This window comes from Pistacia vera, unplaced genomic scaffold (genome assembly GCF_008641045.1).
Source record: "Pistacia vera cultivar Batoury unplaced genomic scaffold, PisVer_v2 Contig531, whole genome shotgun sequence".
NCBI lineage: Eukaryota > Viridiplantae > Streptophyta > Magnoliopsida > Sapindales > Anacardiaceae > Pistacia > Pistacia vera.
Window position 1 is genome coordinate 157,650 of NW_022196370.1, and position 72,089 is coordinate 229,738.

At 36.3% G+C, this 72,089-nt stretch overlaps 3 protein-coding genes, 2 long non-coding RNA genes and 1 pseudogene across 6 annotated transcripts in view; 4 read left to right on the plus strand and 2 right to left on the minus strand.

The window, feature by feature from the left end:
- The first annotated feature begins 8,902 nt into the window (after positions 1–8,902).
- On the plus strand, positions 8,903–12,360 carry LOC116107273 (putative disease resistance RPP13-like protein 3). Its single transcript, XM_031393569.1, has 2 exons — positions 8,903–11,845; positions 12,089–12,360. The coding sequence occupies exon 1, from the start codon at positions 8,950–8,952 to the stop codon at positions 11,836–11,838; it is 2,889 nt and encodes a 962-aa protein (XP_031249429.1). The 5' UTR covers positions 8,903–8,949; the 3' UTR covers positions 11,839–11,845; positions 12,089–12,360.
- A 5,533-nt stretch (positions 12,361–17,893) lies between these two features.
- Positions 17,894–19,732, plus strand: LOC116107300 (putative disease resistance RPP13-like protein 3). Its single transcript, XM_031393587.1, has one exon. It carries the CDS (start codon positions 17,894–17,896, stop codon positions 19,730–19,732), a length of 1,839 nt encoding a protein of 612 aa, XP_031249447.1.
- Positions 19,733–19,988: 256 nt separating this feature from the next.
- Positions 19,989–20,810, plus strand: LOC116107301 (disease resistance protein RPP13-like). The gene is made up of 2 exons (XM_031393588.1): positions 19,989–20,376; positions 20,482–20,810. Exons 1-2 carry the CDS (start codon positions 19,989–19,991, stop codon positions 20,808–20,810), a joined length of 717 nt encoding a protein of 238 aa, XP_031249448.1.
- A 1,757-nt stretch (positions 20,811–22,567) lies between these two features.
- On the plus strand, positions 22,568–23,918 carry LOC116107302 (annotated as a pseudogene).
- A 42,799-nt stretch (positions 23,919–66,717) lies between these two features.
- On the minus strand, positions 66,718–69,156 carry LOC116107280. 2 transcript variants are annotated; one of them, XR_004124439.1, is made up of 3 exons: positions 68,612–69,156; positions 68,402–68,462; positions 66,718–66,834 (listed from the first exon to the last, which is right to left on the minus strand). It is a non-coding gene; the product is annotated as an uncharacterized LOC116107280 (long non-coding RNA). The 2 variants fall into 2 exon arrangements; XR_004124438.1 differs by lacking the exon at positions 66,718–66,834 and having other exon boundaries at positions 68,325–68,462.
- Positions 69,157–69,818: 662 nt separating this feature from the next.
- The window catches only part of LOC116107277, a 3,348-nt gene continuing 1,077 nt past the window's right edge, over positions 69,819–72,089 (minus strand). Inside the window, exon 3 of the long non-coding RNA XR_004124428.1 lies at positions 69,819–69,833. This is a non-coding gene — a long non-coding RNA (uncharacterized LOC116107277). The remainder of the gene's footprint in view (positions 69,834–72,089) is intronic.

Sequence of the window (72,089 nt, forward strand, 5' to 3'; positions counted from 1 at the left end):
TCTTATATGGACAAAAAAAAATATCTCCCAAATGTCAGATCCAATTCTTTACAATGATTCTACAGGCACAAGGCTTTTGGCTACCGCAAGAAGAGCCATAGCACAAGAATTTCCTATACATTGCCTTTAATTTACTTTTTGATGCCAAAGAGTTTAATGTCACTAACACCTTTGCACAATCCCTTTATTGCAAATGCCTCCTCTTGCCAACCAGCCTTTGAGAAGTTTTCGAATTCTATTTGCCAGCAACCTTTCTGAGATCATTGTTTGGTACCATGCCTTCCTAGCAGCCTTTATTGCAGACGCCTTCTCTTGCCAACCAGCCTTTGAGAAGTTTCCTCTCATTGTTTGCCAAGAACCTGCAAAATTATCTGGCACACACCTGCAGACATGTCAACTTTTGTAAATAAAAAAATACACGTCAAAAATTTATAGAGTGGGTAGGTGAGAAGTTCACTCAGTCCGTGTCTTTCGGTAAAGCTCCATATAAGCACGACACCTGCAGCATCAGCACCACAACCCAAGTATCAACATCAACATCACATAAACTACAAAATTCAAAGTCCAACTTTCATACCTTTTTATTGAGTTCTGCTCACTAAAAACGGATCCATCTGCCCATGAAAGCAGTCGACAACCCAGCTTTCCCGACAGTCTCTCATTGTTTCGTCATTCAACCCGTCCATCGGGGTATTGGTCATGTCAAACTCAATAAATTTCAGAGCATATGCCCCACATTCAACACTACAATAGGAAGAAGACATTAGCATTAGAATAAACTTATAGAACAATTGTATTATGTAAGTTAGTTTTATACAAAAGTTATAGTTTTATACAAAAGTTATCTTGACTCATTTATTAGGCCGGTAGAGCGCTTAATTAGCTACTTTCTGGTTAGTACTTGATCACCCAAGTACCCAAACATCCCACTGTCATGCAACAGCCGCGGGAACAACCTAGACAGTGGCTCCAACTCGACCTCCAACTGCTTGTCTCGACAAATAGTGGGGTTGTAGTCAAGGATCTTCAGCAACCCCTCCTTTAGATACAAGTAGTCTGTCGTACCCTCATCAGTGCCAATATCTCATCGATGTGCTGCATCAAATAAAAACAACAAGATAAGTATGGAAAACATAGGCAAAATTAAGGAAAATTAAGCGAAAATAACTCACCGAGTCCTCAAGCCACGTGCCCATCGTCAACAACTTCTGAAACCATTCCCAGGGATAATCCCTTCTCTTACACTTTATATGGCCATTACTTCCTGATCCATTGTAATAGGCATAGAAGAGTTTTTTCTTTTCCTCTATCGGCCTATACAAATCGACATTTGAGTCCAATTTCCCTTGCCCACTTCCTCCCCATTCCTCCATTTTTACATCGCCTCCCACCTCGCCCTCCTCCATTATCACAGCCCCACTTCCTCCACCAACCTCTTTCACCTCCTCCATTTCCGGTTCTTCCTCCATCTGTTTCTTAATTTTCTTCTTCTTTACCTGTGTCACTACCATGTAAGGCGATTTCATAAACTTGCTCTTTCGGCTCTCTCTTTTCAAGCTTGTTTGCACTTCAACAGCCTTTAATTCTCCACCAACTTCCTCCTCCACTGTACCAACTTTCTCTCCCAGCTTATCCATTTTCTTCTCCACCTTTTTCATGCACTCTTCCATCTTGTCAAACCTTGCATAAATGGCTGTTGTAAAACTCTCAAACAGGCTGTTTATGAGGTCAACAACCTCATTCTCCCTACTTCGATGTCTTGGCAAAGCGGTACTTGTTGTATCAGTTTGCTGAGGCATACGAACCTCTTCCTCCCTCTTCTCCTCCTCATCCTCGGGCCTCCCGCCCATTGGAGCTTCATAATCCTCTGCATCAATGACGTTGTCAAGCAATGGCCCTACAACTGCCATCACATGCGTGACCCATCTTAGGTCTCGCATCAAGCGGTCTATCTGTTTATCCCTTTCATCCTCTACTGCTTTGAAATATGTGACATAGTCCTCTTCCGCTTCATCCCCAGTAGCGGTGAGAAAAGGACGGATGACTCCCTACAATAAGAAACAAAATCAATCAGATTGAAGCGACATTTTAAAGCAACTGCATATTCAAAAGCTTAATCCTTTAATTTTACCCCAGCCGCTTCAATGTCAATCTCTATTTGGTCATAATCCGAATGGTTACACCTCCCGACATGCCACCGCAACATCCTAGGAAATTGCTGTTGCACATCCACATGTTGCGCCTCCCCCCGCCTAGCGAAGACAGGGAGGCCTTGTACATCCAAGCCTACATTGTAAAAAAATAGTCCACATCATAATTCAAAACATATATTATAAAAAATATAACAGAAAGCTATTAATATTTACCTGCATTGCCCATGGGAAGCCAAAAATATATGTGCTTAGTTTATCATTTCGACCATGGTATGCTTTAAACCATTCTGGTTTTCAGGGCTTTTGATGGGTTCGCTCAAATGATATCGGTCCCCATGGATAAGAATTAAAGGACTCCAAGTACAACTTTTGTTGAGTCACCAGCCAATAAGATAGAATGTAAAAAAATAGTAAGCTACTTTTATCTTCTCTCTATCATTAAAACGAACTGTTTCGAGCTCCTCTAAAACTGTCTGTAATAGACTTTGCCCCCTGCAAAACCTTCTTACAAAACCTTTGGCTCCCGACTCGTTTATTGCGCTATCCTCGCCTTATCTGGCACTTCCCGATCTTAAGCCTCACCAGGCATACTGCATCATCCCAAACCGTAATGGCTTTCGTCCACAAAACCACATTTCTTTTTTTTTTTTTTTTTTTTTGTTGCATTTTACTGAGTGCAACAACATGTATATACTCCCTGCCCCCAAAATGCCTTTTTTCCAATTTTTTCCGATTCTTAAAAACTGACCGAAAAAGTGCGACAGAAATTCTCTTTCACATGCCTCATTCCATTTAAAATGGCCCTTATTCTGTCAAAAAAATCCCAACTCGACCTCACATCACCTTGCAGGGAAGTAGGGTACCTTCTCACTTATAGGCTCCAACTCGTAGTATCTATAGTTTACGGTCGCACATCTCACAATCGATATAAACAAAATGTCCCAACAAAAATAAACCAAAACAACTAATAAAAAAAATATCAACAACAAAAAATTACCACTGTAGTCGCTTAAGCGATTTCGATTGCTTAAGAGATCTTGAATCTGCCTTGCAAGATTGCTTAAGCGATCTGAAATCGCTAAGCGACCAAGAGTAAACTGAAAGAATCTCTTAAGTGATACCAAAGATCACTTATTATATTGTGATTCTGCTCGACAAGACGCTTAAGCGATCTGAAATCGCTTAAGCGACCAAGAGTAAATTGAATCATCGCTTAAGCGATCATGAGTAAAACGATTAATCGCTTAAGTGATACAAATGATCGCTAGCGACATACAAGCAATATTCCCAAAACACGCTACCTTTTTCGCCGCTCTCCTCATCACCTGAATCCTCGGACACACTCCTCTGGCCTGAATTCTCGCCTAACCCTTCTTCAGAACCGTTTGCCAATTCTTCCTCTGTCTTGTGCCGCCGGTGTTCCTCGCTTGTGGACCACTTCATTGATCGGATAATCCACCGAGCAGCCATAACTCTTGCGCCACCAGAATCTAGGATTCGAAGTGGCTTGGGTTTTCCTTCATGTGAGTGTTAGCCATGGTTTTGGATTGAATTTGGTGTCAAAATGTGTTTCATGAAATTGGTATCGCCGGAATGACAGATTTCTTAGGTCAAATCAATGAAATCGTGACTTATCGCCGAAAATGCGATGTATTCCGTTTAGGGTCAAGAAATGAGTTTACGATTGAATATGGTGTGGAAATTTGGGTTCGATCGGAAATCGCACTATTCCCTTTGGTTCAAGAAATCGCTTTTTGGCACAATAATTAGATAAGCGAGGTGAATAGATGGGGCTTATTTTGCAAATTTCAAATTTTGAAAAACTTCATTATTAGATTCAGCCCCATATGTTTTCTCTTTCATTTTAACCCATTTTCTTTTTTATTAATCCTAACTATGCCACATCATCTTCTCTAAATTAAAAAAAAAAATTGAAAAACATTTTCAAGGGCATTTTCTTAAATCGAAACTTGGGATGGCCTCCAGCTAAATTTTCTCCAAATTTTGTATGACTTGTAAAGATTGAGTGATAGGATTTGTCATTCTGTGAGGGTCATAGTTCTCTCAAGGTTTAGAGATTTGTGGGGATATCTTTAGGATTAGAAGATAAGGTTGGTTTGGTTTAAGGGTGTTCAGATGTGTGTGATCTGAGTGTGTATGTGAACTGTTTTCAATTAAAGATTAGGGCAGTGAGCTCTCCATTTCTGGAGCCAACATGAGTAACCTATTGAAACAAGATAAGTGAACGACGGTAAAATTTCTGGTGTTGATTTGATCTTGATTGGTGTTTGGTGATTGAAAGTTAGGTTTTAGTTACAAAAATATTTTCCAAAATTTCTTCGACAAAGAGCAAAGCCAGCCTCTGAGTCATGGTTGACGCAGTGGTCTTATGTGTTGGAAAAGGTTGGGAACTATCTCATCCAAGAAGCAGGTTTTTTACGAGAAGGAGAAATGAAGTGGAGTCGCTCAAGAACGAGTGGAATGGATGCATGTTTCATAAAAGATGCAGAAAGAGAAAACAGTTGAGAATGCTATAATACGCAAGTGGGTATCTGATATCAGAGACTTTGTTATGAGCTGAGAATGTCTTGGATATATATGCTCAAAATCCATGAGAAACGCCTCGAATACACTCAAATTCACGAAGAAAAAGAAGCGGGTCGGATACAACGAGTATCCTTAGGCAATGCAGGGGAGACTTCAAATACAACAAACACTTTCCAAGTCAACGAAGGAGGGACTTCAAAAAAAAGGTCGGATTGCTTTGCTTCCATCAAAATTGTTCTCGCATATTCAATAAAAATTCGAGTCAGAATGAATCTGGCCTCAAATTAGAATCAGCGGCCACAAATGGAATCCTTAACAAAGAGTCTGTTCATAAAAAGTCCCGCCAGTCAAAGTTCAGGCTCTATAGCAAAGGCAAGGAAAAGATGAATTTGCATTAACATAGGAAGGAGATTGAAGCACTCAGAAAAGAATCGATGATCTCTCTCGGAAACGTGAGCTGTACTGTCTTCAAGATATTAGTCAGATGCAGCAGGGAGGAAAGAGCAGCGGTTATGGCAATTGAAAGAATTAAGAAGAGCCCTTCCTTCGTAGTTGAAGAGAATGTTGTTGGTTGAGGATGATGCTAAAACTTTGTTGGCTAACTTCTGGAGAAGGAGCCACGACGCTTCGTAATCTATCTTTGGAATGGGTGGTCTAAGAAAAACAACCTCGCCAAAAAACTTACCATAACATTGATATCGGGAACAAATTTGATCGTTGTGCCTGGGTTTCTGTCTCTCAAGTACAAGACTCGGGACTTTCTTATAAGAATCATAGTCTTTCAAGTTGTAAAGATGACAGAGGAGATTGAGACGTTGAATGAAGAAAATTAGAGCGATATCTCCATAAATCCTTGGAGGGATATTCATCTAGTGGTGATTGATGATGGTGTGGCACAAAGAAGCTGGGAGACTTTGAGGAGAGTTTTCCGACAACAAAAATGGAAGCGTGTGTAATCATCACACTCGCATTAGAGAGTTGCTGAGCGTTCGGATGAGAAAATCCATGTCTATGAGCTTCGATTTTTAAGGCCAGATGAGAGTTGGATGCTTTCTGTGATAAAGCTTTCGAAGCTTAATAATGACGATGTTGGAGGAGAATTTGGGAAAAGAAATGGTCGGAAAAGCGGCGGCCTGCCACTTGCTATTGTCGTGTTAGGTGGACTTTGTCTGCAAAGAAGCCTCAAGAATGGCGTATGGGGGGTGATCACATTTGGGACTTTTAAGGAATGATTCCATCCACATATCGTATTTGTTAGCTTTAAGCTTCAGATTTGTTTTATCAATGAAGTTATGCTTTCTCTACCTTGGCCTTTTCCCAGAGGACTCTAAAATTTGCACAGAAAAACTTACTAGCTGTGGGTAGCAGGGGATTCATCGAGGAAAATGAAAATCAATTATAGAAGATGTTGCCATAGATAACTTGAATGAGTTAATCACGAAAGCCTCATTTCAAATAGAGAAAAGATGTTGGGGGAGGATCATAACATGCAAGTCCATGATCTACTGGAGATCTTGCATCGCAAGGCGAAACAGCTGAACTTCTTTAATATTTGCGACGCACACAAATATTCGAGCGTTCTTCATCACTGTAACAAGTCGAAGATAAGCAATATATTCTGGAGCGAAAGCTGGTTTTTGCGTCAAGGTATAATCCACTCCACATTCTCTTTGTTTTTTCAACCAGTGGAGAATAAGTCCTTAAGAATGTCAGAACACATAGCATCCACGTGCTCAACATTTAGGCTTCTCAGAATTGGATATCGAGGGCTCCCAGAGCAACGATACAGTACCAAAAGCAGGGGATTCCCGAAAGAAATCGAAGAGCTGACTCAATTGAGATATTTGGCTAACCAAGGTATATATATATATATGTTCCCACATCCATTGTCAAGTTGAAGAGGTTACAAACTCTGCGTTTACATGGCTTTGCATGGTTTTGTATGGCTTACAACTGAAATTGGTAACCTGCAAGGGTGAGGCATTTAATTGGAAACTTCAGAGGGACTTTGCCCATAGATAATTTGACAAACCTTTCAAACTCTGAGGATATGATATGGAAGCTGGACAGATTACAGTTAAATTGATAATCTTCGAGAGCTACGAATTATATCAGTCAAGCCAAATGAGGAGCTATCAGTTTAGACTCTGTCACACACTCCAAAGCCTGCGGATTTTATCAGTTTGGCTGAAGCCTAACCAGTCCTTCACTTCACTGAAACCCCTCGGTCATTGTATGTCTTGCACATCTGCGATTAACTGGGAAGCTAAAGAAACTTCCAATTGAATGCATAAACTTAACCAAAATTGAATGCTTAAGTTGTCAGGTTCATTCTGAGGATGACCAATGGCCTCCCTGAAGAAGTTGCAAATCTCACGATTGTCTTGAGCTTCAATTCTTATCAGGCAGGAAACTGATGTGCTCGCGAAGGTTTTTCCGCGGCTTGAAATTATGCAATTGATTTGGAGGAATTAGAGGAGTGGCAAGTAGATGAAGATGCTAGCCTATGCTCAGGGATTGAAAATGAGGGAGAACTCCAAGTTGAAAATTCCGGAAAGACTAAGATCAATTCTCTTCCAGGAGAATGGGAATGCGAAGATGAGAAATACCTATTAATAACTCGAGTACATCCAAGTTTGATTTTCTCATATGCTGTTTGTGCACTTTCTTTTCAATTTCTCCTTCAGTATTCAGTTGGGTTCTTGGTTGTAATAAATTGCTAGAAAGAAAGCATGAGCATTGAATTGATTACAGTTTACTTTTATCAGCCTAAGATTTCATTAAACCTATGTTATTACCTCAGGAAAATATCTGAGTTTGTTGAAATTCAATGGAATTTTCATTTAGTTAGATTCGTAGCGGTTCCATTATGTCCGAAGATGGCATTTTCAGTAGAGTTCACTCGTTTGGTCAGTACTTCATCATACAATTCACACACAAGAAGCAGAGTGCCTGGAAACAGTTTTAACTTCATACAGCAAAAATCTTCTTCTCCAAACCTCATTTTTCCGGTAATGATTTGTTCTACTCTGCTCTGGAAGAAGATCTCCACTCTCATTGGGCACGGCGCACGAGAGCAGATCCGCCTCTTTCAGTAGGCGGGATGGAATTCCATCTAGCCTAAACAACCCAGGATTTAATATTTAGTAATACTACACATACATCATTTTATACAACATTTTCATACACTTATGGGCAAGATATGATGTTTAATTTAATAAAATTAAACTTTCACCAATCACATCTTGCCACGTAATGTTGTATGAGAAATGTTGTATGGGATGATGTATGTGTAGTATTATCTTTAATATTAGTGGGGCCAAGTTTAAAATAAAATTTATAAAGACCATATAAAAAATATTTGATTGATAAAATATATCTTCTTAAACAAACAAAACCTTTTTTGTTTAATAAATAATAGAGAATGTTGGTTTATTTTTAGATTGGTGGGTCAATTTGAAAAGTAAATTTTAACAAACTTGAAAAAATAAGACAAGTAATAAAACAATTAATCAAAAAAAAAAAAAAAATGAGGGTGGTATGGCCCCAGCACCTCTCATGGGTAGGTCCATGGCCCAGACTAGTTCTAGCCTATCTAAAGAGTTACATTACTCACCGAACATATGAAAATTAAAAAGTAGTTTATTTATAGTCCTGGCACAGATAACAAACTCAATCTAAACTATTAAGATTTTAAGAAGAGAACGATAGTTTTTGGTGTTAGAAGTTAGTTTTATAGTTAGGATTAATTGGAATTGATTTAGCAGGTGCGTAACTCCTAATCATTCGATTATCGATGATTGCAGGGTTGACAGGAATAAGATTTAGAGATTTTAGTGAGTGATAATAGGAAAAGAGATGTTAATAGAGTGGGATTGAACGATCGAAAACGGAATAAATTTAATAATAAATAGTATTTTAAAAGTTTTTGGTGGCAAAGTGTATTAAGCCATATGTGGGAGCGCTGGGTGGTCTTTCCTCTATAGTGAATACAAAATGTTTTAATCAGTGAAAGTTTCCAGCTGGTTTCTCACAACTCTATATGAATACAAATGTTTAATCAGTGAAAGTTTTCCAGCTGGTTTCTCAGAGGGTGTGCGAAATGATGCTAGGAAAGCATTGAATTTTTCCGTTGACTATTGACAAGAAACAGTAACATAGAAAACAAAGCTTCAACTCACACTACATTCATTCACAAACTTTCTTCCAAACTATCTTGAACAAAGAACAGAGCCAGAGCCTCTGAGCCATGGTTGATGCAGTGGTCTCATACGTGTTGAAAAAGGTCGGGGACTATCTCATCCAAGAAGCAGTGTTTCTAAAAGAAGTGAGAAATGAAGTTGAGTCGCTGAAGAATGAGCTTGAATGGATGCAATGTTTCATAAAAGATGCAGAAGAAAAACAAATTGACGATGCTGTAATTCGCAAGTGGGTATCCGACATGAGAGACATCGCTTATGATACCGAAGATGTTCTGGATAAATTCATAATCAAAATCCATGGTGAAAACTCCTCAAACCTGCTCAAATTCGATGAAAAGGAAGAAGAAAAAGAAGTGGGTTCGGATTCAACGAAAACCCTTCAAGTCAATGCAGGGGAGACTTCAAATACTGCAAACCCTTTCCCAGTCAATGAAGGGAGGACTTCGAAAAACAGGTCAGGATTCTTTGCTTCCATTAAAATTTGTTCTTGCATATTCAATAAAAATTCGAGTAACCAACTAGAACCGGGCCGCCACAAATTGGAATCCAATGACAAAGAGTCTGTTCATAAAGAGTCCGGCCACCAGAAATTGGTATTAAATGACAAAGATTCTGTTCATAAAGAGTCCAGCCATACACAGTCCAGTCTCTATAACAAAGGCAAGGAAAAGGTGAATTTGTATAGCATAGGGAAGGAGATTGAAGCACTTAGAAAAAGAATTAGTGATCTCTCTAAGAAACGTGACTTGTACCGCCTTGAGGGTGTTGGTAACAAGCAAGAAGGAAAGAGCAATGCTTTTAACATATTGAAAGAACTGAGAAGAGCGCCCTCCTTTGTAGTGGAAGAGAATGTTGTTGGATTTGAGGATGATGCTGAGAAACTCTTGGCAAAACTTCTGGATGAGAAGGAGCCGCGGCGGTTTGTGATTTCTATCTTTGGTATGGGTGGTTTGGGAAAAACTACTCTAGCTAAAAAGCTTTATCATAGCAATGAAGTTAGGAATAAGTTCGACTGTTGTGCTTGGGTTTCTGTGTCTCAAGATTACAGGACTCAAGATCTTCTTCGAAGAATTATCGAGTCTTTTAAGATTGTAAATACAATGGAGGAGATAGAGAAGCTGAGTGAAGAAAATTTGGAGCGATTTCTTCATAAGTCTTTGGAAGGACACTCGTACTTGGTGGTGATAGATGATGTGTGGCAGAAAGAAGCTTGGGAGAGTTTGAGGCGAGCATTTCCAGACAACAAGAATGGAAGTAGAGTGATCATCACTACCCGAATTAGAGAAGTTGCTGAGCGTTCTGATGACAAAACTCATGCTCACGAGCTTCGATTTCTAAGGTCAGACGAGAGTTGGCAGCTATTTTGTGATAAAGCCTTTAGGAACTTGAATTTGGATGAAGGATTGGAGAAATTAGGAAGAGAGATGGTAGAAAAATGCGGTGGCCTACCACTCGCCATTATTGTATTGGGTGGTCTTTTATCAGCAAAGAACCCACAAGAGTGGCGAGTGGTTCATGATCACATTTGGCACCATTTGAGGAGTGAATCAATTCATATCTCTTATTTATTAGCACTAAGCTTCAATGATTTGTCTTATCAATTGAAGCTATGCTTTCTCTACTTGGGTCTGTTTCCGGAGGACTTTGAGATCAACGTAGAAGAATTAATCAGATTACTGGTGGCAGAAGGTTTTATATTGCAGGACGAGGACCAAGTTACGGAAGATGTAGCCAAGAGCAACTTGGATCAGTTGATTGATAGAAGCTTGATTCAAACGGAACAGAGATACAGGGGGAGAATTATAACATGTCGAGTCCATGATCTTTTGAGAGATTTAGCAATTCAGAAGGCCAAAGAGCTGAACTTCATTCACATTTATGATGAAATCACTCATTCAAATCGCTCCTCGATTGTATCATCTTGTCGACGCCAAGCTGTATATTTCGATAGTGGCAAATGTTCCTGGCTTCAACACTGCAATACAATCTCACGTTCCCTTTTGTTATTCAAACCAGAGTATGACTTGCTCAAGAAACTTGTAACAACAATCTGTACAAGTTTCAGGCTGCTAAGAGTGCTCCATGTTGAAGGTTACAGAGGATCATCTCCCTGCCAAAGCGTGCCGAAAGAGATTGGACAGTTGATTCATTTAAAGCATCTGGGGTTAAGAAATGTTGGCATATATAATCTGCCAGCATCCCTTTTCCATTTGCGGAATCTGCAAACTCTTGATCTGTACAGTGCTAAATGGGATCTTGGGCTATCGAGTGAAGTTCAGAACTTGCAGGAGTTGAGACATTTGATTGGAAATTTTATAGGGCCTTTGCGGATAGACAATCTAGTAAACCTTCAGACGCTGAAGTATGTAAAGTATGAATGCTGGATCAAAATTAATCCTGAAAAGTTGGTCAATCTTCGAGAGCTACACATCGATTGTTACATGACAGTTCAACAAAAGATGTTCGTTTTTGACTCCATTGCCAAACTAAAAAGCATCCAAATTTTGTGTGTCAAGCTGATTGGCGGCTACTCTTTTGATTCTCTGCAACCACTCGTTCATTGTCCTTGTCTCCAGGATTTGAGATTAGATGGGAAGATTGAGAAATTACCAGGAGATATGCACGAACTCCTGCCGAATCTTGCATACTTATCGCTGAATAATTCGTATCTCAACGATGATCCAATGCCTATATTAGAGAAGCTGCCTAGCCTCATGGTTCTTGAATTGTTCTCCAATGTTTATTCCGGAAATAAAATGACATGCACGGCAAAGGGTTTTCCTCGGCTTGAAAGTTTGGAACTTCTTGTTGAATTGGAAGAGTGGGAGGTAGAAGAAGGAGCCATGCCAATGCTTAGACGATTGATGATGCCTGAGGTCTCCAACTCAAAGTTGAGAATTGTAGAAAGATTGAGATCAATCCTTGTTCTAGGATGAAAAACTGGTACATATTACTCTTTATAAATAACTCAAATTACTTGTGTTTTTCTTTCAGTAATGTTACCGATTATTTCCATGCTTAGAGGCTTATGAATCAGGAGATTGCTCAGATAATTTCAGAATTCCGGTAAGCCTCAGACCAGTTCCTCTCCCGGGAGAATACAAATGCATAGCCAGGCTGTAAATTTACTTTGCTCGAGGTACTCTGAACGTTGAAGTCTGATCTCGTTCGTTCATTGCCCTGCAGGCTCTGTTGCCTTTCAATCTCTCCAATTTTTTTTTTTTTTTTTTTTTAATAGCGTGACTGTGAAGTTAAGGATGAAGACAATACCTTGGGCCCAAGACGGGCGACGCCTGGGTGGAGGTTGAATAGTCAGCCCAAGAGTGGAAAAAAGCCCAAGTTTTTTGAACTTGGGCCTGGACCTAGCCCAAGTGATGTAAGAAATTCTAAAAATGTAAGAATAAATGTAAATCATAATTAATGTATATTTGAGGTCGTTATAACTTAAATAAAACAAAAGGTAGGGTTACTAAAAGTTTCGGGTAAATCAATTTTTAAAGTGATTAAATTTTAAATTAATTATTAATTAATCAATCTTGATCATTATACATGTGATAATAATTTGAAAATCAAATTTATCAGACAAATACTTAAAACTTGTTTTCCAAAACACCAAAATGCCAAAATATCCATACAAACGTTTCTGTGATAAAGCTTTCGAAGCTTAAAACTGACGAAGGTTTGGAGAATTTGGGAAAAGAATGGTCGGAAAATGCGGCGGCCCCTGCCACTTGCTATTGTCGTGTTAGGTGGACTTTTGTCTGCAAAGAAGCCTCGAATGGCGTATGGGGTGATCACATTTGCGACTTTTAAGGAATGATTCCATCCACATATCGTATTTGTTAGCTTTAAGCTTCAATGATTTGTCTTATCAATTGAAGTTATGCTTTCTCTAACCTTGGCCTTTTCCCAGAGACTTTAAATTTGCACAGAAAAACTTACTCAGCTGTGGGTAGCAGAGGGATTCATCGAGGGAAAATGAAAATCAATTAATAGAAGATGTGCCATAGATAACTGAATGAGTTAATCAACAGAAGCTTCATTCAAATAGAGAAAGATGTTTGGGGAGGATCATAACATGCCAGTCCATGATCTACTGAGAGATCTTGCAATCGCAAGGCGAAACAGCTGAACTTCTTTAACATTTGCGACCCACACAACATTCGAGCCGTTTCTCCATCATGTAACAAGTCGAAGACAAGCATAATTCTGGAGCGAAAGCTGGTTTTTGGCGTCAACTGTTAATCCACTCTCACATTCTCTTTTGTTTTTTCAACAAGTGGAGAATAAGTCCTTAAGAAGTCAGAACACATAGCATCCACGTGCTCAACATTTAGGCTTCCTAGAATTCTGGATATCGAGGGCTCCCAGAGCAACGATACAGTACCAAAAACAGGGGATTCCCGAAAGAAATCGAAGACTGACTCAATTGAGATATTTGCTTAACCAATGGATAATATATATATATGTTCCACCATCCATTGTCAAGTTGAAAGGTTACAAACTCTGCGTTTACATGGCTTTGCATGGTTTTTTGATGGCTTACCAACTGAATTGGTAACCTCAAGGGTTGAGGCATTTAATTGGAAACTTCAGAGGGACTTTGCCCATGATAATTTGACAACCCTTAAAACTCTGAAGAATATAGATTATGGAAGCTGGACTAAGATTAATCCAGTTAAATTGATTATCTTCGAGAGCTACGAATTATATTCGTCAAGCCAAATAGGAGGCTATCAGTTTAGACTCTGTCACCACACTCCAAAGCCTGCGGATTTTCAGTTTGGCTGAAGCCTAACCAGTCCTTCACTTCACTGAAACCCCTCGGTCATTGTCCATGTCTTGCACATCTGCGATTAACTGGGAAGCATAGAAACTTCCAATTGACATGCATAAACTCTACCAAATCTTGAATGCTTAAGTTATCAGGTTCACTTCTGAAGGATGATCCAATGGCCTCCCTGAAGAAGTTGCCAAATCTCACAGTTTGTCTTGAGCTTCAATTCTTATCAGGCAGGAAACTGATGTGCTCAGCGAAGGGTTTTCCCGCGGCTTGAAATTATGCAATTTGATTTGGAGGAATTAGAGGAGTGGCAAGTAGATGAAGATGCTATGCCTATGCTCAGGGGATGAAGTGGGAGAACTCCAAGTTGAAAATTCCGGAAAGACTAGATCAATCCCCTTCCAGGAGATGGGGAATGCGAAGATGGAAGAATACCTATTAATAACTCGAGCTACATCCAAGTTTGATTTTCTCCATTGCTGTTTGTGCACTTTCTTTTCAATTTCTCCTTGTATTCAGTTGGGTTCTTGTTTGTAATAAGATTGCAGAAAAAAGCATGAAAGCATTGAATGATACGTTTACTTTATATCAGCCTAAGATTTCATTAAACCTATGTTATATACCTCAGGAAAATCTGAGTTTGTTGGAAATTCAATGGAATTTTCATTTAGTTAGATTCGTAGCGGTTTCCATTATGTCCGAAGATGGCATTTTCAGTAGAGTTCACTCGTTTTGGTCAGTATTTCATCATACTTCCCACACAAGAACAGAGTGCCTGGAAACAGTTTTATCTTCATACAGCAAAAATCCTTCTCTTCAAACCTCATTTTCCGGTATGATTTGTTCTACTCTCCTGGAAAAGACTCCATCTCTCATTGGTCACGGCGCACGAGAGCAGATCCGGCCTTTCAGTAGGCTGGGATGGATTCCATCTAGCCTAAACCAGCCCAGGATTTAATATTAGTGGGGGCAAGTTTAAAAATCCTACAATTTATAAAAAATAATGTTAGAGAGGCATGATATTTCTATTTATCTTTTTAGTTTACTCTTAGTTGATTTAATTTAAAAGACAATATAAAAATATTTGATTGATAAAATATTTATCTTCTTAAACACACAAAACTTTTTGTTTAATAAATAATAGAGAAATGTTGGTTTTTATTTTTAGATTGGTAGGGTCAATTTGCAAAGTAAATTTTATCAAACTTGAAATAAATGACAAGTATATATAAACTAATCAAAAAAAAATTGAGTGTGGTCCATGCCCCCACTCGTCTCTATACTTGGTCCATGGCCCAGACTAGTTTCTAGCCTATAAAAGAGTTACATTACTTCATCGAACATTAATGAAAATTAAAAAGGTTCCTATTTATATTTTGGCAACAAACAGAGAACAAACTCAATCTAAACTATAAGATTTTAAAGAGAGGAACCGATAAGTTTTTGATATTGAAAGTTAGTTTTAGGTTAGGATTAATTGGAATTGATTAGCAGCTGCGTAAACCTAATCGTTCGATTATCACGATTACAGGTCGACAGGAGTAAGATTGAGAATTTTAGTGAGTGTATAGAAAAAGAGATGTAGTAGAGTGGGTTGTAACGATGTAAAATCGAAAACAATATTAATTTAATAATAAAATACAATTTTAAAAGTTTGTGGTGGAAAGTGCGTTTGCCATATGGGGGGGGCTGCGTGGGTGTTTTCCTCTATATGAATACAAATGTTTTAATCGTGAGAGTTTCCAGCTGGTTTCTCAGAAGTTGTTAGAAGATGGTAGAAAGCATGAATTTTTCCGTTGACTATTGACAAGAAACAGTAACATAGAAACACAAGCTTCAACTCACACTACATTCATCACAAACTTTCTTCCAAACTATCTTGAACAAAAACAGAGCCAGAGCCTCTGAGCCATGGTTATGCAGTGGTCTCATACGTGTTGAAAAAGGTCGGGGACTATCTCATCCAAGAAGCAGTGTGTCTAAAAGAGTGAGAAATGAAGTTGAGTCGCTGAAGAATGAGCTTGAATGGATGCAATGTTTCATAAAAGATGCAGAAGAAAAACAAATTGACGAGTCTGTAATTCGCAGTGGGTATCCGACATGAGAGACATCGCTTATGAACCGAAGATGTCTTGGATAAATTCATAATCAAAATCCATGGTGAAAACTCCTCAAACCTGCTCAATTCGATGAAAAGGAAGAAGAAAAAGGTGGGTTTGGTTCAACGAAAACCCTTCAAGTCAATGCAGGGGACTTCAAATACTGCACCCTTTCCCAGTCAATGAAGGGAGGACTTCGAAAAACAGGTCAGGATTCTTTGCTTCCATTAAATTTGTTCTTGCATATTCATAAAATTCGAGTACCAACTAGAACCGGGCCGCGACAAATTGGAATCCAATGACAAGAGTCTGTTCATAAAGAGTCCGGCCACCAGAAATGTATTAAATGACAAAGATTCTGTTCATAAAGAGTCCAGCCATACACAGTCCAGTCTCTATAGCAAAGGAAGGAAAAGGTGAATTTGTATAGCATAAGGAAGATTGAAGCACTTAGAAAAAATTAGTGATCTCTCTAAGAAACGTGACTTGTACCGCCTTGGGTGTTGGTAACAGCAAGAAGGAAAGAGCAATGCTTTTAACATATGAAAGAACTGAGAAGAGCGCCCTCCTTTGTAGTGGAAGAGATGTTGTTGATTTGAGGATGTTGCGAAAACCTTGGCAAAACTTCTGGATGAGAAGGAGCCGCGGCGGTTTGTGATTTCTATCTTTGGTATGGGTGGTTTGGGAAAACTACTCTAGCTAAAAAGCTTTATCATAGCAATGAAGTTAGGAATAAGTTCGACTGTTGTGCTTGGGTTTCTGTGTCTCAAGATTACAGGACTCAAGATCTTCTTCGAAGAATTATCGAGTCTTTAATTGTAAATACAATGGAGGGATAGAGAGCTGAGTGAAGAAAATTTGGGAGCGTTTCTCATCATCGCTTAAGCGATCTGAAATCGCTTAAGCGACCAAGAGTAAATTGAATCTATCGCTTAAGCGATCATGAGTAAAACAGATTAATCGCTTAAGTGATACAAATGATCGCTTAAGCGACAATACAAGCAATATTCCCAAAACAACGTACCCTTTCTTCGCCGGCCTCCTCCTCATCACCTGAATCCTCGGACAACTCCTTCTGGCCTGAATTCTCGCCTGACTCCTCATCTTCAGAACCGTTTGCCGATTCTTCCCTCTGTTCTTGTGCGGCCGGTGTCTCCTCTGCTTGTGGACCACCTTCATTGATCGGATAATCCACCAGAGCAGCCATTAAACTACTTGCGCCACCAGAATCTAGGATTCGAAGTGGCATTGGGTTTTCCTCGTCATTGTGAGTGTTAGCCATGGTTTTGGATTGAATTTGGTGTCAAAATTTGGTGTCATCAATCGAAAATCGTGACTTATCGCCGAAAATCGCGATTGTATTCCGTTTAGGGTTCAAGAAATTGAGTTTACGATTGAATATGGTGTGGAAATTTACGGGTTCGATCGGAAATCGCACTGTCTCCCTTTGGTTCAAGAAATCGCTTTTTGCCCAAATGAATTTAGATTAAGCGAGGTGAATAGATGGGGCTTATTTTGCAAATTTCAAATTTTAAAAACTTTCATTATTTATGATTCAGCCCATATATGTTTTAATCTTTTCATTTTAACCCATTTTACGTGTTTAATTAATCCTAACTATGCCACATCATCTTCTCTAAATTAAAAAAAAAAAATTGAAAAACATTTTCAAGGCCATTTTCTTAAATCGAAACTTGGGATGGCCTACCAGCTAAATTTTCTTCAAATTTGTGTGACTTGTAAAGATTGAGTGATAGGATTTTGTCATTCTGTGAGGGTCATAGTTCTCTCAAGGTTTAGAGATTTCTGTGGGTATATCTCTAGGATTAGAAGATATAGGTTGGTTTGGTTTAAGGGTTGTTCAGATTGTGTTGATCTGAGTGTGTATGTGAACTGTTTTCAATTAAAGATTAGTGCAGTGAGCTCTCCATTTCTGTAGCTCAACATGAATGTAACCTATTTGAAACAAGATAAGTGAACGACGGTAAAATTTCTGGTGTTGATTCTTGATTCTTGATTGTGTGTTTGTGTGATTGATAAGTTAGGTTTTAGTTACAAAAATATTTTTCCAAAATTTCTTCGACAAAGAGCAAAGCCAGCCTCTGAGTCATGGTTGACGCAGTGGTCTCTTATGTGTTGAGAAAGGTTGGGAACTATCTCATCCAAGAAGCAGTGTTTTTACGAGAAGTGAGAAATGAAGTGGAGTCGCTCAAGAACGAGCTGGAATGGATGCAATGTTTCATAAAAGATGCAGAAGAGAAACAAGTTGAGAATGCTATAATACGCAAGTGGGTATCTGATATCAGAGACTTTGCTTATGATGCTGAGAATGTCTTGGATAAATATATGCTCAAAATCCATGATGAAACGCCTTCGAATACACTCAAATTCCACGAAGAAAAAGAAGCGGTTTCGGATACAACGAGTATCCTTCAAGGCAATGCAGGGGAGACTTCAAATACAACAAACACTTTCCAAGTCAACGAAGGAGGGACTTCAAAAAACAGGTCAGGATGCTTTGCTTCCATCAAAATTTGTTCTCGCATATTCAATAAAAATTCGAGTCAGAATGAATCTGGCCTCAAATTAGAATCCAGCGGCCACAAATTGGAATCCATTAACAAAGAGTCTGTTCATAAAAAGTCCCGCCAGTCAAAGTTCAGTCTCTATAGCAAAGGCAAGGAAAAGATGAATTTGCATTACATAGGGAAGGAGATTGAAGCACTCAGAAAAATAATCGATGATCTCTCTCGGAAACGTGAGCTGTACTGTCTTCAAGATATTAGTCAGATGCAGCAGGGAGGAAAGAGCAGCGGTTATGGCAGATTGAAAGAATTAAGAAGAGCCCCTTCCTTCGTAGTTGAAGAGAATGTTGTTGGCTTTGAGGATGATGCTAAAACTTTGTTGGCTAAACTTCTGGAGAAGGAGCCACGACGCTTCGTAATCTCTATCTTTGGAATGGGTGGTCTAAGAAAAACAACTCTCGCCAAAAAACCTTACCATAACATTGATATCGGGAACAAATTTGACCGTTGTGCCTGGGTTTCTGTCTCTCAAGATTACAAGACTCGGGATCTTCTTATAAGAATCATAGTCTTTCAAGTTGTAAAGATGACAGAGGAGATTGAGACGTTGAATGAAGAAAACTTAGAGCGATATCTCCATAAATCCTTGGAGGGATATTCATATCTAGTGGTGATTGACGATGTGTGGCACAAAGAAGCTTGGGAGACTTTGAGGAGAGCTTTTCCAGACAACAAAAATGGAAGCCGTGTAATCATCACCACTCGCATTAGAGAAGTTGCTGAGCGTTCGGATGAGAAAATCCATGTCTATGAGCTTCGATTTTTAAGGCCAGATGAGAGTTGGATGCTTTTCTGTGATAAAGCTTTTCGAAGCTTAAATACTGACGAAGGTTTGGAGAATTTGGGAAAAGAAATGGTCGGAAAATGCGGCGGCCTGCCACTTGCTATTGTCGTGTTAGGTGGACTTTTGTCTGCAAAGAAGCCTCAAGAATGGCGTATGGTGGGTGATCACATTTGGCGACTTTTAAGGAATGATTCCATCCACATATCGTATTTGTTAGCTTTAAGCTTCAATGATTTGTCTTATCAATTGAAGTTATGCTTTCTCTACCTTGGCCTTTTCCCAGAGGACTTTAAAATTTGCACAGAAAAACTTACTCAGCTGTGGGTAGCAGAGGGATTCATCGAGGAAAATGAAAATCAATTAATAGAAGATGTTGCCATAGATAACTTGAATGAGTTAATCAACAGAAGCTTCATTCAAATAGAGAAAAGATGTTGGGGGAGGATCATAACATGCCAAGTCCATGATCTACTGAGAGATCTTGCAATCGCAAAGGCGAAACAGCTGAACTTCTTTAACATTTGCGACGCACACAAACATTCGAGCCGTTCTTCAATCACTGTAACAAGTCGAAGATAAGCAATATATTCTGGGAGCGAAAGCTGGTTTTTGCTTCAGCTGTATAATCCACTCTCACATTCTCTTTTGTTTTTTCAACAAGTGGAGAATAAGTCCTTAAGAATGTCAGAACACATAGCATCCACGTGCTCAACATTTAGGCTTCTCAGAATTCTGGATATCGAGGGCTCCCAGAGCAACGATACAGTACCAAAAAGCAGGGGATTCCCGAAAGAAATCGAAGAGCTGACTCAATTGAGATATTTGGGCTTAACCAATGGATATATATATATATATGTTCCCACCATCCATTGTCAAGTTGAAGAGGTTACAAACTCTGCGTTTACATGGCTTTGCATGGTTTTTTGATGGCTTACCAACTGAAATTGGTAACCTACAAGGGTTGAGGCATTTAATTGGAAACTTCAGAGGGACTTTGCCCATAGATAATTTGACAAACCTTCAAACTCTGAAGAATATAGATTATGGAAGCTGGACTAAGATTAATCCAGTTAAATTGATTAATCTTCGAGAGCTACGAATTATATCAGTCAAGCCAAATGAGGATGCTATCAGTTTAGACTCTGTCACCACACTCCAAAGCCTGCGGATTTTATCAGTTTGGCTGAAGCCTAACCAGTCCTTCACTTCACTGAAACCCCTCGGTCATTGTCCATGTCTTGCACATCTGCGATTAACTGGGAAGCTAAAGAAACTTCCAATTGACATGCATAAACTCTAACCAAATCTTGAATGCTTAAAGTTATCAGGTTCACTTCTGAAGGATGATCCAATGGCCTCCCTGAAGAAGTTGCCAAATCTCACGATTATTGTCTTGAGCTTCAATTCTTATACAGGCAGGAAACTGATGTGCTCAGCGAAGGGTTTTCCGCGGCTTGAAATTATGCAATTTGATTTGGAGGAATTAGAGGAGTGGCAAGTAGATGAAGATGCTATGCCTATGCTCAGGGGATTGAAAATGATGGAGAACTCCAAGTTGAAAATTCCGGAAAGACTAAGATCAATCCCTCTTCCAGGAGAATGGGAATGCGAAGATGGAAGAATACCTATTAATAACTCGAGCTACATCCAAGTTTGATTTTCTCCATTGCTGTTTGTGCACTTTCTTTTCAATTTCTCCTTTAGTATTCAGTTGGGTTCTTGTTTGTAATAAGATTGCTAGAAAGAAAGCATGAAAGCATTGAATTGATTACAGTTTACTTTTATCAGCCTAAGATTTCATTAAACCTATGTTATATACCTCAGGAAAATATCTGAGTTTGTTGGAAATTCAATGGAATTTTCATTTAGTTAGATTCGTAGCGGTTTCCATTATGTCCGAAGATGGCATTTTCAGTAGAGTTCACTCGTTTTGGTCAGTACTTCATCATACAATTCACACACAAGAAGCAGCGTGCTGCGAAACAGTTTTATCTTTATACAGCAAAAACCTTCTTCCAAACCTCATTTTTCCGGTAATGATTTGTTCTACTCTGCTCTGGAAGAAGATCTCCATCTCTCATTGGTCACGGCGCACGAGAGCAGATCCGCCTCTTTCAGTAGGCTGGGATGGAATTCCATCTAGCCTAAACAACCCGGATTTAATATTTAGTAATACTACACATACATCATTTTCATACAACATTTTCATACAACTTATGTGGCAAGTATGATGTTTAATTTAAAGTTAAAATTAAATTAATCACCAATCACATTGCCACGTAATGTTGTATGAGAAATGTTTATGGGAATGATGTTATGTAGTATTATTCTTTAATATTAGTGGGGCCAAGTTTTAAAATAATAATTATAAAGACAATATAAAAAATATTGATTGAAAAATATTTATCTTCTTAAACAAACAAAAACTTTTTTGTTAATAAATAATAGAGGAATGTTGGTTTTATTTTTTATATGGTAGGGTCAATTTGAAAAGTAAATTTTAACAAACTTGAAATAAATAAGACAAGTATATAAAACAATATCAAAAAAAAAAAAAAAATGAGGTGGTCACTGGCCCCAACTCGTCTCTACATGGGTAGGTCCATGGCCCAGACTAGTTCTAGCCTATCTAAAGAGTTACATTACTTCACCGAACATTAATGAAAATAAAAAGTAGTTCCTATTTATAGTCTGGCACCAGATAACAAACTCAATCTAAACTATAAGATTTTTAAAGAGAGAGACCGATAAGTTTTTTGGTGTTAGAAGTTAGATTTTAATAGTTAGGATTAATTGGAATTTGATAGCAGGTGCGTAACTCCAATCATTCGATTATCGATGATTGCAGGGTTGACAGGAATAAGATTTAAGAGATTTATGTGAGTGATAATAGGAAAAGAGATGTTAATAGAGTGGGATTGTAACGATCGAAAACGGAATATAAATTTAAATAATAAATAGTATTTTAAAAGTTTTTGGTGGCAAAGTGTATTAAGCCATATGTGGGAGCGCTGGGTGGTCTTTCTCTATAGTGAATACAAAATGTTTTAATCAGTGAAAGTTTCCAGCTGGTTTCTCACAACTCTATAATGAATACAAAAGTTTTAATCAGTGAAGTTTCCAGCTGGTTTCTCAAAGGTTGTGAGAAAGATGGTAGGAAAGCATTGAATTTTTCCGTTGACTATTGACAAGAAACAGTAACATAGAAAAACAAAGCTTCAACTCACACTACATTCATTCACAAACTTTCTTCCAAACTATCTTGAACAAAGAACAGAGCCAGAGCCTCTGAGCCATGGTTGATGCAGTGGTCTCATACGTGTTGAAAAAGGTCGGGGACTATCTCATCCAAGAGCAGGTTTTAAAAGAAGTGAGAAATAAGAAGTTGAGTCGCTGAAGAATGAGCTTGAATGGATGCAATGTTTCATAAAAGATGCAGAAGAAAAACAAATTGACGATGCTGTAATTCGCAAGTGGGTATCCGACATGAGAGACATCGCTTATGATACCGAAGATGTTCTGGATAAATTCATAATCAAAATCCATGGTGAAAACTCCTCAAACCTGCTCAAATTCGATGAAAAGGAAGAAGAAAAAGAAGTGGGTTCGGATTCAACGAATACCCTTCAAGTCAATGCAGGGGAGACTTCAATACTGCAAACCCTTTCCCAGTCAATGAAGGGAGGACTTCGAAAAACAGGTCAGGATTCTTTGCTCCATTAAAATTTGTTCTTGCATATTCAATAAAAATTCGAGTAACCAACTAGAACCGGGCCGCCACAATTGGAATCCAATGACAAAGAGTCTGTTCATAAAGAGTCCGGCCACCAGAAATTGGTATTAAATGACAAAGATTCTGTTCATAAAGAGTCACCAATACACAGTCCAGTCTCTATAACAAGGCAAGGAAAAGGTGAATGTTATAGCATAGGGAAGGAGATTGAAGCACTTAGAAAAAGAATTAGTGATCTCTCTAAGAAACGTGACTTGTACCGCCTTGAGGGTGTTGGTAACAAGCAAGAAGGAAAGAGCAATGCTTTTAACATATTGAAAGAACTGAGAAGAGCGCCTCCTTTAGTGGAAGAGAATGTTGTTGGATTGAGGATGATGCTGAGAAACTCTTGGCAAAACTTTGGATGAGAAGAGCCGCGGCGGTTTGTGATTTCTATCTTTGGTATGGGTGGTTTGGGAAAAAACTACTCTAGCTAAAAAGCTTTATCATAGCAATGAAGTTAGGAATAAGTTCGACTGTTGTGCTTGGGTTTCTGTGTCTCAAGATTACAGGACTCGAGATCTTCTTCGAAGAATTATCGAGTCTTTTAAGATTGTAAATACAATGGAGGAGATAGAGAAGCTGAGTGAAGAAAATTTGGAGCGATTCTTCATAAGTCTTTGGAAGGACACTCGTACTTGGTGGTGATAGATGATGTGTGGCAGAAAGAAGCTTGGGGAGTTTGAGGCGAGCATTTCCAGACAACAAGAATGGAAGTAGAGTGATCATCACTACCCGAATTAGAGAAGTTGCTGAGCGTTCTGATGACAAAAATCATGCTCAGAGCTTCGATTTCTAAGGTCAGACGAGAGTTGGCAGCTATTTTGCGAATAAGCCTTTCGGAACTTGAATTTGGATGAAGGATTGGAGAATAGGAAGGAGATGGTAGAAAAATGCGGTTGCCTACCACTCGCCATTTTGTATTGGGTGGTCTTTATCAGCAAGAACCCGCAAGAATGGCGAGTGGTTCATGATCACATTTGGCACATTTGAGGAGTGAATCAATTCATATCTCTATTTATTAGCTCTAAGCTTCAATGATTTGTCTTATCAATTGAAGCTATGCTTTCTCTACTTGGGTCTGTTTCGGAGGACTTTGAGATCAACGTAGAAGAATAATCAGATTACTGGTGGCAGAAGGTTTTAATTGCAGGACGAGGACCAGTTACGGAAGATGTAGCAAGAGCAATTGGATCAGTTGATTGATAGAAGCTTGATTCAAACGGAACAGAGATACAGGGGGAGAATTATAACATGTCGAGTCATGATCTTTTGAGAGATTTAGCAATTCAGAAGGCCAAAGAGCTGAACTTCATTCACATTTATGATGAATCACTCATTCAAATCGCTCCTCGATTGTATCATCTTGTCGACGCCAAGCTGTATATTTCGATAGTGGCAATGTTCCTGGTTTCAACATGCAATACAATCTCACGTTCCCTTTGTTATTCAAACCAGAGTATGACTGCTCAAGAAACTTTTAACAACAATCTGTACAAGTTTCAGGCTGCTAAGAGTGCTCCATGTGAAGGTTACAGAGGGCATCTCCCTGCCAAAGCGTGCCGAAAGAGATTGGACAGTTGATTCATTTAAAGCATCTGGGTTAAGAAATGTTGGCATATATAATCTGCCAGCATCCCTTTTCCATTTGCGGAATCTGCAAACTCTTGATCTGTACAGTGCTAAAGGGATCCGGGCTGTCGAGTGAAGTTCAGAACTTGCAGGAGTTAAGACATTTGATTGGAAATTTTATAGGGCCTTTGCGGATAGACAATCTAGCAAACCTTCAGACGCTGAAGTATGTAAAGTATGAATGCTGGATCAAAATAATCCTGAAAAGGTGGTCAATCTTCGAGAGCTACACATCGATTGTACATGACAGTTCAACAAAAGACGTTCGTTTTTGACTCCATTGCCAAACTAAAAAGCATCCAAATTTTGTGTGTCAAGCTGATTGGCGGCTACTCGTTTGATTCTCTGCAACCACTCGTTCATTGTCCTTGTCTCCAGGTTTGAGATTAGATGGGAAGATTGAGAAATAACAGGAGATATGCATGAACTCCTGCCGAATCTTGCATACTTATCGCTGAATAATTCGTATCTCAACGATGATCCAATGCCTATATGAGAAGCTGCCTAGCCTGATGGTTCTTGAATTGTTCTCCAATGTTTTCCGGAAATAAAATGACATGCACGGCAAAGGGTTTTCCTCGGCTTGAAAGTTTGGAACTTCTTGTTGAATTGGAAGAGTGGGAGGTAGAAGAAGGAGCCATGCCAATGCTTAGACGATTGATGATGCCTGAGGTCTCCAACTCAAAGTTGAGAATTGTAGAAAGATTGAGATCAATCCTTGTTCTAGGATGAAAAACTGGTACATACTACACTTTATAAATAACTCAAATTACATATGTTTTTCTTCAGTAATGTTCGGATTATTTCCATGCTTAGAGGCTTGAGATCAGGAGATGCTCAGATACTTTCAGAATTCCGGAAGCCTCAGACAGTTCCTCTCCCGGAGAATACAAAAGCATAGAGAGGCTGTAAATTTACTTTGCCCGAGGTACTCTGAACGTTGAAGTCTGATCTCGTTCGTTCATTGCCCTGCAGGCTCTGTTGCTCTAATCTCTCCATTTTTTTTTTTTTTTTTAAAATAGCGTGACTGTGAAGTTAAGGATGAAGACAATACCTTGGGCCCAAGACGGGCGACGCCTGGGTGGAGGTTGAATAGTCAGCCCAAGAGTGGAAAAAAGCCCAAGTTTTTTGAACTTGGGCCTGGACCTAGCCCAAGTGATGTAAGAAATTCTAAAAATGTAAGAATAAATGTAAATCGTAATTAATGTATATTTGAGGTCGTTATAACTTAAATAAAACAAAAGGTAGGGTTACTAAAAGTTTCGGGTAAATCAATTTTTAAAGTGATTAAATTTTAAATTAATTATTAATTAATCAATCTTGATCATTATACATGTGATAATAATTTGAAAATCAAATTTATCAGACAAATACTTAAAACTTGTTTTCCAAAACACCAAAATGCCAAAATATCCATACAACAATCATACAAAAAAAATATTAATTAGAAAAGGTAAAAAAAAAAAAAGGCATAATGTATATACAGGAAACTTAGAAGAAATATTATATGAAAAACCAAATTATTGTAATTAATTATATGAAAATGGTAATGAGCCTTCTCATTACAGATTATTTGAAGAGTATTATTTATTATAATCTCCATGGAATTAGCCTAGATTTAGAAAATTAAATAAATAAATACGTCTCTCAGTTTTCAAAATAAAAAGCAAGATAAACGTAAATTAAATAAAATCAAAATAGCAATGACTTCACTTGAGAAAAAAAATTTACAATATCACAAGTGCTAGAATAATACTACACCTACAACCCTCTCTCACAAACTTTCTTTCACAATTCTGACGTGGTAGTTCGCAATTGATCAGTTCACAACAGGTCTCACACGAGTCCCGCATGGATCACATTAATTAATTGTGAGTTGACCAATTATAAACTATCACGTCAGAGTTATGAGAGAAAATTTGTGAGAAATAATTATTAGTGTGGTATTAGTCGAAGCATTAATATCATCACGGTCTTGTAAATTTATTTTTTCTTTTTATCTTTTTCTTTTACCTAACATATATTAATTCTGCTTAAATATTATTAAATGTAATAACCATTTAATATATATATTGATGCTACGTCAGCAATACCGCTCTCTGATACTATTGACTGAATTTCCTTTGATTTACATTAAATGGTAAAGCAGGAAGGCAAAGAGCTCGGAAACAGGAAACTGATGAGAAAAAAAGATGATGAAGCGGCAAGTGATGAATGAGAAGAACGACAGATTACGCTATTTGCCCGATTCGGTTCTTCTTCGTATCTTCTCTTTTCTTCCCACAAAGAGTTTTCTGCAAGCCCGTATTCTCTCAAAGCGGTGGCAAAACGTAGGTATTTTTCTTCCCTACATAGACTTGGAAGAATCCAGGCCAACCGGTAAAAGGACTTTTCTGAATTTCGTAGACAAGTTTCTTCTAGTTCATGATCACTCAACTAAAATAATCAGATTTCGACTTTCCTATAGGTTTTGATTTTACGAATCTCTCCACGAGGATTACACTTCTCGTATTCATTCATGGGTTGATGCCGCATTAAACTGTGGAGTTGAAGAGCTTGATCTCTACACAAATTATATAACTATTAGTTTCCCTTCCAGGTTATTTGATTGTGATTCCCTGGTGGCGTTGAAACTTGATGTGGGATGTTTCATCGAGTTCCCGGGAATGTTTTGTTTCCCCAAGTTGAAGAGGATGCAACTTCCTCCAAACCTTGTTTACTCTTTCTCCTATGCCCGAGCTAGTCTTGAATGTTTGTTCTTGGAATTTGTTCGAATTGAGACAACAATGGAAGAATACCGCTCTAGGTTTGAAGAACTAATCGCGGATGATGGTAAATTTGGGAATTACTCCCTTTTGAAGTATGTGTATATAGATTAGATTCCTAGTTACATGAGAGATCACATGCTTGCGAAATTCCTAAGTAGACTTTGTAAAGTTAAGGGTTTAACCCTTTCAATGCACTCCAAGGTTGTTTGGATTATATAATATTTTATTATAGAAAAATATTATATTAACAGAAAGAAATATCACTTTAAAAATTATTAGGAATATTTAAAAAATAAGTTTGGTTGGTTCGAATACATTGATGAATAATATGTTTAATTAGGAGAATAAATAGGTAAGTATGTTATATATATTACTAAATTGTCATTTTTTTAAATATTAATATAATAGTATTTTTTATTATTTTTTTTTGAATCATTTCTTTAACCCTCTGCATTTGAAATTTTGCAAAAACATCACAACTATATAAAACTTTAATTTATAGCAAAATCACCCCTATCCACCCTAAGCTTCTGTTGTTAGCTAGCCACCATCGTCAGCAATCGACATAATGGTGCACGACTGGCCGTATATGACTGGTCGTGTGCTGATAAAGCGAAAAATAGCCATGGATCACAAATCCATAGCCAGAAAATAGCTAGATCTATAGCCATTTCACGGCCAGATCTGTGGCTGCTTCAAGACCATAAAAACGCCAGATCTGGCCATTTCCAACCATGGATATATGATCCATGGCCGAAAAAGGCCTTACTAGTGCATGACCAGTCAGATCCCGTCGGTCATGCGCCATTACGGTGACTAATGCCAATGGCCAACGATGATCTTAGGTAACTAGGGGTATTTTGTTAACTTTTAAACTTTTTTGTGACTATGGTGTTTTAGCTCATTTCTCAAATGTGGCTGGATAATTGTTATTTGGTAGACATTTGAGTGCAATTGTGTTCGAAATGATTTTTTAATTAAGGGTAAAATGAGTAAAAATCATATTATCTTAGTAATGTTTTAATGACACCCCCTAACAAAGTAATAAAATTACCTACCATATTACACAGCCCCCTACATTTGAGAAATTAGCTAAAACACCCCCTACATAAGAGTAACCCCTAGCAAAGTAAATACTATTTACAATAAAATATTACTGTAATATTTTATTACTTGTAAATCAAACACCAGAATCTTATAAAATAAATAAAAATTACCTCTGTTATCTTATATACCCCAAACCCAAACGCCCCATAATGGTACATTTTCTTATCCTCGTAGTTATGCTTTAACACTCATGAACCATGGAGAAAGTCTGATGTATATCATATTGCAATAATTGCAATACAATTATCTATAAGAATATGTAATATCAACATGAGTTAAACACATTAATTGCTTTATTAACATGATCCACAAGAGACTTTGTTGTTTGTACATTATGCACAAACAATTCAATCCGCCACTAAGAATATGTCACATCAGCGTAAGTGAATGAGGAACTTTTTTAGCTTTGTCTTTAGCGGGTTTATTATTGCTACAAGACGCACAAAAGGGTTATTGTTTTGTAAATCATGCACAAACATAGAGAAAATCTTCTATACATCATAGAGAAAATCTTCTATCTATCATGTTGAAATACACTCTGCCCATTTGAGTGTGTCACTTTATTTGTCACGCTATTTGCTTTGTCTTCCGCTAATTATTTGCAACATGATGCACAAAAGACTTTATTATTGTATTACAACACGAGCAGAGTTCACAAAAGACTTTCTCTAAGATATATTTGTTTTTTTTTTTTTTTTTTTTTTAATTTTAACTAATCGAGGGATAACTTCAATGCAGTATTGGAGTTCAAATAGCCATTTAATGAAAAAAATATGCCAATGCTTTACAATCTCAAACATTTGAAGTTTACAATTCATCCAACGGTGGAAGAAATTGGACTCCCGGTTCATCTGCTCCAGCACACCCCAATTCTTGAAGCCCTACATATAGTATTTACTAGTTCGTGGTGGATAGATGATCGCAGAGTTGCACATTCTGAAGCTTATTCTTTTCAGTGTAGTTGTTTATAAAATTGATTTTAAATATCCATTCATTTACTTTCGTTAGAACTCGTATATACGTTGAAGTATTATTCTTGTTGTGTGCGATTTTGCAAGAAAGCTCACAGAGTTGTAGTCCGACTCAGAATCAACACGACTCAAAATAAGCTTGACCTAAAATTAGTACGATCCAGAGTAAGCTCGATCTAGCTAAAGCTCATTACAGCGACTAATCTTAACAATTGTTCAATAAATCAATGATAAGCTTCAATCTTTGATACTTTGGAAGGGATAAGATCGACATCGCTAACAGCGCGATCTTAACGCTCAATCGCTGAAATCACAGGATTGCATACCAAATCTGATTACAATCCCGGATTTATCTCTCTTTCCTTTATCAAAAACTTGTATAAATACTCCCTCAAGTTATGGGAGAGGGGTTAGCAAATGAGTATCGACATTATATATTTTTTTTATAAGCTCTCTAAAGCAATAAGAGGACAGTGGACGTAAACTTGAGTTCTAACTTGCCAAACCACTTAAAAATCTTGCGTGTGTTCTATATTTTCTTGCACTTTTGTATTGTATTGCTAACTTCCATTTAGTCACGCACACATCGGTTCTGATTCTGTCAAGATTAATCGGATCTTTCTAGTTGGTACGAATTTTCGCATAAATAATTCCCTTTCACAATAATAATTAATAAGGTATGAAATTATATTATTTAAAATCAACTGAACTTGAGTATGAGTTTTAAAACAATATAAGTTCTTATTAAAGAAACAACTTGTTAAGATTGAGTTTTTTTATGTAAAAGGAAACTCATAAATATTAATTAGATTGAAAGAATAATTAATGTTATTAGATGAGAACTTTAACTTAAAGAAAGCCTAAAATCTCAATTTTATTAATTGGAATTGGAGGCCTTTAATAAAAGACAAGCCTAAGGGAATTGCTTGACCCATTTCAGCCGCCATTTATACTGACAATTCATTAAAGAAAAATTAAAAATAACAATAGTTTTTTACAACTTAAGAAAAGAATAATATAAAGATTTTTTTTTAATATAAAAAACTATAAAAGAAAAGTTAAACTTTGACATATATGTTTTTGTCCCATTCACCCATCCGTAGGTCGTCCAGATAGTTCAGACGAATTGAAGATAGTGTGGATAGACACATAGTCTCAAGTTTAATTCCTCATCTAAGCATTTATTATTTAAGTGGGGGATAGTAATACTAGGTTTCTTGCTTGGTCCAATCCTTGTTCATCCTTAGTCATGAAGGTGTTAGGTGGTTAGAGATTCTTAGGAGTTTTCCGTGGTGATAAATTAACTCTAAATTGTCAATCTTGCTAGAATTTTTTCTTGCTATAATGAACTTCTTGCCCTGTTATCCTGCACAGTTTTGGCTTTGCTATCTTGGACTTGGTTATCTTATAAATTATTAGTTTAGATGTTTGGAGATTATATTTATCAGAGATAGAAAAGAAATCCTCATACAACTTTCTGTAGATTGGTGGAGCTTTTGTGTAGATATCCAAATCAGATGCTGCCATTTGATGTTTGCCATGGATTTTTATTATCATGGCCATAAACTTTAAATATCAAACTTTAGTGGGATATGTTGGGATTGTGCCTTGAATCTCATATTGCTTGGGAAAAGGGAATTGCAAGGGGACTCTCCCTCTTAAATAGATTAGTAGATTAGACTTTTAAAGTATCTCAAAAAATGTAAGATAAACATTAAAAGAATAGTCATTGTGGGTTGTTATTAAGGGTATAATTGGGCTTTGGGGGATAGTGTAAGGAGTTTGCAATTTTTTCTTTTCTAAAAGTTGCATAGTTGTGAGCTTTGGCTTAGTAGATTATTTGAATAAATAGTGGACGTAGGCTAAATTGATTAGGCCAAACCACATTAAAATTCTTGTGTTTAGGTTTTCTTTATTGTTAGTTTATTGCCTTAATTTTGCATTTGAGTTGTTGGAATCCTTTTCAACAAGTGGTATCAGAGTCAGGTTTGTGATCTAGGAGAAGGCAAGCACAAGACGAGGCTGGATTTAAGAGTAGATTGACGACGGTCAAGCATCCCAAATTTTTTGGAGGTATGTCTAAGTTTGAGGTTCCTTTATTTGATGGTAAAATTAATTTTATGTTATGGCAAAGTATAACACAATACCTTTTAGTACAACAAGGTCTTGATCAAGCATCAGAAGAGAGTAAGTCAAAGAAGATGTCTGATAGAGAATGGAATAAAATTCAGAGGAGAGTTGTCAGTACAATCAGATTGGCTTTAGCTCCAGAGATAAAGTATAGGGTGCTCACTTGGTCTACACCAGAGGGTTTGTGGGAAAAATTGGAGGCTATTTATTTGTCTTAATCGTTGACTAACAGGCTATGTTTGAAGATAGATATGTATTCTCTGAAGATGAATGAAGGTACGAGTCTTCATGATCATTTAAATGAATTTAATAGGCTAATATCTCAATTGTTGGCTATTTATGATGAGTTAAAGGATGAAGAAAAGGCATTGATATTGTTGTCATCTTTGCCTAAATATTATAGACATTTAGTTCAAACTTTGTTGGTAGGCAGATCTGCTTTAAAATTAGAAGATGTGATTGCCTTGTTGTGTGAGAATGAAAAGTTTATGGGATCAAAGAACTCATCACTTAGAGCAGATCTACTAGTTGCAGAAGGTTCTAATCAAGGGAGAGGACTCGAGAGAAAAGTGATAAATCAAAAGTCAGAGATTACAGTAATAAGGAATGTTATTATTGTGGACATAAGGGACATTTCCAACAAAGCTGCAAGAAATTAAGGGAGGATATGCTTGCTTTCAAGAAGGCTCAACAGATGAAGGATTCAAAGGATGATGCTTAGGTTGATAATAATGAAGGTGAATTCTTAGTAATACGTCAAGATGAAATTGAGACTTCAAAGGGTGAAAAAGGTTAGGTTTTAGATTATGTTGCATCCATGCATGTTTGTAATGATAAAGATTGTTTTGTTGAATTGAAAGAAGATAGAAATTATGGAAATATTGTTGTCTGTAATAACAAGAAAGTGAAGATTATGTTGCATCCTTGTCCTTATTTACACCAACAAAACGGAAGAGTAGACAGGAAGCATCAAACCATTACTGAATTTGGGTTAACTCTGCTAGCTCACGCTGCCATGCCTCTTTGCTTTTGGTGGCAAGCGCTTTCTACAACAACATTCATTGTTAACAGGCTGCCTTCCTCTGCTACTGACAACATCTCTCCGTTTCAGACATTGTTCAATCAAGAGCCAAGTTACAGTGAGTTTAAAGTGTTTGGGTGCTGCTGTTATCCATATATTCGGCCTTATCAGAAAAATAAATTTTCCTATCACACTGAAAAGTGTGTATTTCTGGGATATAGTTCATCCCACAAAGGTTACAAATGCTTAGCTTCTTCCGGGAAACTCTATATTGTCAAACAAGCAAAATTTAATGAGGATGATTTTCCTTTCAAATATGGTTTTAAGTACAATTTTTTTAAAGATACCGATCTTGCAGGACTCACATCAGCACTGAATTCAGAAGGAGTTCCTTCCACTTGGGATTTTTCTCACTGTTTTGACTCTACAACAGCAGACATTTGCTCTGTTCCAGTTGCTGATTCTGCTCATCATGTTCCAGTTAATTTTTCCATAATGTTAGCTCTTGTCTCAACCTCTCAATCCACAAAGTTAGCTCAACCAAATATAGACATAATTACTTCAGTTTCTAACTCACTTCTGTCAGCCGAGAATTTAACACAGCCTTCTGCAACAACTCCAATAATATCTCACACAGATAATGGCAATGTTTCTGGTGCTTTTGCTAGTCCTACTTCTCCCTCAGCAAGTCTGCACTTAGTCTCTCAGCCTGCTGCGAATCTGTCCTCAGATCTGGCTCTCTCTGCTCATCCTACTGGTAGCGCTGTAAATATGTCCTCAGATCTGGATCTCTCTACTCATTCTACTGGTATTCAGTTAGAGGTAATTTTGCCCATCTCTAAACCATCATCAACTACCAGCAATTGTCACCCAATGATTACTCGTTCGAAGAGTCACTCTCATGCATATACAGGACAGGCTTTTATTTCTACTTGTAATATTTTATCTGAGCCAAAAACAGCTTCTGAAGCCTTGCAAGTCCCTGAGTGGAGAGCAGCAATGACTAATGAGTTTCAAGCACTTTTGAGAAACAGTACCTGGGAATTGGTTCCTCATACATCGGACATGAATGTAGTTGGGTGCAAATGGGTCTTTAAGACCAAACTCAAAGCTGATGGGACATTATTAAAGTATAAAGCAAGGTTGGTGGCTAAAGGCTTTCAGCAGACACCAGGCTTGGATTACTTTGACACTTTCTCTCCAGTCGTGAAACCAGCCACCATCAGAATCATATTGTCCTTAGCTGTCCATAATCAGTGGGATATCCAACAAATCGATATTAATAATGCCTTCCTTAATGGAGAACTGACAGAGACTGTTTTCATGGTACAACCGGAAGGTTTTGCTGATTTAACCTATCCTAAACATGTGTGCAAGCTACATAAAGCCTTGTATGGACTAAAACAAGCTCCTAGAGCTTGGTTTGACAAACTGAAACATGCATTAGTCTACTGGGGATTCTCAAATTCTATATCTGACACTAGTCTTTTCTTCTACAAGAAAGCTCATCAAGTGATATATCTATTAGTATACGTTGATGATATCCTTATCACTAATACTAATCCTGATCTTATTTCTCAGATTATTCAAGATTTGAACAATCAGTTTGCCCTAAAACATCTTGGTGTGCTGCAATATTTTCTTGGTTTTGAAGTTAATCGCAATAAATCAGAATTACACCTTACGCAGTCTAAGTATGCTCAGGACTTGTTGATGAGAGCTGGTATGTTTGATTGCAAACCTTGCAACACCCCAATGGCAACAGGCGTGAAACTAGGGAAGGAAGATAGTGACTTTTATGATCAGCCTTCACTCTATCGCAGCATTGTAGGTGGATTATAGTACCTTACTCTTTCCAGACCTGATTTGGCTTTCTCTGTTAATCGTTTGAGTCAATTTCTTCAGTCTCCCACCATTGCACATTGGACTGCTTGTAAGAGAGTTCTTCGATACATCAAAGGAACTCTCTCTTATGGCCTGATTTTTCAGAAAAACTCAGAATTCATTCTTGAAGGATATGCTGATGCAGACTGGGCTAGTGACATAAGTGATAAACGATCAACCAGCGGATATAGTATCTTTCTAGGTGGGAACCTTGTACAATGGGTTTCTAGAAAGCAAAAGGTTGTCTCTTTATCCTCAACAGAGGCTGAGTATAGAGCTCTCAGTCAAGCATCCACTGAATTGGTTTGGATTCAACACTTGTTTCAAGAGCTTGGTATAACTATTAACAACACTCCTGTTTTGTGGTGTGACAATATGAGTGCTGGTGCTCTTTCTTCGAATCCAGTTTTTCATGCACGCACTAAGCACATTGAAATAGATGTGCATTATGTCCGGGAGCTAGCTGCAGAGAAAAAGCTATGTGTTCAATATGTTGGTACAGAATATCAAGTTGCAGATATTCTGACCAAGACACTTCCAAGTTCTAGGTTTCAAACTCTCTGAGCCAAGTTAAAGGTCACTACTGCATTTGATACTGAATTAGATAACAATTTGCTTACTGAAGATAAAAATTCTGTAAAGTCTCATTGCTTTTGATAAAGTCTCTGGAGTTGTTTGATAAGTTGAAAAATCTGTTTTAAGAAGTTGTTTGTTTGTTGCTGCTGCTGGGAAGTCTGAATTGTTGTTGAAGATTTTATTTTGTTGCTGAAGTCTCTGGAGTTGTTTTGATAAAGTTTCTGGAGTTGTTTGATAAGTTGAAAAATCTGTCTAAGAAGTTGTTTGTTTGTTGCTGCTGCTGGGAAGTCTGAAGTGTTGCTGAAGATTTTATTTGTTGCTGAAGTCTCTGGAGTTGTTTTATTGCTGAAGAATTTTTTTTTTTGGTGTTTGTTGCTGGAAAATTTTTGATTGTTGCGGATTGTTTTGTGTGTTGCTGGGAAGTCTGAATTGTTGCTGAAGAGGTGTGATTATTTTTTTTTTTGGTTACTGAAGATTTGTTTGGTGTTTGTTGCTGGAAAAGTATTGGTTGTTGCTGAAGAGTTGTGTATATTGCAGAAAAATTGTTGTCTGATTGTTGCAGAAGAAAAAGTTTTTGGTTGTTGCTGAAGAAGTGTTGCAGAAGAAGTTGGTTGTTGTCTGATTGATGGCTGAAGAACTTGTTAGTTTTTCTGGTTGATTGCTGAAGAATTTGTTAGGTTTTTCTTGTGATTTGTTGAAGAGTTTTCTGGTGTGTCTGATGTGTTTGGTGAAGTTTTTAGCTGAAGAATTATTATTATTATTATTTTTGGATCTGTTATGGCACATGCTGCAGACTGCACAAGAAATAAGGTTTAGATTACAGGAAAATGTTGATGTAATAGGAATGTTGTTGTAATATAGAAGATTCAGCTTACGGGAAAATATTGATGTATATTAACACTTTACCATGTTCAGTTTAAGGGGAAATATTAGTATAGCAGAATGATAAAGGGTGCATTTTGTAAGGCTATAGAAGTTGATACAGGAGGCATTTTGTAAGAATTAGAAGTAGACATCAAAACACTACCGTTTTGATGTTATGACTTGATGTATAAAACAAGTCAGTTTACCTTTGTACTTGTCAGTTAGAAATTGAAAGAGTAAAGTGATATCAATTTTCCAGATTTTTCTTCTCTCCTTAATTTCTCTTTTCCTTTCTTCATTCTTGGTTCTTGACTCAAAATCGTTCAATTTATTCCCAAAAGAACCACATATATTCATAGTATCCATTACACGTTTCAAGTTTTTCTCATGTGGATGCCCCAATTTAGCATGCCAAAGCTTAGTAATTCTAACTTTTACATCAGAGTTTTCTGTTGGCATACAATCAGCTTGACTAACTAATGCTCCAAAATTATTATTAAAACTACCAGCTTCCTTATTACAAACTGAAGAACTGATTCCACTAATTCCAATACTAGCAAATGACTATTTCCTACAGCACATTCTGATGAAATAGTAGCACCAACAGATGCATTATTTCATACAGCATATTCTGATGAAACAGCAGCACCAGCAGATGCATTATTTCCTATAGCATATTCTGATGAAACAGTAGGACCAGCAGGTGCTTTATTATAGTCAGAGGAAGATGGAGATACACCTTTCTGAATGGAGGAGGAAATGAAGGCAGAACCAACAGTAGGGAGTCCTAATTGCAACTGATATAGTACATCTTTTAGAGAGCCTTGTAGTAAAACAGCCTTGGTGACCTTATCCTTTATGAGACAACGATCACAATGAAATTCCACATTGACACCATTATCTCTAGCATTCTGAGATATACTTAATAACTTTTTTGCAATATCAGGTACACACAACATTTTCTTAAGATATAACACTCTAGGACAAGTAGTAGAAGATAAAAGAGACTCACCTGTGTGAGTAACAGAAACATGCTGACCATTTCCAACCTGAACTTGAGATCCACCATGATAACTATCCTTGATGAGCAGATTGTTAGCATTGGAAGTCATATGATTGGTGGCACCTAAATCGACATACCATGTCTGATCAGCAACAGTTTGAGGAGAAGCAATAGGCACATTTTGTGAGCTGATTATTGATGGCCCTTCTCCCTGAAAGGATGCTGAAACTGGACTAGGAAAAGTGTTGACAGAAACTCCCATAGATGAATTTGTATGTGGTGGCTGAGATGTTCCAACTAAACCAGAATTGTTAGTTGGGTTCCAGTAGACAGAATTTGGTGTTGGTTGTCCTGCCATAACTCTGGCCATTAGAGCTTGAGCTTCATGACTAGATGCACTTGGAAAGTGGCCTTGTGATCCTACTGGATTACCTACTCCAGCAGGAGTTCCATTATGTCCAGTATTAGTAAAACCTTGAAAACCATGATCAAATCTATGGTAACATTGGAGTGCAGAGTGCCCCCCTTTGCCACAGACCTGACATATGAGACGTGGCCGAAAATGTCCCCTTCCTCTGCCTCTACCCCTCATTCCTTGTGGATTGTACATAAACATAGCAGAGGGGATGAACTGATTGGAGTTATCTACGGTTGGAAGGAACTGATTCTGATGAGGCAGATTGTATTCAGGTCTGTAACCTGTCTGATTTGCATTATTTGCTCCAAAAGGGGAATTATGGAAAAATTGGTGTTGTGGAGTGGTAGGGAGCTGTTGAGTCTGTAAAGCAAAATTGTTCATGGCTAGAGATCTGAACATTTTTGACTGATCAGTGGTAAGATTATTTTCAGGCATAACCATTTTACTTTGTGGGATACTGGAAGTGTCATTAGAGCTCTGTTTTGCAGCTATCAACACTGAGGCTAATTGTTCATGAAAACTTCCAAATGCATTCTGCTGTCTCTCTAAACGAATCTCATGCTTGTGAAGTAAAAATTGAGCTTCTTGTAGTGTTATTTCACTGCTATTTGAAACCAGATTTGCCACTACTGCATCATACTCAGCCCCCAAACCATCCAGTATATAGAGTAATAACTCTTCATCACTTATATGCACACCACTAGAAATTAATTCATCTCCTAGTTCCTTCATCTTTAAAACATACTCGTTTATACTACAAGAGTCTTTCTTAGTATTTTGCAACATATTTCTAAGGTGCAATGTTCTAGCTTTTGATACTGACTGAAAATGTAATTCTAACAGATTCCATATTTCATAGGAGGTGCTATATTTAGCTACATGACGGAACATGAATTCAGATATGGAAGATAGAAGCCAACTTACTAGGAATTGGTTAGCTTTCTTCCAAGTGAAATAATCTAGATTTGACTTCTTTAAAGTTTTCCCTGAGTCATCTTCTTTCTCAACTAAGAACACCTGCGGACAACTTCTTTCTCCAGTTACAAAGCTATCAAGTCCATGAGATGTTAACGCTGGCAAGATTTGAGAATGCCAGAAAGTGTAATTTTTCTCCCCCAATTTTACAGAGATAGTCGACAAAGTAGGAGGAAAGTTCGAATTTGTGAAATGGGTGAGATCAGTGTCCATTTTTAGTAGCTCGAATCTGAATCAAAGAAGTCTAAAGTTAAAATTTGACAGAAATTGGAACAGAGATTGCCTTTGACGTTGGTCTAGGGCTCTGATACCATGAACGATTTTGAGTCAAGGACCAAGAATGAAGAAAGAAAAGAGAAATTAAGGAGAGAAGAAAAATCTGGAAAATTGATATCACTTTACTCTTTCAATTTCTAACTGACAAGTACAAAGGTAAACTGACTTGTTTTATACATCAAGTCATAACATCAAAACGGTAGTGTTTTGATGTCTACTTCTAATTCTTACAAAATGCCCACTGTATCAACTTCTACAACCTTACAAAATGCACCCTTTATCATTCTGCTATACTAATATTTCCCATTAAACTGAACATGGTAAAGTCTCAGTATACATCAATATGCATCTACTGTGAGAATTAGTTATACTTGTTTGTTGAATCACTATCTAGCAACAAGATGCAAATGGAAAGACAATGTCTTGTTACCTGCCATATGGAATTTCAGATGCACTGAAAATGAGTTTCTTTCATTAGTTCATAATGCTATTTCTAAGCTATTATGTGTGACTAGATTAAATTGTGAGAATTCATAATCCAAGTACCATCTCATATTTTAAATTTTGTTACAATCACATCTCTTGAATTATTACAATGAAGCTCTTTCATCCTTGTTAACCTAATGAACACAAATGAAACCTAATTGTTATGCCTAAAAATATAAGGGCTGACGTAAGGTCCAGTCAGCACGCAAAAGTTGGACCATGGGAACGGCCGCAGCCTACTTCTGTCAGAATAGTAGGAGTGAGCCAGGCCAGCCAAGAGCTGTGACGATCCCACGTGTCCAATCCTTGCTCCAAATCGCGCAAATCACTAAAGACGGTGGGCAATGTGACATAAAGAAGGATTTTGCACGGATAATCTCACCAACCCGTAGATTCAGTGATGATTGCCTCAATCCATTCCTCTATAAATTGAGAGCCCCTCTCTCATTGAAGGGGATTCGCATATTTTACATCTGATTAGCTACTCTCTCTCTCTCTCTCTAGAATCTTTATCATTTGATAACTTGTATTACCATTGTAAAATCAGTCAGTCAAAGCGACCTGACCCTTATCATCAATATAAGCATCAGTGGACGTAGGACTTGCAACCTTAGCATCTGAAACACTTTAAAAATTGTCCCCATTGCATTTACTGTCATTTTCCTTTACATTCACGTGTGTCTTTTGGGTCAGCTCAACATTTCACACGTGCATTTCGTTGGTGTAAAAATCACGCATCAACACTAATGAACACAAATGAAAGTTGAGGATGTTTATATCACTCTCCAAGTAAACTTTCCTGATTTTATGATGGCCTGAAATTTCACCTTTTATGCATTTACTACTTCTTTCAGCTTTTGGAGCCATGAGGAATTTTCGAAGCAGAGAACAGTGTCTTCTCTGTTTCATTAGCTGCAAACAGTTATCAAAATTGACGTGGAAGTTGTAACTGATTGTAACTTGCTGTGCCTTTGAATAAATTATCATAAGTACTTATTAAAAGTGTTTCTTGTTCAATTTTCAGGAAAGCTTCTCATAGCTGATGCAAACAATAGCGTCATCAGATAACTAGACTTGAACAAGAAAAAGCCTGAACTTCTTACTTTAGAGCTAAAAGGAGTTTAGCCTCCTGCACCCAAATCCAAACCGCCAAAACGCCTCAAGAGGCAACCTCAGGATTAAATTTTCTTTGCCTGAGGAGTACCATTTCTCAAAGGTACAAATGGTTTGTATCACTAAAGGCTTCAACTTTTTCATTTGTTTTTGACCTTATAATTCTCTACTTTATGACTACAAAAGCAGGAAGCACGTAGTAAATTCAGCTTTGATGTTGAACATGAAAATTCTGTGGCTGTTGATCCCTTGGATGGAAATCTTAGTCTAGAAGGATCAGCAGTAATTCACTTTAGGAGACTCTCTCCATCAGCTTCAACAGGTATAATTAGTTGCAAGGTATGCCACTTTTCTATGCTTGATAATTCAAATTGCCCCCACAAGTCAAAAGTTGTTTGAATTGAACTGCTTTATGACAAGTAAAACCATGTGATTGCTGTCTAGTTTAATTCCCTAGCCTTCAGTACCGACACCAAGGGAATAAAGGGTGTTTTAGTAACCATAAATACAACCTATTTCAGGCTTGCGGCCCCATTGTGACATTGCAGGCTCATAGCTCCTCACTAATGTTCTCAATGTATGTTTTTCACTCATTGGACATATTAAAGGTTTTGATGGACTTCTTGTTTGAATGAAAATAACACCAAAGACCTAGATCTAGGGTCTGAAGTGTAAATGGGTTGATTGAAACATCATTTGCATAGTATAGTCAATTTAAAGTTAAAAATATCAAACACATGTAACACCAAAATTTCTATGTTCTAAGATCAAATTGATATTCGGCTATGCAGACTATAATAGCATTAAGATGGCAAGCGAAAGAAGTTTGAATAAATTCACACTAACTTTGCAGCTTATTAACTATTTTTTGGGTGATGATTTGCCATGTTTTACAGGTCTATTATTGTAAAGAAAATGCAGTGTGCCTGTACCAATCCCTGTTGTTTGAAGTACCCTTCCACAATGAAGTTCCAGACTCAACCCCAGTAGAAATTACTCTTGCTTATGCCATTAAACCAAAAATTTCAACAACTGGTTTACAGCTTCCCGCTGCAGCCTCCTGAAAGCAACTCCATATAACCACCTTGTAAGCTTCCTATATAGTTTTTTTTTTACTCAGACTTGTCATATAAAATTGATTCAAGTTGACAAGCCCCACAAGGGCTTTTAAGAGCAGACCCACCAGCTTCTTTTTAACCCTAATTATTGGTGAATCAAATGAAGAATTTGTCATAGTTTCTTTTACACACTGTAATGTGATTAATAATCATGATCATGATCATTGTGTTTAGTATTAGACTGAAGTGAAGAAAAGATGCTGAAGTATGTGTGTGAGGGTTAGTTTTGTAAATTAAATATGTTTAGTTTTTACCAATATGGTGCATTTAAGACTAAAGATGTATAAAGTAGCTTAGCTTCATCTTCTAGTTAGTCAAGAAAAAAAACAAACACTGTATACTGGTTTTTAAATTTAGAGCTACACGTCTCTTTCCCTTGTTTTCTTTTCTGGTTTCTTAATTTTCTTGAAAGTACCTTAAGATCTTTTTCATGGTATCAGAGCCATAGACAAGCGTTAATGGCAAATTCAAGTTCCGATTCCTCAAATATTTCCTCTAAAATTGAGAATGAACCACTTGACAGTGGAAATACTCAACATTCTATAGCTCAGTCTTCTCTTCCAACAATAACGGTGAAATTAGTGGAACGAAATTATAGTTACTGGCGTTCTCAAGTCTTACCAGCTCTGGCTTCGCATGAATTGGATGGATTTGTTACTGGAACAAAGGTTTGCCCTCCTATGTTTCAACTGGAAAAGTCAGAACAAAGTGAGCTGGTGGTAAAGAAATCAAACCCTAAATGCTTCAGTTGGAAACGAACAGATCAGTTTCTAGTAAGCTGGTTACTGTCCTCTATCTCTGAATCGATGTTTAGACATGTATCTAAATGCATCAGTGCTTATGAAATCTGGAATACGCTAGAGTTGCATTTTCAGTCATTTTCAAAAGCTCGAACTCTGTGTCTGAGAAATTTATTGCAAACTATGAAAAAGGATTCTCAAAGTGTGAATGAATATATGTTAAGAATGAGAGAAATAGGAGATGAATTAGTTGCTAGTGTTGTGAATATTGAAGATGAAGAACTGTTATTGTATATTTTAGATGGCTTGGGTCTAGAGTATGACGCCGTTGTTGCTAATTTGGTATCTAATGCTAGTCAGACCTCTTTTCAAGAAGTGTTATTTCTTTTACACAAACACGAGATGAGATTAGAAAGACATAATAGTACTTTGCTGAATTTTCATGAGCAAATGTCCTCAGCTCTAATAGCTTCTAAGACAAACTTCCCTGAAGGTTCTGGTGGAATGTCTAATAGGAATTCTTTACCCAACTATCATGGATCTGGAGGTACTGGTTTTAGTCCTCAGTCAGCAGGTACTGGATCTGAAGGTGCTGGTTTTATTCCTCAGTCAGTAGGCACTGGTGTTGTTCATCAGTTAGTAGGTACTGGAGTTGCTCCTCAATAGGCTCAATCTGTAAATTTCGGACATATAGGTCTTCCTCAATAGCCTCAATACTTTGGTAATACAACATTTAGTGCTGGTGGTCATTCGTTTTTCAACAGAGGCAGAGGAAGAGGGTAAGGATACTCAAGACCTCGTCTAATGTGTCAGGTCTGTGGCAAACCAGGACTCAGCGTTGAACTGTTATCATCGATTTGATCAGGAGTATCAAGGATTCACAGCAACCAATTACAATCCACCTAATCAGCAAGTGTCCTATAATCAGTCCATGCACACTCAGCATTCTATTCCAACACAGTCAGCAGAATCTGCTCAAGCTTTGTTTGCTGGAACAAGTTTTCCAGTTAGACCTTCCTTTAATTAGTCAATTGGTGGTTTTCATGATTACTCTGGCTTTGAGCATTCATCCTTGAATAATGTGCCTACAGGGGTATCTCAACAACAACATAACTCACATGGATATGTTCTTCAAAATAATGTACCTGGTCATGCTACTATGTCTTCTAGTAATGCCGATGGTGTTATCAATCCTGGAACCAGTAATCTGAATATTGCCCATCCTTAAATGATCAATGATCAATCATGGTATATGGACTCAGGGGCATCGAACCACATGACAGCTGATGCAGCAAACATGGTGGCAAAAACTGGATATACAGGAGGATTAAAAGTTCAGGCTGGAAATGGAGATTCTCTGCTTATAACACACACAGGTACATTGATGATACCTTCTCTTGAATCTCATAGAATCTTACACCTTAGGAATATATTATGTGTTCCCAACATTGCCAAAAATCTGCTAAACATCTCCCAGATTACTAAGGATAATCATGTAACAGTTGAATTCAATTCTGATTGTTGTTTGGTAAAGGATAGAAGCAGCCAAGCTGTGTTGCTTCAAGGAACTATTAAGGATGGCCTGTATCAATTGTCTTTTCCTACAATTGGTGGTCTTTTTGCTGGTTTATCATCGCTCTCAACTGCTGGTTCAGCATCAACTGCATTACCTACAGATAATTTCTCTTTAGTTGCTAATAAAAGTCAGTGTTTGACTACAAATGTATCTACTGTTTCTGCATCACATAAGAACACTTTGCTATGGCATGCTAGATTAGGACATCCAAGTGATAAAACTCTTCATTTTGTAATGAATAAGCTGAATGTAAAACATTCTGGAGATAAGAATAAACGTGAGTTTTGTGAAGCTTGTGTGTCTGGTAAATTACAGCAGTGCCATTTTCCTGTTTCTGTTTCCCGAGCAAAACAACCATTGGAGTTGGTACATTCTGATCTGTGGGGACCTGCCCCTATTTTATCTAGTGAAGGTTTTAGGTATTACATAATTTTTGTTGATGACTATAGTAGATACACTTGGATTTATCCACTTAAAGTGAAATCTGAAGCTTGTAGTGTTTTTGTTCAATTTCATGTGTTTATTGAAAAACAATTGGGCACTACTATTAAGTGTTTGCAAACTGATTGGGGAGGTGAATTTAGGTCATTTTCTAAGTATCTTGTTCATTTTCTAAGTATCTTCAACAACATGGAATTGGTTTTAGACATCCATGTCCTTATCTTCATCAACAAAATGGAAGGGTAGAAAGGAAACATAGAGCAATTACAGAATTTGGTCTTTCTCTTTTATCTCATGCCTCTATGCCATTACGTTTTTGGTGGTCAGCATTTCAAACAGCAACATTCCTGCTTAATAGACTTCCTACTACAGTTCTGGATTTGAAGTCTCCTTATCAGTTATTATTTCTTCTTGAACCTGCCTATCATGCACTAAGAACATTTGGTTGTAGCTGTTTTCCTTATCTAAGACCATATCGACAGCATAAGCTTTCCTTTCATACAGAGAAATGTGTATTCTTGGGATATAGCCTTCAGCACAAAGGGTATAAATGCATGTCTGCATCAGGCAGAATTTATATAGTAAAACAAGTAAGTTTTAATGAGTTTGATTTTCCATTCAAATCTGGGTTTCATACTCAACAAAATGGAAACTTTCTTGAGTCTACTGGATCATCATCTTTGCCACAGTCTTGGGCTCTTCCTAATTTGACAGGCTTTTTTCCTCAAGAACAGAATTCTATGGATTATTGTGCTGCTAATAATACCTCTGTAGCTCATGCTCAACAGGAGCTAATTACATCTACACCTCATCATAGTGTTTCTGCAGTTCAGCCTTCTCAAGAACCAAATATTTCAGCTTATGGTGTTGATAATAATATCTCTGTAGCTCCTCATAATGACTCTACAGCTTATTCATCACATGAGCAAAATTCTGCAGTTCAGTCTTCCCAGGAACCAAATGTTTCAGCTTATGGTGTTGATAAAAATATCTCTGAAGCTCCTCATAATGTCTCTACAGCTCAGCCATCAAGAAGCAAAATTCTTCAGTTCAGGAGCAAAATTCTTTAGCTCAACAATCTATCTCTGGAGCTCATTCATCACAGAAGCAAAGTTCTTCAGTTCAGGAGCAAAATTCTTCAGCTGAGAAATCTATCTCTACAGCCCATTCAGCATAGAAGCAAAATTCTTCTGGTATACATCTTGAAGTAGTTCTTCCCTTGCCGTTATCACATTCTCATCCCACTTCTAACACACATTCCATGCTCATAAGGTCAAAAACAAAATCCTGTGCAACCTCCTTCTTAGCTCATGCTTATTTCTCTACTACCATACTTAAAGAGCCCAAGTCAGTCAAGGAAGCTTTAACTATTCCCGAATGGAAGAATGCCATGGAAATTGAACATACAGCCCTCCTGGATAATCACACATGGGATATTGTGCCGTATGAAGAAGGTATGCATGTTGTAGGATGCAAATGGGTTTATAAGACCAAGTTAAACTCAGACGGCTCCTTACAAAAATATAAGGCCAGGTTGGTTGCTAAAGGCTTCCAGCAAACCCCTGGATTAGATTACTTTGACACTTTTTCCCCGGTAGTAAAGGCCACTACTATCAGAATTGTGCTCTCCTTGGCTGTCCATCATCATTGGGAAGTTCAGCAACTCGATGTTAATAACGAATATTTGAATGGAGAGTTAGTTGAAACAGTGTTTATGATGGAACCTGAAGGCTATATCTCTTCTTCTATTGAGCCACGTGTGTACAAGCTTCGTAAAGCCTTATATAGACTCAAGCAAGCTCCAAGGGCTTGGTTTGACAAACTTAGAAACGCTTTACTGAATTGGGGTTTTCAGAATTCTACTTCTGATGTAAGTTTATTTTATTACAAGAATGCCTCTCAAGTTGTTTATCTACTAGTTTATGTTGACGATATACTAGTTACCGGCAATGATGATCAGCTTATAGCTCAAGTAATCAAGGATTTGAATAGTCAATTTGCCCTTAAAGTCATGGGTTCAATTAGTTATTTTCTTGGATTTGAAGTTCAGCGAAACAATTCAGGTCTGCTGCTTACCCAAACAAAGTATGCAAATGATCTGTTGGAGAAAGCAAAAATGGCAGATTCTAAACCTTGTGTTACTCCTATGGCACTTGGTACAAAACTTGGGAAAGAAGATGGAGATGTGTTTGATCAACCGACATTATATCGAAGTATTGTTGGTGGCCTACAGTATCTGACCTTATCTAGACCAGACATAGCATTTACTGTAAATAAATTAAGGCAGTTCCTGCAACAACCTACTGTTGTTCACTGGACTACATGTAAACGGGTCTTGCGATATATTAAAGGCACTTTGGAGTATGGCTTGCTGTTTAAACCCCATAAGTTTCTTCATTTAGAGGCATATGTTGATGCGGATTGGGCAAGTGACATCAATGACTACAGATCAACTACTGGATATGCTGTATTTCTTAGGAATAATTTGGTGCAATGGAGTTCAAAGAAACAGAAAGTTGTGTCTCTGTCCTCTACTGAAGTTGAGTACAGGGCATTAAGTCAAGCAGCAACTGAAATTGTATGGGTTCAGCATCTCTTTAAAGAGCTGGGTATTGATCTCTCACACACACCTATTATATGGTGTGATAATATGAGTGCTGGAGCTCTATCCTCCAACCCTGTTTTTCATGCACGTACTAAGCATATAGAAATCGATGTACACTATGTAAGAGAACTTGTTGCAAGCAAAAATCTGTTGCTCCAGTATGTTGCTTCAGAGTATCAAAAGGCTGATGTATTAACTAAATCCATAACTGGTGCCAGATTTGCCTTATTACGGGACAAGCTCAATGTCTCTGCCCACTTACTTGAATAATCTGTAAGGAATGGTTGGTTTGTGTTGATTGCTTGCTATGGCTATGACTTTTTCTGGTTTGAAGAACTGCAGTTGATCTTGGATGTTACATGAAGTCTGATGCATGATGGTTGGTTTGTGTTGATTGCTTGCTACGGCTATGACTTTTTCTGGTTTGAAGAACTGCAGTTGATCTTGGATGTTACATGAAGTCTGATGCAGGATGGTTGGTTTGTGTTGATTGCTTGCTATGGCTATGACTTTTTCTGGTGTGAAGAACTACAATTGATCTTGGATGTTACATGAAGTCTGATGCAGGACAGTGTCTGTGTTTTGTTTAATACTTGTTGCTGATTTTTTGCAGTTGTTGTTTGGATGTTTCATGAAATCTAGTGCATTGCTTGCTATGGCTATGACTTTTTCTGGTTTGTAGAACTGGAGTTGATCTTGGATGTTACATGACGTCTGATGCAGGATGGTATCTGTGTTTTGTTCAATACTTGTTGCTGATTTTTGTAGTTCTTTTTTTTTTTGGTTGTAGTCACTAATAATGGAAATTGTAGTATGTTTAGCAAAGGATACTAGACTGAAAAGTGCTGGAACTGAAGGGTGTTGTTTTGTTCAATACGAAAGATGTAGAGTTTAACAAGTGATATTAGACCGAAGATTGTAGGAAGCTGAAAAAGACTTTGTCCAATATAGAAGATGTTATGTTTAACAGAGCATATTAGACTGAGACTGAAAGTTGCTGAAGGCTACTGGTTGTTTTATCCAATATGAAAGATGCTGAGTTTAACAAGGGATATTAGACTGAAGTGAAGAAAAGATGCTGAGTTTAACAAGGGATATTAGACTGAACTGAAGAAAAGATGCTGAAGTATGTGTGTGAGGGTTAGTTTTGTAAATTAAATATGTTTAGTTTTTACCAATACGGTTTCTTGAGGATAAGCAAAGGGATAGATTGCTCGTCAAGGCAGGCAGACACTCACTCATGCACACTTTGTCTTTAATTGGTTAGATAATGATGGTGTTGCTCAATTATATGAAACTAATGATGGTGTTGCTCAATTATATGAAACTAGTGATGGTTTGTTTATTGATTTTATAATGACAGCCTCTATTCCTTCAACAGTAGTTAGTACTCTTGATTGAATTCCAAAAATAGAGGAAGGCTCCCTACGTGCATAGCAGAAAAATTTATTAATACATACAATCAATCTGCTTTATCTAAATCATGTGATTAAAGTAGTAGTTACTGTTTAAAACACATTAGTTCCACCAAATCTCTTTGCCTAATTATCTTTGCTGGCAGGAGCCAACATTTTTGGCTACATGTTTACTGCACTTTCACTTTCCTAAGTTGCTCCATGCTCTTGACTTGTTCTTCATCTATTTTTCAAAGAGTTTCTTAAACTCTGAACTATAAAATTTAGACTCATGGTTTTGTTGTAGGTTCATTCACTAGTTAAAAAGAGGAGACTCTTAAAGTGTGAACAATTCTATTGTAGGTTCATCCATTGTCATTGCGTGAGTCATACTTAAATAGTGCATGTATTATGGGGTCGATACATGTGTCCAGAGTTTGCATCTTCATCTTACTCTTATGAAAGATAGCAAAGTGTGAACTATAAATTCAAACTCACTCTATAGTAAATTCGATTCTCTGTTGTTGTGTAAGTCCTACGTAAATAGTGCATGTATTATAAGGTTGATACACATATCTTAGAGTTTACATCTCCATCCCACTATGACGAAGACAGTTAATTGTCAATTCTAAGGTTACCAATACAAATTTCGTCCTACTCTAATGAAAAGCATTAGGTTGTCAATATCACATAGATATACATGGATTGTATTGTGAGGTCGATACATGTCTTTAGAATTGGGTCATGTAATATTAAAGCTTTAATGCTGTGCAATATAATGTAACAAAGACACCCTAAAGGCCCATCTAAAAGTATGTATGTCTAAATTAGTAATGTTCAAAAGTTCAAAGAGTTAATCAAATTCCTGTTCCCTTATAAGACAATGATGTGCATTAGCCTGTTGTTATTGTTTATTTGACATCTTATGCATGATAAGCGAATACTATACTTATTCTATTGCATTTGGAGTTTACCATTTTTGTCTGCTACATGATCTGAATGTCTTGAAAAAGTTTGTAAACATAGGTGGACGATTATGGATGTATTGACCTTAGTGGCCTCTTGAAAGTAATGGCTAGTTATGGAAAAAGTGGTATGTGTCTTTATCTAATCGCATTTTTTTTGTTTTGTATATTTACTTGCAAGGACGAAAAAGAAAATGACATTCTTTTATTACTAATGGCTAATATTAGTCTAGTGAAACAGTAACATATTAAAAGCTTAGTGTTATCTAGTACTAGTTATCTCATATTTTAGTTGTGTACTGTAATTTCAAGGATGCAGACATTGGTTGATGGAAAATTCTTAGTCACTCATTACTTTGTAGCTTTTGGTTTTATTTGTCTAGCTAAAGAGGAAAAACATTTTATTTTTTAATTTAACCATCTCTGGGAACAATCTATAGATTTTGTTTCTTGTGGATAATTTGATTGATCATGAAAAGTTAAATGTTACAATCGTTAATTGTATCAAAGGAAAATTTTTAGAATGCTAAGAACATAGAGACTTAGTGTTGGAGTTTTTTTAACTACACAGAAACAAGCTAGAGTATTGTTTAATCTAGGCATTTGCTTTTTCTGAAACTGACAACATTTATAGAAAAGTTAAAAAAATAAAATAAAAAAGGAAATGCTTGGAATTTCTATCTTTTTAAGGAAAACTAAAAACTTACAAAGTCTCTTTTACAACCCATAGCATTTCAACCTGCTAAACTAACTTAATTGTTGCCTAGAATTGCTGTTGGAAGTTGTTTTATGATGTCCGAGAAACTGGCAAGTTACAAGTTTTTGCTAATAAATTGTCAGATATTGATAATACATCTTGCTTGGAGGTTCAATGCTTGATTGTATATTGTTCTTGCTATTCGCGGAGATCCTTTTTTTGTTCTTTGCTCATGAATGTTGCGTGGTCAAATTCTTGAATTATTATGTCAAGCGTGTTAGTCCTTTTAGTGAGAAATTGAGGTTTTGTGATATAAAATTACTTTAATGAGTTTTCTTTTAAATTTTCTTTTGTGATGCTTCTATGTAAGTCTAGCTAGTGAAGGACATAAAAAGCTTTTTGATGTGAAAAGCTTTTTTGCGAATATTGTAAATCTTGGAAGTTTTTACCTTCCTATACCAATGCTAGTAGCAAATAATTTTAAGCTAAAAAAGTACAAATATAATTTTGACAATCTCAATTTTTATTATAAATTATGATGTTGAAAATATCACTTTTTTTTTTCGCATTCTTGAAGTCTTGGTAGTACTGAAAGTAGTAGCGTCTTTTTGTTTGCTTATAGACGAGGTAATCCCTGATTGCAAAACCACTATTTGTTTTTTAAAGTTGATATAGTTCTCTTTTTGGAAGAGGGCATCTCTGGGGTTGTGTGTTATAGACTAGTGCATCTTTGAATGATTCATGCATTATTGCAAACTAATGTTGAAATGTAATAAAACAGGAACTACCTAGCCTGTTATATTTTCCTATTTTCTGGTTTTCTTCTTGTTGCTTTGTTTTGGATGGAAAATATGTGGCAGAGTCTAGGAGAAAGTCAAATCCTGTGCATGTACCAGTAATTTCCATCTGTAATGTTTTTGCTGTAAATCGATGTTTGCAAAGCCTTGATTGTCCCTCTCATTTGCAGCTGTCAATTCAAACAAATGCTTTGTCTATCCAAGATTCATCAGCATTAGTGCAAGTGGATCAAAAGGAAACTTCTGTAGTTGGAATGCAAAATGGAGGAAATCCACAAGCAGAAGCTATCTTTTACCATTCTCAGGTTGTTTGGAAAAAAAAATATCTTGGAACTAGTTTAAAATTTTATGTTACTTTCTTTCTAAAAGGAAAAGCATATTTTGTTTTATACTTTTGACTAAGGATATAGCTAGATGCATTATATTTTAGTATGTTCTAATTTTATGTTTTATATGTTTTCTTAATATTATGTCCAACTTTGGAACAAAATGATCAAATGACATAGGCTTTGCTCTATCCTAATCTTTGTTGAGACTTCAAGATGATCTACAAATGCTAGGCCTGAAAATCAAGCTGCATGAGGACCACATAAAACTTTTGAAGTCCCAAAGCAACAAGTTAGATGACTCTGTACTTGAATCACAAGGTATATTTATTCTTTTAATCCAGTACATGAATCAATGTATATCAACTCCATCTTGAAATTTTCAGAAGAAAATGTCAAGGCAAATAGTTCGTATGATAAACCCTACAATCTAGCAGCTAGATCAAACAGGTGGTGCCCAAATTCATAAGAATAGATTCGACAATTTGGATAGGGTTTTGGTTGACGTACTATAACCATTGTATGTATAACATGTAGCTTTCTATTGTAACTTGCACTTTAGCCACTAGATCAAGCACTTGTCACCTGGGAATGGTTGTTAGTGATTAAAAAAGATTCTTGAACTGGCACCCTTAAATGTAACTACTATATCATGTAATGTTTTATTGAAAATCTAGATGGTAAACTTAAGTCACACAATTTATGCATCAAAAAAGGGAAGGCAAAAGGGATTCTGGACTCCAGGTGAAATCTGTTTACTTGGAGAAAATCTTTCATTGACTTCAAATTTTGAAGTATTTTGAGGTTTTGACTCGTTTTAGTTTTGTATTTGCTTTTTTTCTGATAAGCTTTCTGTCAGTTATTCTTGGCAAGTATCATTCTTCAAGTGGACCTAAGACTGAAAGTGAAGACCATTTCAACCTTCAAAGTGAGAAGTAAACAACAAGGCAGATTCTCCAGAATGAAAAATCTGCTGTAGATGTTTTTTGTAAGTTGAAAACACGTCATGGCTCTCAGGCATCACATCTTCAACCAACCAAGGATGTTCATGGTATTGTTGCTTCACTTGGCAAAGTTGTGGAAGAAAATTTTAGCAGGTTGATTGATCGTGTATTCTATCTTTTTCTTCATCTTTCTCTGGTGATGTTGTGCTTTTTGTATCGGCTTGTTTCTGGTTGCTTTTTCTTGTTTATAATTAACTGATTTTGTTTTTTTGTCCCATCAATAAGGACCTTTTTAAGTTTTGCAATGGCCAAGCATTTGTTGTATTACATGATTTTCTACAGACAAATTGTTGATGCAGTGATGCTTTGCTGGAAATGTGTCAAATGCTCAAGTCTGCAGGTTGTGCGTGGAAGATGCAGTAGGTTACATGCAGTTGTGTTTTTAACGTGCATGGGAGTGCTTTTTGTGTTATAACTTGTTTAGAAGTTTAAGGGTATTTAAGTAAACTGTATTAGAAGTAATATGTGTGGTGAAATTTGAATTTTGAAAGCTGTAATGCCTGCTGTAGTTGGTGTAATTAGCAGAGAGTTGTTAAGTGTTATATACTGTCTTTCCTCAAATGAAATGATGTGCCTTTTGCTGTATTTTATTGTGCTCTGTTTTTCTTTCTCTTGGATGTTCTCCGGCTGAAACCAACACAAATATATAATCCACTGAATTTGTTGCAGTAGATTCATCCTTAAAGCTTTCATGTTGTTGTAGTGTTGTTTGCTCCTGAGTGGTGAGTGAGGTTATGTTGTACATTGTTGCAGAGATGGTTAATGGTTAGAATTCATGTTTAATGTCTAGCTTTTATATTACCGATCAAAAAGTGTGACAAAGCTAAATGTTTTCACAAATACCCCATGCTTGACATTTTTTTCATCTTCTTTGGAGTGTAGGCTTTTCTCTGAGTACTTAGGAATGGACACTATGTTTGCAATTGTTTGCAAGACTTATGAAGGTGTTAAGGCTCTAGAAACATACGATAAAGAGGGCTGCATTATTAAAAGTTCCAGCCTTCATGGGCTTGGAGCTTCAATTAGGAGGACTATACATGACTGGCTTCTTGTCATATGTCTTGAAAACTTGAGGCATCAATTATACTTCTGCTTTCCTTAATTATATAGACTTGTATCTGCAGACAGTCTAATTTTTTTTCCTTCTCCAAACCTTATGCTGGTGAGTTTGTAGCTGATGATCCACAAAGGAGGCTTGATATTCTAAAGCCAAGATTGCCTAATGGGGAGTCTTCGCCTGGCTTTCCTGGCTTTCCTGGCTTCACGGTGAATATGATTGATGTGGAAAGCAAAAACTAGCCAATTTCATCAGCCTCTATCCAGAGAATTACCATTCAACTTGTCCGGCTTTGATAGAGATCAAAACAAAGCAATGATCCAATTTGGCTGCTTCTTTCATGGTTGAAGTTGTAGCTAAAGATCAAGACTGAAAAGAGGTATGTTCTCAACAAAAATTACATTCAATTTTGTTTAATTTTAAAGATTATTAGCAATTAGGGATGACTCGATGAGGATAGAAGTCTTTGTTAATTATTTTTATTCACCCTTCTTGACTTGAATTGAAAAGCTTGTTAATATCGTTTTAGGATTGATTGGAGTGACAAATTGAGTTCCTTTACGTAACATTCTCTGAAGAAAATTTCCCTGGTAAGTGAATATTCTCACTTTTATTTCTAATTTTACACAGTTCAAAATTTTCTTTTATGAAAGTTGAAGTTGTTGATCTATTCTTGCACATTTATTTATTTATTATGCAACAATTCTTTTGTAGAATTTAATATGCACCTGTTATAAGCACTTTCAACACCCCATTTTCTAAGTGCACTCTGTCGCCGTAATTTTACAAATTATTCTTTTATTAAATTCATCATCAAATTTATTCTTTCTTAAAAAAAAAAAAAAAAAAAAAAAAAAAATCAATAGATCATAATCTATAAAGAACATCATGAAAACAAAAGCTTTTTGTTAATAGTTCATCTGAAAGTCTTTGGAAGTTCTTTAATTTGTCACATAGCTTACAAGATTTATTTACCTTCTATTTTTTTTTCTTTAAATCATGTATAAGTAAATTAAAATTGTATCGGACAGAATATTGAATCATCTTAAAATTGTATCAGAATACAAATTTATTTTTAAAATTTTAGTTTGAGAGTATACTAAAACAGGAAGTGCTAATAGAATATTTTCAGGTATAAGGTCCTACAACCTTCCCCTTTAATGATCTCATATTTCTCTTAAGCAATGTTACTGGTGAGTTGGCAGCCCTTGGATAGCGTCTCCAAGGAATCCAAGGACTGACCATAGTTCAAGAGACCAAGATCTGAGGGCTAGCTGTCCCCATTAAGGTTGTTGGAATAAGATTCCCTTTTACGTTAACATGGGGGAATTTATATTAATCTGAGTTGGTTTTTTTTGCTTGAATAATTTCTTTCTAATCATTTTTTCTTGGGAGTTGGGATTAATCTTCACCATGAAATGCACGACAAGTTACGCTACACCAAATGTTAAACTATTCCTTTTCAAATTTTATAGAAGTTTTTCTCTATCATTCTTTCTTAAACTTTGTTACTGCCCCATTGAAAATTTTGAACTATTTGGGATGGGGTTACTTCCTTAGTTTGAGCAAGTTGTTTTTTTTCTTTCTTTTTTTTTTTTGGCAAATCACTACTATTCCAAATACCTTCTGGTATCAGATTATTTGGACTACCCAAGCCAACCAAATTATAGAGGAAGATTTGATAAGTTATAGTTAACAAATTAGGATGTATTTATCAACAGATATATTTTCTTCCATTTGAACCGATTTCGAAATTCTTTTAGTTGCTTTGATAGGTGCAATTGTTGTGGCTCATTAGTAAAAAACTTGTTATAGCTAGGAACATAAATCCAAATTCAACATTTTTCTATGTTATCACATCCATTTCCCTGAAATTTGATTTGAATACTCTTCGGTTCATGTATAAAATAGATGATATTATTGATTAGCTTCTGAAGGAAACAATGATGGACATTTTGTGTCTTATTAATGACTTTAGATGGAAAAGGAAACACCTTTGCTCAAAATTTCCCTTCTTTGTTAATATGTTTTAAATATATCAATTTTTGGGTATGATTCCTTGATTTGATTATCGTATTGTAATTATTTTGTGTTAGTTCGTCATAAAATTGAAAGTTTTCCAATTGATATATGTGATGCAGTTGAGATTGATCGTGATGGATGGTGTTACTGGAGTTGTTCTTCTATGTACATATGAAATCTTTGACAATTATCAATTTGTTATTGTTTAGATATATCTTTGTTTCAACAACTTGAAATATGTTGTAATATAAATTTAATCATGTTATTATGTTTTATAAAGTAGGTAGGTATTAGTTTCTATGTTATCAATGATCTTTTAATTAATCATGAGAACATTTCAATTGTATTGGTGATGAGAATTCAGATGTATTGTTTTGATCAATTAAAAAGAGGTTCAATAGCTAATAAAAAGATTGATTCTTTGAGATCGTTAGATTCTTCTAATGGAACAAATAGAAATAGAATAGATCGATTCCTTAAATGTCTATTTACATATTCTTCAATGTATTAGTCATTCTTGAAACATGAAAGATATATGCATTTTCTTCCAAAAGCAAATATCAGAAATAATACAAGAACCATATGTTCTTTTTCTTTGATAAATGATCATAATCTGGTTCAAATTATATGTATATTCATATATCTAATATGAATAAAGATAGGTTGACAAATACTTCTCACAACTTTTTCTCACAAACGCTGACGTGACAGCTTGCAATTGGTCAGTTCGCATTTGATCATGTGGGATTTATTGCGAGCTGACCAATTATAAGCTGACACATTATGTTTGTGAGAGAAAGTGAGTGAGAAGAGTTTGTGAGTGTAGTATTACTGATGTAATATATATACTTATAAATTATACAAACCAATATTATAAAAGGAAATAAGGTTATGGCTGCTAACATGATACAAGTTTTAAGATAATTATCTTTAAATGAAGCTACAAATGAAATATAATCCTAACTATTGATTAACCTTAATTTAGAGGTTGATCAAAAGTGTAAAACTAAAGGGGTAATATATTTATGTAACTTAATATCATGAATATTAGAAAATCTCATTTTCACTCACTCTTTATCTTGACCATCTATTTTGGTTTAATCTAACAACATAAATTTGTGTTTAAATCTATATTAAAAAATAGGAGTTGCAGAATCTTCCTATATATATAGTAATTATTTTTTTATTAAATTCTCTCATATAATTAGATTGAAATATATAAACTATTATTAAATAATTTTTAAATTATAATTCTAAAAAAAAGATATAATTTATAACGTTTGAATCATTTTCAAACGATTCGGTCACCACCATTCGATCTACTGGTCTCTACTCTACAAAACACCTCTTCTCTTAACTCCTGGTAACTCGCTAAACGTTGGTTGAGTTTGGGTATTAACGGAAGAGTTAATGACTTTTTCCCACCCAAAAAATGGCGTAATGACACTTTCCCACCCTTGGACTTTTAAAATAATGCAGAAGCCTGAGACATCGAGTATATTGATTTAGCGGACGATGGAGATTAGTCAGCATGATATCAAGTACATCTCGAGAACAGCAATAAAGGGTCAAGCTTTGGCAAACTTTATTTAAGAATTCTCCTATCAGCCTGAGGGAGAAATGAGCCTGCTAAAAGCGAGCACCTTGGAAGCAAGTGAACTAGGGGAACCCAGGCTTGACAGTTTTTGACAGTGGACCCCGTATGTAGATGGGTCCTCAAATGAGAAGAGGGCAGAAGCTAGGCTCTTGCTCGAAAGGAACTGATCCGAGCTACAGTCAGATTTGGGTTTGCTACCTCGAACAACAAGGCAAAGTATGAAGCAATGCTCGTAGGATCCGCCTCACCAAAGAAATGGGGGTAGAGTCTGTAAAAATCTATAATGACTCTTAGCTCATGGTCCATCAGATTTCCGGGGAATATCAAGAAAAGGAGGACAATATCCTATCTCTGGCAGGTGAAATTTGAGCTCGAGCAGTTCAAATCTTTTACTGTTCTTCAAATCTCGAGAGAGAATAATTTAGTTACCGGTACTATAGCTCGCCTAGCTTCGACAATGAGTCAAGAAAATGTTGATTCGATACCTATCAAATTTCTCCCAAGTCCTAGCATCTTCGCTTCATAGGAATCAGTCTTAGTAATAGGGCAGAGATACAGCGTGATGGATGCAATAATTGCTTACCTAAGAGATGGAACAGTGCCCGAAGGAAGAAGTAAAGCCAAAACACTCCGAGCAAAGTTAGCTCGATACACACTCATCAATGACAAACTATATAAGCGTGGATACAATACGCCGCTCTTGCAGTGTGTTGATCATGAGGACGCGGACTATGTCTTGAGAGAGATCCATGAAGGCATTTGTGGGAACCATGCAAGGGGCAGATCTCTAGCATCAAGGCGTTTCACCAGGGTTATTACTGGCCAATAGTCTTTGACAGTGCAGCAGACTATATGTGTAGATGAGACAAATGCCAAAGATTTACAGATGTTCTGCGAGCTCCACCCCAAGAGTTAACTACTCTAACAAGCCCCAGGCCATTTGCGATCTGAGGAATCGATCTGATAGGTCCTATGCCTCAAGAAAAATGGGGTGTTAAGTTTGTAGTGGTCGTGGACTACTTCATCAAGTGGGCAAAAGTCGAGCCTTTGGCTATCATCACGTCAAACAACCTGAAGGATTTTGTCTACAAAAACATTGTTTGTAGATTCGGAATTCCCTGCACTATAATAACTGATAATGGGGAACAGTTCGATTATGAGGACTTCAAATCTTTCTACAAAAGGCTTGACATCAAAAAAGCCTTCGCCACTGTTTATCGGCCTCATGCCAATGGCTAAGTAGAAGCTGTAAACAAAGTAATCAAGCACACCATAAAAAAGAAACTCGATGCCTTTAAAGGAAGATAGGCTAAGGAATTCTCTGAGGCATTATGGTCTTACAAAACGACAGCCAAAAGCTCGACAAGAGAAACCCCGTTCTCACTTTTATACGGGTGTGAAGCAATGGCCCCAATTGAAGTGGGGATTCATTTGTTCCAAAAAGAGGTATTTAATAGAGAAACAAACGAAGATCTTCTCTGCCTGAGGGTAGATCTAATCAAAGAACATTGAGCAGAGTCTCAGTTAAGGCTCGCCTCCTATCAGCAGCAAGCCAAATGATACTTGAACTCCAAGGTCAAGAATAAGGACCTCGGAGTGGGTGACCTAGTCCTCAGAAAAGTCGTCTAGGATATATAAAACCTGAACTTGGGGGCACTTGGGCCCAAATGAGAAGGTCCTTTAGGATCTCTGAAAAGCTCGCACTAGAAACTTTCCACCTAGAACACCTCAATGGTGAAGTTGTACTACGAGCATAGAATGCCGAGCATTTGCGAAGATACTACCAATAAGCAGCTCGAGTTTCAATCATGTTTTGCTCTTTATTATTTGATGTAAGGTCTTTTACGGCCAAATTTCTCTCAATAAAAAAGAGGTATTATTCATAAACCCTATGTTGCCTGTTAAATTTTATTTGTGGTTCGTCATTCATTATTTATTGTTTTAAAATCGCGACCTACGTGATCACATTCGTAACTCAAAGTCGAGAGTTTGAAAAAGGCAGCTTAGCTTCGTAAGCCTCGCTAAAATTCAACTCATGAAGGGAGGAATTTCCCAAATCGACAAAGTTAAACTCAGAAAAAATGCGACTAAAACACGTCGAAGGCAAATCGGTCATAAACCGGCAACCAAAACTCAAGACGGACAACTAGTCTAAACTTGGAGTTGTCGCACATAATATTTTCTCATATGTTCGAAAAGCTCCTCAAGAAGCGGACTACACATAACTTGGAGCAAATTCGAACTTTCTATGTTAATTCCGATTAGGATGATTGAAACGACTCTGCAGAAATGAAATATTGCTGGACAAAAATGGGAAAAATAAATTGTTCATTGATTGTACTAGTTTAGTTACAAAATAAACTAAAAAAAAAAAAAAAGAAGGAGGAGATAAAAAAATCTCTAAGCAATAGGAGCACAAGCATCACCGCCAATAAGACCGGGGAGATCATTGCCAATAGGCGTAGGGGTATCATTGGCCGTAGGAGTTTTGGCAGCTTCTTCGGAGGTAGGAGCCAAGACATCCTTCGGAGGCTCGATTGGAGGAAGGTCAACAACAATAGGCAGGAGAGTAGCTAGAGGAGACGACTCTTCAACCTTTTACTTAACACCAGCATCCTCCCCTCCTTCCTCGACCTCTTCTTCACCTTCGTCGTCCGACTCAGAGTCATCTGAATAAATGTACTCCATCCCCTAGGCCTCAATTTTCATTCTATCGACCTCTTTTTGATAAGCTCTAATGAGTGATGAAATGATATATATGTTCTAGGATTTTATGAGTAGACTGTAGGGAACTCATGACTTTCATGGATTATTTTTATGCAAGTTTCTTTGTATATTTTTATTTTCCAGAATCACGGGTATGTGTATGAGTTTCAGGTTTTTAGGTGGAAAAAATGATGAATTTATGCTTACACAATGGTTGGAGGCTTTGTACGTGCTAAAGAGGAAGTCGAATTGTCAAGCAAAAGAAAGAAAGTGAAATTGTTGGATGGCACCGCGACATGGTTTGTATGCGCCGCGGCATGGTTTTTCTGTGTCACGGCATGAGTTTTATGCGCTACGACGTGAGAAGCTGAATTTGGACAGAAAATTCATGCCACGACGTGACAAATTTTTATGTTTGCGGAAGAATTTGGCGCTGCGGTGCCAGAAAATCATGTCGTGGCGTGGATCGCAAGAAAAATAAAAACCACACCTTTTCAAACTCTGTGCCATGAATTGACAAATTTTTATGTTTGCGGAAGAATTTGGCGTCGCGGTGCTAGAAAATCACGTCGTGGCATGGATTGCGAGAAAAATAAAAACCTCACCTTTTCAAACTCTAACTTGAACTTGTGTTTTCCCAAAAACACCCCTAGCAAAGGAAATATATAAATAGGACTTTGTAATGTAGTTTAGGGACACTCTTTGACATAAATTGAGAGTTACTTTTTATCAAGAAAAAGAAGGAGATTCTTCCTAGCGTTTGGATTATTCATGCTTTTGGAGGAATTTTAGGTTTGCTCTCTTTAATGTCAATGTGTAACTAAACTCTTATTTAGGGATCTAATGTAGCCTAATTGGAAGGCTCTATTTTGAAACATATATTTATTGTTATTAATTCAATGGAAATCTAGATTCATTCATGTATTCCTTTAATTTTCATTATTGTGTGACGACACTTAGTGTGAATTAGTAGGTTGTTTGTGTTGAGATTATTGAATGAATGATTAGTATTTTGTGCATACACCCTGATAGAATATTAGTTGGTTCATGATTTCTTGAATAATTAGTGTCTGTGCATACGCATTAACAGATGAGACTTTGTTCTTGATTTTGAGTATTCCCGTGTTTAATGGGTTTTTAATCCATAGGCTAGACTATATACCCTAGCTAGTCTTGTGTTAAAAATACTAGGTTAATCCTGAACGCCATACGATAATACCTTGATTTAGTGAATGCAAACCCTAGAGACTGAATTGATAAACAATAGAGAGATGTTTGACATAGAGATGGATAATTATGGTGAAATTGGAGCCCTAGGTTTTGGTCAATTGGGTTTTAGATAATTTTAATAGTTGTTTAATTTTAGTTTTATTCAGTTGTTGCTTTTGAAGTGGTCCTCCTTAATTCTTCATTATTAATCTTGTTTTTTAGATTTAATTGAAGCATAGTTATTAGGATTAGTAAATTGCTTACAAATCTTTATGGGATCAACCCTTGCTTTTGCACACTAGACTACGATAGTGATTTATGCACTTGTGAGGTTATAAAATTGTTCATCAAGCTCTTGGAAGGAAGGAAAAGTCAAGTGAAATATGAGCTTCCCACACCTTTTGCCCGAGGAACACTGACGATTCCCAAGCACAACCCATGATGGCCGAGTTCAACTCTCCGATATTGAGCCTGAGCTATTCAACCTCAGCCTCGGCGCCCTTGCAACCTTACACCTCCTTGGTAAGCTCGGGCGAGGCTTTCTCATACTTGACCTCCCAGTTCAAGGTTGCCTTCTGAGCCGAGGTGAGCTCGAAGTTCAGCTTGTTGTTGGCACCCTGCTATTATGCCAAACCCTTCTCAGCCTCAGCCATTTTTGCCTCAGCCTTTGCTCGAGCGGTCTCTCTCACCTTCATTTTGTCAAGGAACTCCCTTTCCTTGACCTCGAAGGCCTCGACCTCTTCCTTGAGCCGATCAAGCTTGGCCTACTTCAAGTCATTCTCCTTCAACTTCTTCGCCTCTTGCCACCCCAAATGAGTACCCTCCAACGTGAGGTAACTCTCATTAAAGAGAAGCTTGGTCGCCACGCAAGCTTGAAAAGAAAGGAGAATCAGCGGAGAAGAAGGAAAAACAAATAAAAAAGGAAAGGGGGAGAACTATTAATACTTTTGTCACATAGTTGCATGCCCAAGCAAGTTATTGGTGACGAGACAAATCTCTAATACACGCGAAAGTCCACGGGGTGATGACATTCCTGACCGCTGAGGTCCCAATGCCAATATGCTCAAGGAGCTCATTGATCAGTGTGTCAAGCGCAGCTTGAGTTGCCTCATCCGCCTTTTTGCCTCCTAGCTGAGGTGAGCTTGATTTACTTCCCACATGAATGGCAGCCTCACTTGTGGGAATAGACTTTTTCTTGGCCAAGTCTTTGGCCGTAGATTTCTTAGGGCCACCAGCTTGCCCTAGACCTCCCTGCCCCATCCACCTTCTTGCTCTGTGACTGTCTGCTTTCCCATGCCCTCCTACGGCTCGATCGATTTCTTCTTGCTAGAGTCTTCTTGCTGCTCTGGCACCTTCTTCTTGCCAAACCATCATGCTGCACAGACACTTTTTGTTTCCCCGAGCCTCCAGTTGGCTTAGGGGTTTTCTTTGCCAAGCCCTTTTGGAACACATCATATGAGCACTTAACTATGGTATATAAATAAGAAGTTAATCATTCTAGAAAACACAATCATACATATGATAAATTCACAAGAAAGCCTCAGATTTTTTGCCCAACCACAAGAAAAACAACAATGGATCAATTCTTAATTTGATCGGCATTCTTGTCTCCTTGTTTACTTGATATTTATTTTTGAGATCTACTTTTTGCTGCGGGCTAATTGATAGTATTCTACAACCTTACTTGGATCCAAGGGCTTCCCTGATAATGAAGTTTTCAAATGTAAATTGATAAATAATATAATCTTTAATTGACCATATAAGGAAGTCACATCATTTAATAGCCCCACCAGTCATGATAATAACATAAAAGAAAATAATCAAACATTCCTATTGGTCTAATATGATATATTAAAAGGATATGGAAAACTGACACAATAGCATACATGTAGTAGTGGCAGATTAGGACCACTGCAAGGATTTTGTACACATGAAGCTTTTAACTCAAAATTCAGCCTAATCTGGTTAGAGATTTTGTAGCTGCAGCCAGCAAATGATAGGAAGTTGGCGTTATTACTATATGGTGCTTTGATCTCACATCTGGGTTGCTAAACATTTTAGGTTTCCAAAAATGGGGATCTTTTCCATTATGGCACCAAATATGTGACTAAATATGTGTACAACAAGGGAAGAACGGCCTCCTACTAGCTTCTTACATATTTACAGTAGAAATTTTTTTGTACTTACAGACTAGTTATATCAACCTCAACAATTATCCATCAGCATCTTGGTTCCTGCTTCAGTTGGATCCCCATTGACGAGACAAGAATCATTGACTAAAAGGAACACAAATGTAAAATTAGTTCCCATGAGTAATTTGTAATATTACAATTTCAATTTATTAGGGCAATTATTAGTCCATCTATTCCTTATCACTCTATACCTGTGAACTAGTGTATGATGAGAAAAACCAATTTCTACTAATCCATTAATCCCAAGTTCAAAGAAAATAGCTTATAACAATTATCATTTGTCTTACCTAAATGCATTTCATCCAATGTCCAGATGAATAATTGCAACCAGATTCATAAAATACAGAGTTGGGTATACCACATGCAAAAAGTTCTCAGGCTAGGTTTAGTTCATAATAGAAATGATTGAGAAAGTATCAAACAAATGGTAGTACGAATATAGCAAAATTCCCAATAATAGAAGAACTACAAAATGTGAAAATGACACAGTTGAAAGTAAAATGAAAATATTAGTTTGACCAATAATAAACAAAATCTTGTAGTTTAGAGAAAAATTATAAATTGAGATAGCCAGAAAGATTTTGATTGACACCGAGTATATTACAACAATTCATGTGGAAGTATAGCCCTAAAATGATTATTACAATATCAGTTAGAACATTGTTGAACTAGGGTTTTTCTATTTCCCTCATTTTCCTCATTTAATCTGTTCCCCTTCCTTGCTTTCAAATGGCAGCTACTATCTTGGAAGAAATAGCCACTAACAACCCTTAAGATATTAAACTCTGAACCTATTGCCTTGTTAACACAAAATAAACTAATTGTCATAATTCATAACCGTTAAATTTAACTCCCTTGCTACAGATGCAAGAGAGCCTAAACCAAGAAGCAACATGAATCATTTAAGACCAATCTTATTGGAAAACCATTTCTTTTTAAAGGATCTAAGCCTAAATTATTTGCTCAACAATGGAGGCCACAAAATGCATGGTATCTCTGGACAAGGTTTTGTCACATCCATTTCAATAGCCAGTAAGATAAGAGGAAAGGAAAGTCTGGCGTTGGGGAGGGGATGTTTCTTGCAACCTCAGTTCAGTAATCTTTCATCCAACCTAAGTTTGACCCCTTCACCTCAAAGGAAATTTGTTTGATAGGTTTGGATTAGCATCTATGCCCTGAGTATTGAACATTGGGATCCTAAGATTCTAAAAGTATTTCCAGAAATCAAGGATGTATTCGAAACTGTCCAAAATCCCGAGATCTTAATAACAATGGGTCTGATGCTGTCATATCTAGGTCACGTCCAAAAAAATAAAAAATTGTAATGAGTTGATCCTTATCTGTTGGCCTGTCTACGCAAACCTCACAATGAGAGTTAATATTCAGGGAATAGGCAATTCCAACTCCAGGACAATAACAGTCTTATAGCCATCCATGATGGGCAAAACAAAACTTGACTTCTATATTGATTTTGAAAGCACTCCAAGACCGGACACTCTTTTTCAATTTTGTTCGGATATCGTGGGAGTTAATGAGACAATTTTTTTTTTTTTTTTTAAGTTGATGGAATATCCAAACATTTACTTTAATTTTTAAGTGCTTATTCTTAAGAGTTCTAACGTGAATTCTATCCCACCATATCTGTTAGTTGTACTAGTCAACTTCCTATTAAAAATCATCCCAATTTTGGCTAATAGAATGTGTGTGAAACTTTGGAGGTCTTTAGATAAAGGGGATAAATTAACTTATTAGGTAATGATTTACTCCATGAAAAAAAAAGGTATAATTTCTTACAGATTTTGTGAAGGTAATAAAATGCATCTCTATTTTCCCCGTCCTTGTCCGCTTACCCATCTTTGTGGTCTTGAGTATATATGCATTATTCAATTTATTCATTCATTTGTCTTCAAGTTATGGATTTCTTAAATTATATCAGATGATGCAGACATATGATTTGTTTAATTTTTTGGTGATTGTAAATAATAAGTAATTAAGGTTGTTCAATTTTTATTTTTTATTTTTTGGGCTTGGTATCCAATCAGCCCTAGCTGGGAGGTTTGTAATATGTAGCTTCTACTATTAGATTGACATTAATGAAGTTGTGTTGCGTTTGGGTGTGATATTGATTGGTTTTTAATTGAGATTGTCACAAGATGTTTGTTGGTTATAGAGAGAGTTGGAGAAAATAAAAAGTGATGGAGAGAACAGATTACTTGTAGGCATTGTTTTTGTTCTACTTTTGGCTGTCAATTTTGGTTATTGTGTTGAACAATTTCCTAGCTAATTTGTTCATCATTATTGGTTGTTTACTGAATATCAATAGAGCTCCATCTTTTTGCTTGTTTTCTTGGCTGTTGGTTGTTATTGCTGCATTGGTTTGATTGACTAATGGAAGTTTCCTATCAGTGTGATATTGATTAGTTGCTATTTCTTTTGGCTGTCTTTTTGAGTTGTTGTATTGAATTGATTAGTTTTTAATTTGGCTGAAGGTTATTGTAAAATTTTGTTTCAGGTCATAGCACACCTTGGAGATCCTCAACTTTTTGCATCACAGGAAGCAGCAGTTTTACCATCTTGGTCACCTAGGACAGCTCCTAGTCAATGCATTTTTCTCTATGTATATATTACTGATCACATTTTGCTCTATATATATTAAATCAAAATTCTGACAATGTCAATGATGTTTTTCTGCCAACTTTTTGTTCTACCCCTTTAAAACTGCTGGTTTTAACTGTGCATTATTGAAGAGATTTGTATGGAATCCCAAATTTCGTTTGCTTTCTATTGAGTAAAATGCATTGTGATTCTTCAATCTGGATCTTTATTGGGTTATTGACAAAATTAATGTAATATAATTTTAGCTTAGTTTGCAACACTTACAGGGACAAAATGGTAATTGCACATATCTCAAAATTTCAAACTCTCAACAGTTATTCATTACAAACATTAGGGACAAATTTGTCATCTAATTTTTACACATTGTTGGGGATATTATTCTCGTTATAAAAAGATGGGTATATAGGTAATTGACTATATTGACTTCACATATAATAATAAAAAAAAATTAAATTCGGACAATCAAGGGTATTTTTGTCTTTATAGTGAATATCACTGTTTTTGACGGAAACTGTTAACAAAATTATTGCTTTGGATACTATAATGGTATTTTAAAAGTTTGAGGAGGTGAAAGTGTCATTGCGCCATTTTTGGGTGAGAAAAAATCATTAACTCTTCCGTTAATATCCAAAATCCACTTCACTTTCTCAGCCGGCGTTCAGCGAGTTACCAAGAGCTAAGGCCAAAGACGTTTTGTAGAGTGGAAACCAGTAGATCGAATGGTGGTGACCAAATCGTTTGTAAATGATTCAAATGTTGTTAATTATATGTTTTTTTTTTTAGAATTATAATTTAAAAATTATTTAATAATAGCTAATAGATTTCAATATAATTATTTGGGAGAATTTAATTAAAAATAATTACTATATATATGGGAAGATTCTACAACTCCTATTTTTTAATACAGATTTAAACACAAATTTATGTTATTAGATTAAACCAAAATAGATGATCAAGATAAAGAGTGAGTGAAATTAATATTTTCCAATATTCATGATATTAAGTTACATAAATAAATATGTAATGTTAAAACTTGTATTAGGTTAGCAACCATAACCTTATATCCTTTTATAATATTGCTTTGTATAATTTATAAGTATATATATTATATAAATGTATCTACATATAATTTGAACTAGATGAAGCTTTGATCATTTATCAAAGAAAAAAGAACATATTGTTCTTGTATGATTTTTGATATTTTCTTTTGAAAGAAAATGCGTATATCTTTCATGTTTCAAGAATAACTAATACATTGAAGAATATAGAAATAGACATTTAAGAAATCCATATATTCTATTTCTATTTGTTACATTAGAAGAATATAACGATCTCAAAGAATCAATCTTTTTATTAGCTATTGAATCTCTTTTTAATTGATCAAAACAATACATCTAAACTCTCATCACCAATACAATTTAAATGTTTTCATGATTAACCAAAAGATCCTTGATACCATAGAAACTAATACCTACGTGCTTTATAAACAACAATAACATGATTAAATTTATATTATAACATATTTCAAGTTGTTGAAACAAAGATAAATTGATAATTATCAAAGATTTCACATGTACATAGAAGAACAACTCCAATAACCCCATCCATCGTGATCAATCTCAACTGCATCGCAAATATCAATTGGAAAATTTTCAATTTTATGACAAATTAACACAAAATAATTAAAATACTATAATCAAATCAAGGAATCATACCCAAAAATTGATAAATTTAATATGGCAACATATTAACAATTTAAAGAAATTTTGAGCTGAGGTGTTTCCTTTTCCTTCTAAAGTCAATAATACGACACAAAATGTCCATCACTGTTTCCTTCGAGAGCTGGTTAATAATATAATCTATTTTATACATGAACCGAATAGTATTCAAATCAAATTTTAGGGAAATGGATGTAATAACACAGAAAAAGGTTGAATTTTGATTTTATGTTCCTAATTATAAAGAGTTTTTTTTACTAACAAGCCACAGCAATTGCACCTATCAAAGCCACTAAAAGAATTTTGAAATCAGTTCAAATGGAAGAAAATATATCCGTTGATATATAAATCCCAATTTGTTAACTATAACTTATCAAATCTTTCTCTACAATCTGGTTTGGCTTGGGTAGTCCAAATAATCTATACCACAAGGTATCTGGAATAGTAGTGATTACCCAAAAAAAAAATTACAACTTGCTCAAATTTGGAAAGTAACCCCATCCCAAATAGTTCAAAATTTTCAGTAAGGCAATAACAAAGTTTAAGAAAGAATGATAGAGAAAAATTATATAAAATTCTCCTATAAAATTTGAAAAGGAATAGTTCAACATTTGGTGTAGCGTAACTTGTCATGTATTTCATGGTGAAGATTAATCCCAACTCCCAAGATAGTAGTGATTAGAAAGAAATTATTCAAGCAAAAAAAACCAACTAGATTAATATAAATTCTCCCATGTTAACGTAAAAGGCAATCTTATTCCCAACAACCTTACTGGGGGCAGCTAACCCTCAGATCATGGTCTCTTGAACTATGGTCAGTCCTTGGATTCCTTGGAGCGTAATCCAAGGGCTGCCAACTCACCGGTAACATTGCTTAAGGGAAATATAAGATCATTAAAGGGGAAGATTACAGGACCCTGTACCTGAAAATATTCTATTAGCACTTCTTGTTTTAGTATACTCTCGAACTAAAATTTTAAAAGTAAATTTGTATTCCATTCTTCTCATAAATTTAAAGATGATTCAATATATTTGTCCAATACAGTTTTGATTTATTTATACATGATTTAAAGAAAAAAATAGAAGGTAAATAAATCTTGTAAGCTATGTGACAAATTACAGAACTTCCAAGGACTTTCGCAGGAACTTTTAACAAAAAGCTTTTGTTTTCAATGTGTTCTTTACAGATTATGATCTATTGATTTTGCATTAGTTACAAGTTTTTTTTTTTTTTTAGAAAGAATAAATTTGATGATGAATTTAAATAAAAAAATAATTTGTGACAGAGTACACTTAAAAAACGGGGTGTTGAGAGTGCTTATAAAAGGTGCATATTAAATTCTACAAAAGAATTGTTGTATAATAAATAAATAAATAAATAAATGTGCAGCAACAGATCAACAACTTCAACTTTCATAAAAGAAAATTTTGAACATGTAAAATTAGAATTAAAAGTGAGAATATTCACTTACCAGGAACATTTTCTTCGGAGAATGTTATGTAAAGGAACTCAACTTGTCACTCTAATCAACCCTGAAACGATATTAACAAACTTTTCAATTCAGTAAAGAAGGGTGAATAAAAATAATTAACAGAGAGGTCTACCTTCATCGAGTCATCCCTAATTGCTAACAATCTTTTAAATTAAACAAAATTGAATGTAATTTTTGTTGAGAACATACCTCTTTTTAGTCTTGATCTTTAGCTACAAGTTCAACCATGAAAAAAGCAGCCAAATTGGATCATTGCTTTGTTGTGATCTCTTTCAAAGCCGGACAAGTTGAATGGTAATTCTCCGGAAAGAGGCTAATGAAATTGGCTAGTTTTTGCTTTCCACATCAATCATATTCACCGTGAAGCCAAGAAAGCCAGGCGGAGACTCCCCATAGGCAATCTTGGCTTTAGAATATCAAGCCTCCTTTGTGGATCATCAGCTACAAACTCATCGGCATAAGGTCTGGAGAAAGAAAAAAAAAAATTAGAATGTCTGCGGATACAAGTCTATATAATTAAGGAAAGCAGAAGTCGAATTGATGCCTTAAGTTTACAAGACATATGACAAGAAACCGGTCATGTATAGTCCTCCCAATTGAAGCACCAAGCCCATGAAGACCAGAACTTTTAATGATGCAACCCTCTTTATCTTATGTTTCTAGAGCCTTAACACCTTCATAAGTCTTGCAAACAATTGCGAACATAGCGTCCATTCCTAAGTACTCAGAGAAAAGCCTACACTCTAAAGAAGATGAAAAAATGTCAAGCATGGGGTATTAGTGAAAACATTTAGCTTTGTCACACTTTTCAGTAATACAAAAGCTAGAAATTAAACATGAATTCTAACCATTAACCGTCTCTGCAACAATGTACAACATAACCTCACTCACCACTCAGGAGCAAACAACACTACAACAACATGCAAGCTTTAAGGATGAATCTACTGGCAACAAATTCAATGGATTATATATTTGTCTGTAGAAAATCATGTAATACAACAAGTTCTTGGCCTTTGCAAAACTTAAAAAGGTCCTTATTGATGGGAAACAACAAAATCAGTTAATTATAAACAAGAAAAAGCAACCAGAAACAAGCCAATACAAAAAGCACAATATCACCAGAGAAAGATGAAGAAAAAGATTGAATACATGATCAATCAAACTGTTAAGATTTTCATCCACAACTTTGCCAAGTGAAGCAACAATACCAAGAACATCCTTGGTTAGTTGAAGATGTGATGCTTGAGAGCCATGACGTGTTTTCAGCGTACAAAAAATGCCTGCAGTAGATTTTTCATGCTAGAGAATCTGCCCTGTTGTTTCCTCCTCACTTTGAAGGTTAAAATGGTCCTCACTCTCAGTCTTAGGTCCACTTGAAGAATGATACTTCCCAAGAATAACTGACAGAAAGCTTATCAGAAAAAAAAAAAAAAAAAAGATCAAAGTGTGTCATACAAAACTAAAACGAGTCAAAACCTCAAAATACTTCAAAATTTGAAGTCAATGAAAGATATTCTCCAAGTGAATAGATTTCACCTGAAGTCTAGAATCCCTTTTGCCTTCCCTTTTTTGATGTATAAACTCTGTGACCAAGTTTACCATCAAGATTTTCAATAAAACATTACATGATATAGTAGTTACATTTAAGGGTGTCATTTCAAGAATCGTTTTTTATCACTAACAACCATTCCCAGGTGACAAGTGCTTGATCTAGTGGCTAAAGTGCAAGTTACAATAGAAAGCTACATGTTATACAATACAATGATTATAGTATATCAACCAAAACCCTATCCAAATTGTCGAATCTATTCTTATGAATCAATGCACCACCCATTTGATCTAGCTGCTAGATTGCAGGGTTTATCATACGAACTATTTGCCTTGACATTTTCTTCTGCAAATTTCAAGATGGAGTTGGTATACAACAGGGTTCTGGGGGCTTTATTTATATTTGTAAGTTTGTTTTGTGCAGTTAAAAAAACTCCAACATTGAATCTCTATGTTCTTAGCATTCTAAAAATTATCCTTTGATACAATTAACGATTGTAACATTTAATTTTTCATGATAAATCAAATTATCCACAAGAAGCAAAATCTAAAGATTGTTCCTAGAGATAGTTAAATTAAAAAATCAAATGTTTTTCCTCTTTAGCTAGACAAATAAAACCAAAAGCTACAAAGTAATGAGTGACTAAGAATTTTTCATCAACCAATGTTTGCATCCTTGAAATTACAATACACAACTAAAATATGAGATAACTAGTACTAGATAGCACTAAGCTTTTAATATGTTACTGTTTCACTAGACTAATATTAGGCATTAGTAATAAAAGAATATCATTTTCTTTTTCGTCCTTGTAAGTAAATATCCAAAACAAAAAAACAGAAAAAAAAAATGCGATTAGATAAAGACACATACCATTTTTTCCATAACTAGCCATTACTTTCAAGAGGCCACTAAGGTCAACAAATCCATAATCGTTCCACCTATGTTTAAAAACGTTTTCAAGACATTCAGATCATGTAGTAGACAAAAATGGTAAACTCCAAATGCAATAGAACAATTATAATATTAGCTTATCATGCATAAGATGTCAGATAAACAATAACAACAGGCTGATGCACATCATATTGTCGTATAAGGGAATAGGAATTTGATTAACTCTTTGAACCTAATTTAGACATATATGCTTTCAGATTGGCCTTTAGGGTGTCTTTGTTACATTATATTGCACAACATTAAAACTTTAATATTACATGACCCAGTTCTAAAGACCTGTATCGACCTCACAATACAATCCATGTATATCTATGTGAAATTGACAACCTAATGCTTTTCATTAGAGTAGGACGAAGTTTGTATTGATAACCTTAGAATTGACAATAAACTGTCTTTCGTCATAGTGGGATGGAGATGTAAACTCTAAGATACGTGTATCAACCTTATAATACATGCACTATTTATGTAGGACTTACACAACAATAAAGAATAGAATTTACAGTAGAATATGTTTGAATTTATAGTTCACACTTTGCTGTCTTTCATAAGAGTAAGATGAAGATGCAAACTCTGGACACATGTATCGACCCCATAATACATGCAATATTTAAGTACGACTTACGCAATGACAATGAATGAACCTATGACAGAACTATGAGTCTAAATTCACAGTTCACACTTTAAGAGTCTACTCTTTTTAACCAATGAATGAACCTAAGACAGAACCATGAGTCTAAATTTTATAGTTCATAGTTTAAGAAACTCCTTTTAAACCAGTGAAAAACAGACGAAGAACAAGTTAAGAGCATGGGGCAATTTAGGAAAGTGAAAGTGCAGTAAACATGTAGGTAGAAATGTTGGCTCTTGCCAGCAAAGATAATTAGGCAAAGAGATTTGGTGGAACTAACTCATTTTAAGCAGTCAACTACTACTTTAATCACATGATTTAGATAAAGCAGATTGATTGTATGTATTAATATATTTTGTGTGCTATGCACATAGGGAGCTAATCTGCCATTATAAAATCAATAAACAAACCATCACAAGTTTCATATAATTGAGCAACACCGTCATTATCTAACCAATTAAAGACAAGTGTGCAGGAGTGAGTGTCTGCCTGCCTTGACGAGTAATCTATCCCTTTGCTTATCCTAAACACAATGATCA

Excerpts from the sequence above, each read along its gene's own strand:
- LOC116107273 (XM_031393569.1), top strand. The coding sequence starts at position 8,950 with ATGGTTGATGCAGTGGTCTCATACGTGTTGAAAAAGGTCGGGGACTAT.
- LOC116107300 (XM_031393587.1), top strand. The coding sequence starts at position 17,894 with ATGGTTGACGCAGTGGTCTCTTATGTGTTGAGAAAGGTTGGGAACTAT.
- LOC116107301 (XM_031393588.1), top strand. The coding sequence starts at position 19,989 with ATGGATATATATATATATATGTTCCCACCATCCATTGTCAAGTTGAAG. Across the intron at positions 20,377-20,481 it reads CACTTCACTGAAACCCCTCG|GTTCACTTCTGAAGGATGAT; the intron begins GTCATTGTCCAT and ends TAAAGTTATCAG.